This window comes from Polyodon spathula, chromosome 24 (assembly GCF_017654505.1).
Source record: "Polyodon spathula isolate WHYD16114869_AA chromosome 24, ASM1765450v1, whole genome shotgun sequence".
Lineage (NCBI taxonomy): Eukaryota > Metazoa > Chordata > Actinopteri > Acipenseriformes > Polyodontidae > Polyodon > Polyodon spathula.
In genome coordinates this window covers 14998509-15070597 of record NC_054557.1, presented here as the reverse complement: position 1 = coordinate 15070597, position 72089 = coordinate 14998509, and the positions used below count along the sequence as shown (strand labels likewise).

General features: G+C 40.8%; 1 protein-coding gene across 7 annotated transcripts; it reads left to right on the top strand.

The window, feature by feature from the left end:
• The first annotated feature begins 37013 nt into the window (after positions 1-37013).
• LOC121298952 (transducin-like enhancer protein 3-B) lies at positions 37014-63152 on the top strand. Of its 7 annotated transcripts, none has more exons than XM_041226322.1 (20): positions 37014-37998; positions 38541-38641; positions 38916-38979; positions 40199-40243; positions 47968-48030; positions 48551-48625; positions 53167-53368; positions 53834-53850; positions 56561-56683; positions 56928-56978; positions 57121-57276; positions 57492-57624; positions 57827-58005; positions 58159-58232; positions 58436-58685; positions 59417-59664; positions 60055-60202; positions 60496-60646; positions 60932-61008; positions 61288-63152. In XM_041226322.1, the coding sequence occupies exons 1-20, from the start codon at positions 37975-37977 to the stop codon at positions 61393-61395; spliced, it is 2289 nt and encodes a 762-aa protein (XP_041082256.1). In that variant the 5' UTR covers positions 37014-37974; the 3' UTR covers positions 61396-63152. The 7 variants fall into 7 exon arrangements, with proteins under 7 accessions (XP_041082256.1, XP_041082253.1, XP_041082255.1 ...); XM_041226319.1 differs by having other exon boundaries at positions 53789-53850; XM_041226321.1 differs by having other exon boundaries at positions 53164-53368.
• The last annotated feature ends 8937 nt before the right edge of the window (positions 63153-72089 follow it).

Here is a 72089-nt window from a genome sequence, read left to right as displayed (position 1 = left end):
AAAAACAAACAAACAAACAAAAAACGCTTGTTTGATATAAAGATTTTGTTGTGGTGAGCTTTTACAGCCTCAGATGAGGATGTGGTTTAAAAGATGCAGGTTGGAGAACAAGGCCATTGGATGTCATGGTAAACATAGGCTTCAACTGCCATGCCTGCCATGTGTTAAGAATAGCCATTCTCTCATTCTAGACTCCAGTAAAATTCATACCATACGAGCTTCGCTCCTCAGTCATATACTTTATACACTAAAATACAAAGTGCTATATTATATATATAGATTTGTCGATTGCTAGCAGCCATCCTTTTCAAGGCGTATATTACATTTCCCTCAGACTCACCAGCAGCGTGTAGGCTAAGTTCAGTTTTACCTTTAAGAACAGAGCGATGGAGAGAAGGCCCTATACCCACGTCACGCTCTTCATACCTCCAGGTAAGAGTTGCGCAGAGCTCTGATTCAGTGTCCCCGAAGCTGTGCACTGTTTCAGCATCTCCCACAGTTGTAATGCCGGTATTACTCATTCACGCCATTGAGTAATGGGAAGTGCTGAGCTCAGGTGTTTTCAGTTATTCACAGGAAGAGAAAGTTGTTCTATTTGCAACGTCACCTCTTTGAAATTCTTGCACAGTGCCACCAGAGCTGGTGCAGCAGGATTTAAACACTTTTCGTACAATTACCTCACCTGCTGGAATCGTTAACAATCTCAGCATCTCTCAGCAGATCTTGTAAATTGATGGGGGCATCAACAAAGGTCTTATTTTGAATTGGCCTTGAAATAATCTCAGTGTGCTGTTTCCTATACAAACGCACAGGCTGAAGAATCATAATATCTACATTATTAATGCTAGTAAATGTGAGTGTTTGAATCTGAGCTGCAGCAGTGAGTGAATATACAATGTGAACAGTCAAGGTGCAAACAAATTAATCCAAGGCAAAATCTTAAGAGGATGTTAGTGTGTTAATGAGGGAATTTTTTTTTTCTTTTCCAGGATTTTAATACTACCACCAAGTAAAGCAATAAAGCTAAAACAAAAAAAATTGCTGAAAAGCTACAGCCTTCATTCTGCCTGCCTAGGAGCTGGGATACAGAAGGTTCTGGTTTAAGAAACCATGTTTGTTTTACCAGGCAACATTTTTTCTAATTCTTGAATTGATTTCAAGAGCAATCACAGGTCTACTTGATCAGTAGAAGGACAATTGAGAGACATAGAAACTCAGGTTCAGAAAATACATCCCAGTGATATTTAGGGATCTAATAATACACAGCACCTTTCAACAGGGTTATTAGAACACGCATAGAAAACATTGTAACTTTATTCTGAATCTCAAAAAATGGAAATCAAGTGCATGATGGCTGTACTATAAGTGCTGCTCCAGAAAAAAAATCAAAATAATAATAAGGTAACCTTGTCTGTGCTCTGCTGTAAAATTGCTCTTCGCTTAGTAAAAGGTTTTCCTAATCTGCTTCACTAAAACCTATAGAGCATTTGCAAGACATCATTGGCTTTGACATTTTGGTGATGAACCCACTTGAATGCTCGGCACTGTATGCAACCGCATGCATGAGTGGTGGATTTAATACAGAGACATTATGACTGTGAGGCAGGTTGAAAACAAAAGTGCTATTAGAAAAATCTATACAAGAGAGAAAGCATGGCTGACCATTGCTTCTGATATCTTGCATTTTGACCGAACAAGCACTGAGAGAAGCATGCTTTCTTATAAAAAAAACTCTTGACAATGCATGATGAATCAAATGGGTTCCTATAGACAGACAACATTTTATGAGATAATGCGTTTGACTGAGTGAGCCCAAGAAAGCATCGCTCTGTGTTACTCTCGTATTTATTTGCACAAATTGTGCATTTCCTTTAATGCATCCCTCCATTTATCATTGTAGCATGTGTGTAAGAGACAGGAAAGAGGTGTGTTAGTATTCCACCAGTAGCTCCATTACACCACAGAGGAGGGTCGTTTGTTGAAAAGCTTAGAGCAGTAAACCCTATTACTGAGCAACAGCATCATGATTCGTAATGCCCATCCTGCAGCTGCTGCTGTTGTTTACATGGTCATTTGAGGTGTCTGTGACTTTAAATACATTTTGTTCATTCTGTTATTCGGTCACATGAGAAAGGCAATATGTTCTTACCTGGGAATAACGAAAACAAACAAACAAACAAAAAAAAAACATCTTTCAATTCAGCCTTTTCAGTTTGTGCCCTGGGCAAAGACAGATAGATTGTGTGGATGTCATCAGACACACTGTCTAGAATAAATACCCTGGAAAATGGAGCCAGCTATAAATAAACAAGCTGCAATATCCTGTGTTATGAATATAAAATTTCCATCTTTAATAACTGGGTAGGCCCAGGGGATTGTCTACAACTGCTTTGGCTAGCCCTGATATTTGTGCATAAAATGCCTATTGAATTATTAAACCACATGTAGACAGAATTCTCATCTCAAACAGGGGGCTGTCCTATAGGACTGAGGTAAGCACTGGTGTCTGAAGCATTTAACCTGAAGCTTTGGAGTGAATTCCGAAAGTCTCTGTCTGTTTTACTGAAACATTCAACTAATTGGTTATCCGACAGTGGTGGGGTTAATCTGATTTAAACTCTTATTTAAAGCACAGAAAACCAACAGAGTACTGAGGATAAAAAAAGTGAGGCACACTACCCTCTATTCAAACAGAAGGAAGCATGTAGGCTTTTTAATTTCTCATTATATTTTTGCACACATTAAAGTATTTTTTTTGCAAATGGTTCAATCAGTGACGTGAACTGATATTACTGTATGTGGTGCTGCATTATGGGATTGATTTCATTGTATTATTATTTTTGTTCTCTGCTTGTCATTGCCAAGTCTCACTGTAGAAGACACATTAGGCACCCAGCGTTTTAGTTTTCCTAATTTGCAAAATGGCTACAGTTTGCACATAAGCCTCTGGGCTGCATATCAATGACATTGCCAGATTTGTAGAGTAATCTGCAGCAAAAAGGAAAGGAAAAAGGGAAGTGGTTTCTGTATCTGCAAACATTCCCCCCCCCACCCCCCGCCAAACACCTATTTGTTTAGATCTGCTCTTTATCTCCCTTGTGCTGGTGCTCTTGGAACACTTGGGTAGAAAGTTGAAAGAGAGGAGGGAGTAGATCATAGACACAGCTATATGTTGCCTTTTGTCTAAATTACTATTACTGTTTGAATGTTTTAAAATGTTTTGTCTTGTATGGCTGGGGTGCTGAGAGACATGGAGCTGCTGATAAAGCTACACAACAACTGCAGACACACCCCTCTCATGCTACCCTCTCCTGGTGTCCAGCTGTCACATCACAATTATTATTTTTCCAAATAGTTTTTTCCAGACCATGAATTCTCAGGAAGCTCTTTTCTTTTCATTAGAGCCAAGTGTTCTTCACTTTTTAGGAACTGTTATTGAATAATATTTGAATAACACCACCGCACTGTGCTGCTAGGATTGAAAAACAAACCACTCCTGCTTGTTTTCTCAAATACATCTCAAGGATCTGATAAGAACATCACCATTCAAAGCATGGCTCCACTCATGATCCCCATACCTGGGTCATGCTTAGATAGCTTTTAGACACACCGTTTTACAAAATGTGCAAAGTCAATATTCTGTATATTTCAGTCTCTGTAAGATGACGCAGAGGCAGGATATTGAAACCCACCAGTATAGTGATATCATTTGTTCATAAATAAACCATAGGCTATATTGACTGACCAGGATTGAATTACTTCCCTGTAATACCTTTTAATACGAGTTAGGGTTAAGGCAATTAAAGGAAATGGCACAATTACTTTTGATTATTGCCAGGCTTGCTGGAGGGGTGACTGGTCAATTTAGCTGGCCGCTATTGCACTCATGGTAGGAGTTCACTTAACATTCGGTTCCACTTGGTTCCATTAGTTCTGCTTGGAGGCCTTGTTGGTTTGCGCAGGGCCACATTGCGAAGTGGGCCGTTGTGCCTCCAGGGCTCAGGAGTGCACTAAATACTCGTGCTGCTAATGAATGGGCACCTGATGTAAACAGGAGGTCAGCAGGACCAAGGCCTGGCTTTGCTGTGTGCGCGCAGACCACAGAAACGTGGCACTTCTTACACGCTTTTGCTTTCAACATTTTCCAGGAGGAGTGAACACCGTCGCTTGTGCAGCGTACATCACAAGCGAATGCGCAGTAAAGGGGAACAAAAAGAAGAATAAAACCTTTTAAGCGAAAAGAAAAAGCCACTCTACCTACTCTTAGGCTTTTTAAAAAAAATGGTACAACGGTGTGTTTTGCACCAGTAAATCTTTGATTTTCATTTAATTCTGGATAACCTTTCCTGGATCAGCGAGGTATAAAGAAATTTAATGACACAGAGCTGCTTTTATGAAGAGAACATTCATATTCATTAGGAGCAAATATTAACACATCACACCCGTGACAGCTCGGTAATGCATGTTTCATGACTACAGTTAATGGTACACTAACAGCGCTGGTAGCTATAAAAATGCGATACCAACCAGCTGAATAAAAGCTACAAATGCACAGTGCCTATTATTGATTCTCCTGTGTGGCCTATTGATTTAAAATGTTTTCATCCCACAAAGGGCTGCTAATCTTTAAGAGCAGAGCAATTCTTTCTACAGCAATGTCTATATACAGTAGGTGTATGCTGTTACATTCAGATCCCTTTATTTCACTCAAGATACAGTATATACAGCAGGGGACATGCGTTATGACCAGGAACACTCCAAAGCGCTTGTGAATTCTTCAGATCAAATAGTCTTACAAAAGGAATGTAGCAAGTGCTAAAAAATATACATGTATCAAGCCATCTCAAATGAATTCCTTGATAATTCTGCCAACACTTTGTTTTTGTGTTGATATTCGGTTTAGATTCTGGGAGGGAATAACCTATTATATTAATATATATATATATATATATATATATATATATATATATATATATATATATATATATATATATCATATATCACCCAATATTATTAGCAATAAATGTGTTTGGCTCATGATTTAGCATGAATTCCATAAATAATAGTGGCATGGCTGGGAATTGCCTACAGCAGTGTCTTATTACCAGTGAATGTGTTTTTTGTGATAACACATTTCATCAAGAAGAAAAAAAAGTGGTTATTAATTTACAAGAAATGGAATTAGAGGGAAGATCACCTGGGAATTGTAATTTTACAACGCACCCATGTGTCTCTTCCGGTGATTGTAAATGGAGATTTGTCACACTCCACTTGGCTTCTTCCCCGGAAAGCCAGCGCTGATGAGCTGCTGGTCCCACAGGAGACCTCACTCCGATTGATGTGGAAGACAAAAAGAGTCATCATCAGCACTGCCTCGAATGAGAGTGATATTTCACAGCTGACAAAAGGGACTCCGAGCAACAAAGCCCATTTCAGAGAGACTAGGGGGGGGCTGATACTGTAAAAGCAGGGGCTGAAAAGCTGCAGGAGAGAAAAGGAACACAAAAATGGGCATTGCGTAGATCAACTGCCGCTGTTCGAAAAGTGTGGGTCTCTGTAGCTTAGCAGACATTTCCCAATCCCATTAGTATTTATTCTGTTTCTTCTAGCTTTCTCGCTTCTTGCTTTTTTTCGGGAAATGTTTATTATTACTGCACGGACTGTTTTGTTCTCTGCAACCCCTTCTATGACTGCTGTTAATAACAATGCTATGTTTGCTCATATAGCACTCAACCTCCTATCTCAATTGATGATTAATTATTTACAAGAACAAAAGGCACAAAAAGAAATCCTTATTGTGGGACCATATCTGTGGATGTGCTTAACAGCTCCCCCACCATGTGTGAACTGCAGATCATCCCTAAACCGCTGAAGCAACATTATCCTGACCATAACAGCTGGAAGCAGCACTCGACACAGGTCAAGTAAATTGCTCCGCAGTTAAAAATAGCTGCACATGTACCCCGTGGTCGGCTGGTTATTGATCAGGGGAGGCTATTATCAAACAGGAAACTGCTTGACATGCTACCTGCTCGCTGCTCAATTGAAAGCCTGTAATCCTGTTTAAAAGATGAAATCACCCAAAGAGGCAGTAAGTGAGAAAGCAGACGAGAGCCAGGAGCACTGCGGGGCAGGAAGGTGGACAGGGAGGTTGTTGAGAGTGACAGAGGAGGGGTCACGGGTCACATCTTCAGTTCTGCACTTTGCCTTGAATTCTGTTGGTGCCACATTATAGGCGTAGCGACAGGGAAGCAAACAACTAGCTTACTTCTCTGCATTACCTAACAGCACAGACAGCATGCATGAGGTTATATTCACAAGGCATTTATCCACGTGCTAAAAAAGAGAAAAAAATGAAGTCACAAAGCTACTGATAAATAATTCATGAGGTAACTTAAGAACTCTCACATGCACCTTGGTTGTTTCTTTCCAGTTATATAACATTAGCTGTTTTCCCTTTATTTAAAACAACGATGCAAATTAGCACTGCTGTCATGTTTGGCTTCGGACTAGGTTGGCATTGTATCAAACTGTGTGTGATATCCAGCTTGACTCCCAAGCAAGTAAGATGGAACACTTTCTACATCAAGCGGCACCACAGTAAATTGCAAGAATAACGTGCATTTAAAGTCTAACGATAACCAAGGATTATGTAGACTATCCTAAGGCTATGTCTGTAACAACAAGACACACTGTAAGATGGCAGGAAGGAAGTAAGTGACTGCAGTCTAGGCTTAAAAACAAAGCAAAAAACCATAGGACAAGAATGCACCCCTGTATGGTATCCTCTATATGCAAGTATAGATCTATTCCAAGTAAAGTAATCTGCTTTCCTAGGCTAATCATTTGTGTGTGTGCATTAGGATACTTACAGATACAAATTCATTAAAAATAATGCTCAGAATTGCACAGGGGTCTCTAGGAAGCTATAAATAACACTCTTAAATCCTAGAGATCTGTCAAAGGAAATGCAGCCACAGATCTTTCACTTATCTCAGAACGTTATTCTCCTGGAAGAGTCTTGCTCTGGCGACATCTTTCCAATTTGGCAGCATAAACAGCTCCTTTCTTTCAGCAGCTGACTGCTTTGGACCCTACTTACTTAATTGCAAATTGAAATTAGAACGGTTTCAGTAGTTATAGGCTGTAAAAATAAAAAAAAAGTGCCAAAGTGAGAAAGATACCGAATTGGGTGTTTCAGATTCAGCCCTGGTCTCAAACACCAGGAGCTTATTCTGTGGATGGGATGAGTCTTTGGCTCACAGTGCGCAGTAGAAGAGCCTGAATTTGTTGCTGCTTCTGCACTTGACATCATCGCTTTTCCAACCCCCTGAAAAAGAAGTCACTGACCCCCCACTTCCAAGCATGGGGAGATCCAGACGCTAGCAGTTTGTCTGGCTTCAATGGCTGAATGTTTCAAAACCCCTCCTGTCTATCTTCGAAGACACACTCAGAATCAAAAAACTCAAGATTATGAAACTAAAGCATGTGATAGCGTGGTGTATAAAGTAGCAAAATAAAGAAACCAAAGATATGTTTAAATGTTATCACTCAGTTCCAAGGTGGAAGAACTCAATTTATATTTTTAATGTGAGGTTTTTTTAAACTATGCCAAAGTTATCTCACAGTTACAGTTGTGGGTTGAACAGTATGAATATATGCTGACTCGGAAAGAGACAAGTAGTATCTGAATTTCTTTTTTTTTTTAAACCACAAACCAAAAACCACATGTTGCTTCTGCACCAGCTACAGCTTCACATTTAAAACTGCTTAAACTTGTTTTACGCAAACGCCAGGGAGCTGGAATAACATTTTTCTTGGTGTCTTTTCTTGACATTTTTCCACCTTTTGCATGTTGATGCACAACTAGACAGCCAAGATTTCAAAAGTGTAGCTCTTTAGATGCTGCAGAGCTGGCTCATATGGAAACAAAGCTGTACCATTTTTTGTGCTTGTGGCTTTCAGCGCACAGTACTGAAATAACTCACCGCGCTGTTCTCTCAGAGCATACGTCTTCGAAACGTACAACCGCGTGAGACTGCATAACATCAAACGCTTTATCTTTGTTTCTGCAAAAGACACATCTGATGTGTGGCAGCAAAAAACTCTTCCCTTGTACAAAACCTCTACAAGCATTCACCAGCGCTGTGCTAGGGCTTGCATGCCTGCAGACCTTTGTGCATTCTCCTGGACTCGTGTTTGGTTACGCTGCACTTATATCATGAACCCAGAGGCATCATTGGGCAAACAGTTTATAGCACACTTTGTAAAATACAGTAAACAAGCATTTATAGTTTGGAGAGTAACTATAGAAGCCTTCCCATTATTTCTATTAAACTATATCAAGTAAGGACCAGGCCTGTGTCAGAACAGGCACTAAAGGAGGAGCTGTATTGAGAGGAAAAACAAATAAGTGTGTGAATGGAACCATGTTTGGTGTCTTTAGACACCGCGCCATCTTAGGACTGTAGAGTCAGAGTGCAGCTGCACTTATCCGCTCTGACTTTCAGTAGCTGTTATCTGGTAATCGAGTTGGGTGAAGTGTTGAGATACCAGTATTCACAAACAGGATGCATGAAGCGCTGTGCCCTCTGAATGCTCTTAGAGAAGTGTGAAACTGTGTGCATTTTATATTTTATTTATAGAAACCATCACTTAAGAAGAGTTCAAACTGCTTACCTCAGTTACAATAGAAGCCTTGTGTGTGTGTGTGTGTGCGTGTGTGTGTGTGTGTGTGTGTGCATGTCTGCGAGAGAATGTGAGAGAATGTATAAGCATTTGTGTTGACAGCTTAGTGTTGAACATGCACAATGTGGGCTAGGTGTGCGAAAAACATTTCTGCTCTCTACATTCTGGTTAAGATCTTCAAACCGCATGGAAGGTCACATGACCACAATCAATCTGAGATCTCTTAATGGAACTCAGGCTTCCTGCCTGGGAGGCCCAGACATCTAGCTCAGCGAGACCGCAGTGGTGCACCGTGGGTGAGAAGTGTCAACCGAATGCAGCCCTGGCTGCTGTTCACACGCGACAGTTAGGTGCAAGGGCCCTAATCACATCAGAAAGAGTGTGGTTAGAGAAAGCTAGGCCATGGCTCCGAAAGATACGTGAATCGAATGGAAAATATGACTGTGGACTATAGTTCTTTTTTTTGTGCTTTGTTTTTTTTTTATCTCTTAAATCGTTTCAGAAGGCTCACTGTTAGTCTGTTTGCAACAGATCCTCTTGCATCACAAAGCAGCAGAAATTGGTAAAAAAAAAAAAAAAATGACACCATTTTTTTTTTAATCAGGGAACTTTAAAACAAAATAATAGAGCAGTGATGAAATAAAAACAATACCAGAATATAGAATATAATTAGAATATAATATTGATTGCTTTGTCTACAGATAAATAAGTTCCCTTGGATTGCATGTTTATATATAAATTAACTGGGAGCTGAAGCAACTGCCAGTATTTGCTGTGCTGCCTTGCAACATGAACCCCTGCAAATGGCACGTTACATCTTGTTCTGCTCTCATCTTGTATAAGCACATTTCATTACTGAATGCAAATCACAAATCACTGGTTGCAAAGACTTGTCGTTTATTAAGTGTCTGGACAACTGGCTCCTTAATGACAGCTTTCTTAAGGGATGTCTGACTGATTTTGCAGCAGGGTAAATGCTTCCTTATCATATCTGCCTTGCTTGACCTATAATGCAAAGCTTCAACCACTTCCTTTGTTTGTTGCGCTATATACGTCAACTGTGGCAGACGAATGGAAGTTGAGCTTGAGTGCACAGCATAGGTGTAAGCATCTCTGTAGGATCCAACCAAGCAGCTCCTAGTGCAATATAGAGGCGATCCTGCAGTCTGTTAACATCTTAACAGTGGCAGTTCTTAATACCACCACACACCAATTTTAAACTTGGTTTTTCACAGCTCATTTCACTGTGTTTTATTATGTGTAGTAATGTTAATATGCAGGCTGATAAATCAAATGACTGCAAGTACAGGGTGATTAAAAAGTGTGTTTACTACATGAGACATGGTGCGTTGATGTGGCAAACTAACTTTCGAATCACCCTGTATTATACAAATCCTTTCTTATCATTGTCTGCACTGGTCTTGTTTTAGAATTGCATTTTACGGTTTTGCATGACTGTTTTGATCCAAATACAATCCTAGAGTTTCTTTTGGGATGGGAGATACTCCCAAGGCACCTACTGGAAATTAAAAACATTACACCTTCGATCTGGAAAAGTCCTATTTGGTTGAAATAGGTCAACAGGGCTGCAACATATCCAGATAGTGTATATTTTATTTTCTCCAGCGTGTGAGCTTGCATAAGAGTTGTGATCCACTGAAGCTATGAGGGCGGGCAAACCTGCTAACAACAAAACTGAATCAGCTGTCAACCAGACAAAGCTGCAAATGCCAAACTTTCCTAGATACTGTAACATCACTGACGGTGCAGACAGAGGAGAAGGAAAAGTGATCTCACTTGTTCTGTAGCAGCAAACCCGTTTGGTTTTGCAAACTTGGTCAGCTGGTGCAGCTGCTTTTGTATTCATTACCTGATGCTAGTTTGTGCCGCAGTAACAGACTCGAGAGAGTTTAGTGAAGTGTTTTTAATTTCTTATCAAGATTATTTTATTATATAATTAACCCACAGGGGGCTATGAAATGCAAACCTTCTGATATGGTAGATTTAATTTGAAAAAAAAAAAAAAAAAATAGAAACAAACAAAAACAAAAATTTTTTAAGCGTTCTCTTTTGAAAGACTTTAGATTAAACAGTCCACCCACATAGCAATTGTTGCATGAGGCAAATAAAGACGGTTTGTAAGCAACTTGTCTTCAAGTCTATAAAATATAAAATAATGTTTTATATCTGCCAAACATGCATGTTTCCTTTTCAGGCCCACATGTTTACTCTGCTATGATCCGGAAGTGAATACTGTCTAATCGTCTGGAACATGGGTTTATATTGACTTGATTTGCAAAGAAATGGAGTGAAAACCACAAAACAGAACCATGGGACTGATGTGTGTGGAGTGGGGGTTGTTTTTTGTTTTATATTCCATATTAAAAATCTATGTATTTGTGCCTAAGTTTACAGGGGGGGAAGTAACACAACACAGGCAGCTGACACAATGAATTGAAAGAGCATTCTTTCTGAGTTGAAGATATTGCAAAATACTTTAAATTGATTACGTTTCATTTAGCATTTTTGAAGGATCTTTTTATTTATGACGCAATTAGGGTGTCCTGCGTCTTTGTCCGTCAAAACCATGTACTTTATTAAGGCCCTGCACCCATTGTTCAATGTTTCAAGTTCAAAAGATAATAATATTACAAGACAATAACAGAAAGGTTATCTATAATAATATTACAAGACAATAATAGCAAAGTTATCTTTCCACAAGCAACCTGGAGTGAAGGGGTAACTCACTCCCCTGAGCTGCCCAACTAGATAATCTATCTATCTGGGCTGCACTTGTTTGGCATTCAGTCCAACCTGAAATACCAGGTCTTGTGCCGGCTGTGGACTGGAGCAAGGAGAAGGCTGCTGTTAAGCCACTGTCGATATCACCATCCTGAAAATTTCCTGCCCATAACTGCACAATAGTTTGGATTGCTGTGCGTGTCTTTACAAATCACTGGCTTCTGGTAGTAACTGTTCCGACATGTGCAATCACTAAACTGGGATGTTCAGGGGGAGGTGGCAATGTAACATGATCGCCCATATTAATGACAACCTTGAAATACCTGCAGTACCTACTCTGGGAAAGATCACAGTGTTACTTATACATATACAGTACCTCAAAAGCAGCTTGAAACTAACCATAAAAAAACTTGATTATGATTGCCAGCCCCGCAATCTCCTCTATTAGTATTACCTTGCTTTCAAATGCAAATGGCTCTTCGAAGTCCTGGACTGATGCCTGTGTCTTTGTGTGTATTCTGGATCCCACAGCTCTATCTCACTCATACTCCCCAGGGTCTTGGCTTCTCACAAAGCTATTAACGTCTAGCTGATCTCTTTTGTTATTCCTGGTTTAAAGGTGACCCCCCTCTCCTGACACGCCCTGGCGGTGTTTCACACAGATACACGACGAGCTTGCTGATAATTACCTGATTATCTGAGAAGATGCTCACTTGGCTTTTAACTCTACTTTTTCTGTTTACGACTCATTAACAAATTCATTTACAATGTGCGCTATAAAAAAAGAATGCTGTGCTGCTATCGATTTTAAAAGGAGCTTATAGCATGTGTGCTGCTCGGAGCATTTTACTAGGAGCAGTAAAGCAATCATAAAGATGGGTTGGAAGTTTTCCATGTATTCCAATCAGAATTTATAACTTGCTCCATTACCTTCATTTCCAGTGGTTACTCTTGGTACATTAGCAATTATTTTCACATGGGCCTTGCTCATAGAACCAATAATCTTTTGATTTAGTGCCTCATAGCCTTGTGCAGTAAGGCTTTCCTATGTCTGAGGCAGCAATCCATTTATCTTGCAAGCTATTAGTTTTTAGACTTTAGTGGCTAAATTGATTTTTAGTTTGCTGAGTGGACTGAGCTAAAACTGGGTGAGTAGAAAGTTTTTTTTAATTTTATTTTTATGAATCATAGTGCAATTCATAGCTTAGTATAGCTTAGTATATATATATATATATATATATATATATATATATATATATATATATATATATATAGTGCAAAAAGATTTACACATTAAGTGCATTGTAACTATGCATAATAACATTGTAAGTACACATGTAGCTACTGAGTAGCTACAATGTAAATACACAGTCAATAAAGACACTTAATGTAAAGTGTTACCAGCTATGGATTCTTTGAAGTTTGATACCACACACCTGACCTAAGAGGCAGGTTGCACATTCCCCAATATCTTGGATTACCTAATGTCAACTTTAGGTAAGGTAGTCCAAGATCTGTGCAAACCTGTTTTAATGTATTTTTTATGCTAACTAATACATCACCCCAGGAGTACAGCCCAGTATGAGATAACTGTGTCAAACGTGTATAAAACTAATGTGTAAATATAAACCATCTTGAGATGTCCCACTCTTCCATTTCCCATGGAGTGATTCAGAGAGCGACCACCAAGGATTGCGCTACAGAAAGAGGAGGGAAGTAGCATTATTGTGTAGTCAGACCTTGAAGAAAATAAATAAATAAGCTGGTGAGAGATCGATAGTGAATGGACAGCTGGCTGAGAAGAGTCGTGACAGCCTGGCTGGTGTTGTCTGGAGTCTGAGGCTCAGTGTTCCATCATCCCATTAGAGAACAGGGAGGAAGACTGGACCCAGCGAGACTCAGCAAATGACTTAATAAATCACAGACCCAGGGTGAAAAGCAGAGAGTGATATTACCCCTGATACACACAGTGATCTTAGGAGATAGAGATGAGGATTAACACTGGAAAACATGTACTGTGCCAGGGGGGAAAAGGAGGCATCCGTCTTCTTCTGTGCAAGCAAGGATGACATATAAATATAATCTTACTGCACATCAATCCCTGGCAAGCCTTCCAAACACAGTCCGGCAGGTATTTAGCACACTGTAATTGGAACAGGAACAGGAAGGGAGGGGATTAAAGCCACCTCCGCCAGGGCTTGGTGCAGCGTTGCAGTCACAGCTGAAAATCAGCTGAGGCACTGGTGGAAGAAAAACTTGCTCTCACTGCCTTTTTGAAAATTAAGAAAAACAAAAAGAGATTTGAGTCATCAGCTGAGACAGAGTTACTGAGAATGGATTTGGCCTCTTCTTGTAATGATGCTCTGAGCTGCAGGACGTGTTCTTATGGGAACAGCCCATCTTGTCTCAGTGTAGAGTTACACTTTATTTGCTATTGCAACAGTTTAAATCAGGGCTCTGTGCCCTTATAACAGTTTACCATGGTCTCTCAATAACCCTTTACATTAAATGTCTCTAATTACTGTGCATTGGCATAGTAGAAAAGGGGTAGGTTTAGGGGTAATGTTATATTATGGGAAATTTATTTACACATTAAGTACATTGGAACTATACACAATAAGATTGTAATTATGTTTAAGTACACATTCATTTACCTGCACAGTATTTGTGCAGTTTTCCTGTATTTTTCCCATAATTCTGCTTTTACCATAGTTTGCCATGCTTCGGCATGTTTTTAAATATACTCAACCAGACCATATTACAGTAGATTTTCCATTGGGTTAAACAAACGATTACAGTACAGTATGCTAAGGGGAAATGTAAAAATGTGTATTAAAAAATACCAGTGTAATTAAAATATTATGCCAAGGGAAACAAGAAACCATCACACTCATACTTTTGCATATTCCGAATGGCACAAGCTTTTCAGTCTAGCTTTTTTATTAAGAGGTTAGATTGTTGTGGCTTAACAATACAACCAAGATTAAATGTAATTAGAGAACCGTGCTTAACTGTGTATCTCTGTGGGTGAAAAAATACCCACCCAGCAATCATTGTGTTTGTTTAACTGTTACTCATACAAACCAAATGAGGTTTACTTACAATTACTCATACAAAGTCAAACTTCAGATTGAACCCACCTAACAGAGACACCACTCTCCTACTTACCCACACCACACATCACAGGAACTGAACAATAGTGATTAAAAAGGCAACTTTCTTACTTACCCTTTCTTTATGTGTGAGTCACCTTCATTCTACAGGAATAACTCAGTGCGAAGCTATTAACATTTCATGTGGCAGGCAGGCTGTTTCCTAGACAATTTGACAATTAGGATGTTCTCGTCACACTGACTTGCTGATTATCATCACTTGATTTATGGCTTTGAAATATCTATTTCTCCGGCATATCACAAGCTCAAGGCAGAGTTATGCAGGAGATTTGAAGATCCAATAAAGGCCTGTGTCCTTGTATCCGACAAGCACTAGAAAGCAGCAGGGATCCACCATCCATATTACAATGTGACTGTATTACTTTCTGTCTAGTTGTGTTTGTATTAACCACAGTTATATGTACCTTCTAATCTTGTAACCCACAAAACTAATTCAATACTGGGACAGATTGATCAAGGTTTTTACTTCAAAGGGTAATTAAGAACCAGAAAGTTACACTGTTACTGTTACAAAACTAGCAACAAGAATCTCAAGGATATATTGTCAAAGCATACATGCGAACAATCCCTATATGGTCAGGACAGTCCCAATTTCCTTGCAAATGTCTCACATCCAGATGCATAGAGAGAAAGTCCCAATACTTATCCTTGTAAATTCTTCACAGCTCTAGGGCACATACTGTTTTTTTTTTTCTCTCTTTAGCAGCTGCTAATCCTCTTGCACTGCATGGCACGTGTTCACATGACAAGATCTCAGTTTATTGATATATGTCATATCCAGTCATATCGGAGAAGCGTATTGTTTCCTCACTGCTGCTGCAATATGATTTGATGTTTATAATTATGAGTAAAATGTGGGAGCCAATGGAACGTGAAGGACTGGCGTTAGCCACACCCATCATTGTCATACAGCATTGGTAATGATTGAAGGTTCTGAGTTATCATACATATTAAATAAAGTCAGCCTGTTGGGTCCAGCAATTGAAAATCTATCAAAGCAACAAAAGAAAGAAAGAAAGAAAGAAAGAAAGAAAGAAAGAAAGAAAGAAAGAAAGAAAGAAAGAAAGAAAGAAAGAAAGTGCTCGTTTGACAGTAACTGGAGTAAAAAATCTGCTGATCGCTAACTTATACAAAGGCAAGAACGCGTCATCATGTGTATTTGTACTCTCGTGATGGTCATGTGATGTTTAGTTGAGGGGGGTGAGTCTATTACTTATATGATAATGAGTGTTTGCGTGTATGTGTGTTTTTAAGTGTATGACCCAACTCAATAATTAATATTCTTGGTACAAGTTATTCATCTGGTATTTCATTTTAACCTCAATTTAATATTTAAAAGCAAATACATATTTAGCTTGTTGGAAGTTTATGTCATATTAATTATTGAGAAAATTGAACTCAATGGTTGATTCATTTATCAAATTATCCGTTTGTGTCATTAGGATAGTTTCAAAGTGCTACTTGTTAAATATTAATATGCATTTCGATGATCAGGGTAGCCTTCATTAACTATTGATAATTACAGCAAGTTATTAGGGATCTATTAGAGTAGATTTTTTTAGGCTGCATTGCAAAACCCACACAGTAATGGTGCTGTACCCAGTGAAACAAGGGAGATGCAACTTTAATATACTGCACAAAACATGTCATGGATTCCATTTGCATTACAAAGCAGTCATGTGCAGGAGCAAGGAGCTACATGTGGAGGCTGTCCTCTTCCTAAACGTGTTAGCAGTTAGTAATCAGTAAGGCAGGTCTTACCACAGGCTGACACAAGAGCTGGGAGCAGCTCTGCACAATGAAACAGCCAGAGACACTTCCATCGAGTTACAGAGCACACACACGAGGAAATAACCCAGAGAACACTGAAGCTGACAGGGAGTGGCCAGGGCAGCAGAGCATGAGATGACAGTAGTGGATGACGGCTGCACATAAACAGCTCATTGGTGGTGTGAGTGCCTCCGAGCAATGAGGTTATTGACAGCAGCAACAGGAGGTGAACAGCGAAGAACCATTTGCACGCCCCCTGACGAGCCAGTGGTGAAAATAAATGATATTTAAACATCACTTGTTTAGTCAATAAAGTCTGGTCCACTTAGTGGATAGGAACAATTATATGGAGATTAAATTTGCCCTGTCCAAATTTTGGCATGGCTACATGCCCCCAGAATTTTATTTATTTATTTATTTTTTCTTCAAAACAAGTTTTTTGTTCCCTATAATGGAGGCACTAGAATAGAAGTGGAAATTAGGTCTTACATATCAGGGGCTTGTTCCTGTATAAATGCTTTTAACAAAAACACAACAGTGTAAATGTAAGTGTAAAAGCCTTGGTCTCAATGGGTTTATTCCTGGTTTAAATAGTGTGAGTTGGGGGTGGGGGGTGTTGAAGCAGAGCCTGTATTCTTCATTGTGGGGTACCTGTGCACACCTGTGATGCTAAAGGACATCTGGGAAGTCCATTTAGAATGTAAACATAAGACAGGCGACAACAAAGCATGTGAGCTCCTCGCGGGCTTCGCTGGCTGGAGATCATTAGGGGTCCATGATGCCATGCTGTAAGTTCATTAGCACGTCTCTGGTGAACGGCATGATGTTTGTCTTCTCTTTGATCTTGCTGCTTGACATGCCTCCACCTAGGCTGTTTACAGTGTTTGTTGAATATGTGGTTCCTGACCTGTGCCTTGACCCGACTACGGTGTTCTCCCATCCCTTGATTGCACGCACCCTGCAGATAAAAACAAATGGAAACTGCCAAGCCTAACAGCACCCCTTGTGACAGCTTGCAAAAAGTGACACTTTCCATCAGCCTGTACAAAAAAAGACACTTTCCATCAGGCAGTACAAAAAAAGACACTTTCCATCAGCCTGTACAAAAAAAGACACTTTCGATCAGGCTGTAGAACTTCAAGCAGACCATACAAGTTATTGAGATTGTTCTTCCTCTTGTGTATTACAGTATATCTGGGTATTACAGAGCATCATATGTTGAGTGTTTCTAACCATGCTTATACATGGGAACATGTATTAGACAACAGAAATCCCTGATGATAATACTCTTTTAGGAATCCTAAACACACACACCTACTTCCTTTAAAAAATAAAAAAAAATTCGAACCACTTCAATTCTGAATTAGACAAGGTGGTATTCATAAAACTGACATCCTAAAACTGACAATGTTAAGCCTTCATCACCTGAGGTAGGGATTAGGTGAGCCCAATAGATAACAGGGCTTCTCAGCACCATGTTACTAAAACCTTTTCTTTTTGGTAGATGACACTTATTACAATAATCTGTCATGATCACACACATCTGAGCATTCATTTGGAGAATATTGTTTGCTAGCGTGGGTGTGTCACAAAGTCCTGCAGGATAGAACAGATATGAATAGTTAATCCTGTTACTTCTCTCGGGGGTGAGTTTAACAGGATTTACAAAGCAGTTGTTAACGCAAGCCAGACAGACTGGCTACACAACCAGATTTTGCAGTGCTTTTCTTGCTGTAATTAACTCTTTGCAGCATAATCCCTTGTGTCTTCTCTGCATCACAGCAGTAACAAAAAACAATGCTTTCATTTTAGAATAAGGTACATGAAAGATCATGCCATTGGTGATGATGAATACTAGCATGCCATTCACATCTCAAGCTATTTGGAATGCCTTGCATTCTCAGAAAACATTTCCCTGAATAATGGTTTTCAAAACATTTGCCTAAGATGTAATTTTACAGAAAGTACTGTAGAATGTCCACATATGATAATGCTTTTTTTTGCAAGACAGAACTTTCCAGGTTCAATTCCTAACACAAAGAATCGTTCAGTAGAAACCTTCCATACAGACAATGGTTCATCAACTCTTCTGCCGGGTCTGTCTTTTTTTTTTTTTTAAAGCATTCAGCTTTCTTCAGTTACCTGTGCCACATCTACACTGCAATCATTGCCAAAATGTATGTGGCAGATATATAAAAGCAAAAGAGGCCTTCGGACAAGCTGAAACGTGTGAATATATAAGCTTCTCAGAAGTGAAAATAGAACTAGGCTTAAGCATAATTTCCTGGAAGCTTGGTGCTTTTTAAATTATAATTGAAGATTTGTATAATGACATAAGACAGGGAGTTAGATTATCTGCTGTCTCCCCGAGGTATCGCCATTTCCAACCTAATGGACTGCAGTCATTACTTTACCACGCAGTAATCTCTCGTCAGTTTCATCTGTGAGGGGTTCAAGTAATTGGAATGGGTGGGGGCTGATGAAATGTCAGAGGGACTTGTTTTAGGTTTTTTTAAAAACATGGAGGTTACCTTGACATCAGCAATGAGGAACACAGAGGCCGCAGATCAGCTGCGGATGACAGACAATATTGAGGCTTAATAAAGGAAACTGGATGAGATCCGGCAGAGGAGCAATAGTGGGCAAAACCTCAGTCAAAGCAATCAAGTGCTTATAATTACACAGCACACAGGAGCCAAGTGGTGACTGAGCTGATTAACTCTAGTGGTGGGAACTGCATTGCAAAGACCCAGGCTTCAGCTCTGCAGGAACTGATGCAGTATAGACAGCTGTACTGGAAGCTGCTGTGTAGAATACAAACACAGTGAGATGGGGGATTGCGACCCCATTTGGACTAGATAGCTCCATGTGTGAAATCCTTAGGGTTTCCCAGTCATTCCTGTGTTCACATTCCAATCACAGCTTCTCACGGCTGCTTTGGGATTTGAAATTGGATAATGTGCTCTAATGATCTGCTTTTAAATTGGGGCTCTTAACAGAATCTGAGACAGGTAGCGAAGCAGACAGATGCAACTTCATGGTCAGTAATTAGTGCTCTAGAAACAATAGGCACGCATGTGTTAAAATGTTAGATCACTTTGAGCTTTAATTAGGCATCTCACACAACTTCTAAAAAGTCTCATGCATTTATGTGTGTGTTCCTTACTATTTTTTGCATATGCAGCCTATTAAAGTCATCAATTAAATTAGACAATCGCTAATTTGCCAATTCTGGCAAGTTTCCAAAATGTTCAGTTGCAGTGGTTTGATTTCATATGCACAGCAAATAAAAACTGAAGAAGCAATGGGGTGTTCTAATACATGTGCACACTGCTGTATATCAAGAAACAACTTTGGTTCAGCTAAAAGCAGCAGTCATTTCTTACTTGTGGTGTAACATTAAAGGATACATAAGGACCTTTTTATTGCTGGCTGTTTGCTGGCTAGTTGTCAGGCTGATTTCAGTCGTGGTTGGTAGTGATCTATATCTGGATTGCTGTTGGGAAGCTACTTCAAAATGAGTTCCACTGGTCTCAACTCACTAATAATACACTATTGTACCATCAGCATTGGCAGTGCAGACTGGCTGACATGCAAAGATTGGATGAGCATGGAGGCTTCTGTCTAGGCATATTTTGGTGTGGCTATAACTTGGATTGCCTTTGCTAAACCTACTCTGTAGACAAACAGAGGACTGTCCTCAAGATCCAATGCTGTCTACCCAGCATCATTCATAAGCATCTACATTCATCACTTATCACTTCTTTCTCAAACAAACAGCAGCAGTGACACAAATGGCCAGACATGATGTAGTGTGTCAGCGTTTGTTGGAAACAACGGCAGTGTTGCGCTCTTGGCCTGCCCCTGCTGCGAACAACAGCCTAATAATAATTGCTGCGGTCTGTTTTCGCATCAACGCACCTTTCATCCGCTGAAAAATTAGGTAGTGGAAGACAAACCAAAACTGCAAGCTCAGGAACACGTGCAAAATGTCCAAAAGTTGCTGTTGTGATATTTTTGTTGTTATTCTGTTGACCTGTGGCCACCTTTCTGCACGCTGCTCCCAGACCTGTCGTTTTCACACATGCTGCCATTTAATTCTGCTCACCCCAGCTGCCTGTGGCTTTCTGTTGTCAGTTTCACCTGCCTTGGCAGTCTCCCATCCAGCACTGCTTGCTCCTTCCTCCGCAGGGCTGGCTTTCATATTGCTGCTTTCAGAAGCTGCCAGCTCCCCTGTGAAATGCAAATTAATTACATTCTAATTACTCTTTGCACGCTATTTCGGTTCTGCTCTCTCCTGTTAGCTTGGTCAGATGTCTTTGTTGTTGCCAGCCGTGTATTGTTGTGCACACACACACATAACCCATAAAAACAGCAATTCCAATTTTCACTTCTGTCTGGGGTTCTGATACAAATAGCTTGGTAAGCAACTTGACTTTATATATATATATATATATATATATATATATATATATATATATATATATATATATATATATATACTGTGAAATCCAGGTGAGTTTGTTAATGTGTTTGTTTTCTAAGGCACAGAACGGACTACATCCTGCTGCTCTGAATATGTAGGGGATCCCCTTGACAGGAAACTGCTCAAGGAGATTGTGCCCTTGCCGATATCTACAAATATTGAAGGATGTTCTATTGGGAATGTTGCAAAGCATGGAACCAGGAGTGGTACCACCTCCAGGCATTAAAGGACTGGGCCAACCTATATGTTTTGCAGAACTAGCTCTAGCTACAGAAGCCACAATATAATCTTTCAACTTGCGCAGTGCTTGTAATGCTGTTGTGTAACATCAAGCCCTCAAATGTTTGCTCCCACAGAAAGCCTGACCCAACCCATCATCACCGCTGCAGTAAATTGCACTTGTTGAAGCGCTGCAATGACAGCTATCTTGTTATGAAATTTCTAGTCAATGATGCTTTTACTTTTTTGTCCTTTTTTTTTTTTGTTACCCCCTGTTTCTTCAATTTCTGTTGAAAAGAAGAACAGAAGATGTCAATTCAAGATATTTGTAGTTCCTCCGGAAACCCAATGCCACCTGAAATTATGACATAGTCAGTCTGGGGGTAAGAAGCTATGATGAAAAAAAAACAAAATACACTCTAATGCTCCTCTCCTCCCCTGTCCGGCACAGGGATTTATCTTCCTCCTCTAAATTGTGTTTTTGCAGCCACAGGAGACTCCATGACAAACATCACAACACCCCAAAGTCAATTGTTCAGTGGAGTTGAAAATGTGTTTTCAGATCTCAGAGTGACATGCTCTCCTCAAGGTTGGTGTGGTCAGAATGCTAAGTGACCCACTCTGGATTCAGCATCGCTGGGGGAGAGGCAGCCTGCTTCCAAGTGATGAGTTCAAGTGACACCATGCAGCAGGGAGAAAATAATCAAGAACTGTGCACTAGCAGATCCTTGCCCACGCCCATCCCTACCAGGGGGTCCTGAACCTCTGCTGACAAGTATTTAGTGAACTGGTTAATTGGTCCAAAGAGATTCAAATAAAATGAACTATAATTTAATAAGCATGTGTTTTAACACTTGGATGGGAGGCCTGCGAGAAACAGGAGCTGTGCAGTAACAGGAAGTGATGTAGATGACTCAGTATGAGGTTCCCTAACCCTCTGGGCTAAACATCACCCAACACCCCAAAAGGGATAGCTAAGAGGCAGCATACTGCTGGAACTGCAGTATGCCGTATGTCACCTTTGGATTGGGTAGTAACCTCACTGTTCTGCTAAATGCCAAAATGGAAGAAATAAAACTACTATAATACAATAAACATAAAGCGGGCCAAGTACTGTACAATACCATAGTAAAAGCATACTCTGTTATCGTCATTGCAAATGCACCCTATAAGTGCATACATACTGTATATACATATATGCCTGTGTAAACTGATGAGCACTGCCTGCTTTGGAATCTTTTTTTAAATGGATTTGACGTCCATGTACTGTACATGTGTGCTGCTTGAATCCTAGTGTGCACAGCTGCAAAAACTACTCAATAATGCTGCGTACAAATGTCACGGTGTGCTATCAGTACAAGCCAACCCCCTGGTGTCAAAACCCATTTCACACAGGAAACTTCAAACCATAGTCATTGAGTTCTGAAGGACTTTCGCATCAGACAGTAAATGATAACCTCCATCCCATGAACAGTGAAAAAAAATGAAACTGTGTTCATTCCTCATGCTTGAGATAACCCCAACCAACTGGAAATAATGCCAGCTCCAAATCTAACACCTGAACAAGTTCAGAATTGAAAGAACCTACTGATGTCTTTTTTTTCTTTTCTGTTTTTGTTCTCAACGTATGCTGTTCACCATACAAGACTCTGGAAGTCATCACCTGCAGGCTCTATGTTACCAAGGCTACCACTTGATAGCTTATTAAAATCTCCTTCGAAAAAGAAGGGAGCACACGATACAAAAAAGCATTTGATACAACAAGGAAACAGAATAATAATACTGCACTGGGAAGAACAACTGATGTCCATATTGTAAACATTCCCCCCCCCCCCCCAACCGGATCTAACTGGAATTTAGATTTATTCTTCGGAATGTTCTTCACTGAGAAATACAAAGCAACACCTCACAGCTCATTAAACAGCCTGCCAGCGTCTATATCGACGTGGCTCTGCTCTATTGCTTAATAAGATACTGGTCCGCAAATATGAATTCCCTGTACTGAATGCAGCTCCATTTTCCCATTGGGGGGACCCCTGTCAACATTATACCAGTAAATGTGATCCTGCGGTTAAAAATAATAATTTATGAAACTGTGGAGAATCAGCTTAATGACATCATTTCCTCTCTTGACTCTAAAGATAGCTAATGCAATCATTTGTCTTTCCAATTATCCTGAACATCAGCTGTTTATCACTGGCTAGACGGAGCAATCTGAAAGCCTAACTTTTTGATAATCTTCGTATCACTTCTTGTTTTGCACCGGCTGTCAACGAACTGCCTACCACCTTATCTGAGCAAGAGCATTTAGTTTATGACAGCTGATTTTTTTCATCTTGGTTTTTCATCTTCTGAATGTTTCTGGATATTGCCTGGGTTTTGATGAGCATTTGTAGAGAAAGATGTGTGCTTTCATCCTCGTGAATGAAAAGGTGCTTTATACCAAAAAAAACAGACTGAAAAACAACACGGACGTTTTGTTAATGAGGGCAGACAAGGGATACCAGTTAGATCACAGGCATCATTAAAATGGGCGGTGTGGGGGAAATGTATCCTTCACATGGCAGCAGTACCAAAACTTTCAGAATAATTTATTTGTATACTGTAATCACTAGTGAGTACTAGGACCCAGCGGAAATGCCAATCAAATGAGGTGCATTATGGGTGATCCCAAGCCGACAGGAAAAAGCAGAGTCTGATAATAAAGAACCGTTTCTCCAAAAAAAAAAAAAAAAAAAATATATATATATATATATATATATATATATATATATATATATATATATATATATATATATGTGAAATTTCTCAATCGTGATTCCATTTCAAATGTCTAGGGTCTCAATAGTGCTATAAAAATATTTTGTATTCGAACACTGAAATCTTATTGTCGTAGCGTGGCTGTGAAATACCCCTCCTGTTCTGTGAAAAGGGAGTTCGCTCCCGGATAGATCTGAATTCAATTATTATCATCACACACACACACGCACACACACACACGCACACGCACACACACACACTTTTGAAACCAGTTATGCCACTGATTTTGATTCCCTGGAAATCCCTGGAAGTCTATTAGTTCTAAAAACTATTCCATTTAATTATAGTGTCAAGCAAAATAGTCCAAACGGTCAATCACTGCATTACCACTGCATACTCAGCACTGCTATGCTGAAAATGAGCAGAGAGAATTTAAACATCTCTGACAACTGTGACATCATCGATTCAAGAATAAAACCAGTTCTTAACAGGAATAAGATGCAATGGAAATTCATTGAATATGCTTTATAAAGAAACAAGCCATGTTAACACATTAATCTAGTTGCTGATTAAATGCAATGGAATCACATTAGCACAGATTAAATATACAATTTGTTTAAAACTTGCCTTTGGTGCTGTTTATCATAATGTTTTGGTGCTACAGGCCTGTTTAGGAGATGTTTATAAGGTACAAGTTGATAATTACAGGCTTATTAAAAGAAAGTCAATTTGGAGCTTCGTTTGAAAGAAAAACAAGAATCTAAGCTTTACACAGAGAGAGTCTGTTATTTTATTTTATTCATTTATTTGAAATCTTTTTTTTTTTTCTAAATGGAAATTATGCTCAGCAATTCTCAGCAAACACATAATTTTTTATTCAATACCCAAACAATCTGTGATACCCTGTTGCAATCGTTTAAAAAGGTCAAAAGGAATCTCAGTGCTGAAATCAATGACCTGTCAATTAAGAATTCTAGGACACAGCGCATGTGGGAATGATCTTCCAAAGCAGCCTCCCGTGTCAATATTTATTGAGCCAAAAGAGACCTCGAAGCAGACCATCACTGACTTTAAACAGCAAATAATAAAACAGCGGAGCCCAGGCCTGTGCTGTCGCTAGGATACCACTTAGACAGCTCTTGATCCCATGGTTTAGCTTTTCTGCTCTTTGAGATCTGCCTGTCTGGACTTTTATTTCTTTCAGTGTGGGGGGATTTTTCTCTCTAAAGATGAGGGAACATGGCTTCTGGAGACTGGAGCCCCTTTCACACTGGCATGCTCTACCCGGGTCAGGACCCGGTGTCATGCGAGTCGGCTACATGATTTCACACTGCTTTTGATACAGCAGGGTTGACCTGGGTGACAGATGCAAGTACACAATGCAGGTATGAATGCCCCGTCCAAGCTTCTCAGGATTGAACAGTCAACCCAAATGTTGATTAGAGCAAGTGTTTCTACATCCCTGCTGCAATCTGGCTCATGCTGTGTCTCAATCAACAAAAAATATGGCTAAACAGAATAAACAGAACTGTTCCTTGCAGAAGTGAAACCTTCGTGCAGGCATGGCTGTTTGTTATTGCATCAGGTGGGTCGTGGTTTCACACTAGCGGGATTGTGACCCAGGTAGCCAGGACCTGGGTCCGGACCTGGGTAGTAGTGCCAGTGTGAAAGGGGCTTAGGTTTGCCCCTGCATGGCACAGCAGAGGAGACGTGGGGTTTTGATACAGCAAAGGTGTCTCAAGCAAGGTCTCCCAGTCTCCTGGAATAAGGTTTGAAGCCACTGTTCTTGAAAACAGGTCTTCGTGTTCCCTCAGCTTTAGGGCTTCTGTCCGCAGGGCTGATATTTTAGTGGGTTATACTGTGTGCTGCTGCTTCGGCAAGCCAAAACCCTTTCTTGGAAAATACTTTTCGCTATGTTGGCAGCATCGGAAATAGATACTGTATAATAATAATAATAATAATAATAATAATAATAATAAATAATAATAATAATAATAAATAATAATGACCTAATTATTTTATCTAAATACTTGTTTTTATTAAGATATGCCCTCTACACCCTTAAATAGAAAAGACTTAGCAACTGGGAGAGGTTGAAGGGCTGACCACTAAACCAATCAAAAAACTCAAGAAATCAGACCCTTCTGTGTCTTAAAAACAGACAGCACATTAACTGCAGACAGTTTCAATAAGACAGCAATAATCCTGCCACTGCCACTGAAAGCCTTGCTTCTCTAACAGGTCATGTTAGAAAAGGAACAACTTTTGTTGAAACTGTTTGATAAGGAAGCGTTTTTGTTTGTTTCTTTCTTTTTTTGTTGTTTGCTTTGTTTAAACCAGCAAGGCAAAAGCCGTTGAGCGGTCTGCCCTTAAACAAAGAGACACTTCATTTTCTGAAGTGCTTTGCCTTTGAAAAGTTGACTGATGTGACCTCTTGTTTATCATCTTTTGTCAAAAATCATATCAACTCAAGAGCTGCAAACTCCCTGACCCTAGCGTTGCTTGATCGGATACAGCCCTACTTGACGGAGGCGAAGATTGCAAAGTGGTTAGTATGATTCTCTGTAAATACTTGACCCCTGTCAGCAGGAGGCTGGGGGTTTGGAAAATCTCAATTAATGAGAAAAGGCTTACTGTGCATGTGGTGTCTGACTGAGGCAGCTTCATTTAAAGAGTTTTTAACCCCCTTTTAAATCCTGGCAGGGCCTGTTCATTGTACAGTGCAAAGTGATAGACTTGAAGCTGCAGTGTGTTTAAAAAACATGTACTGCGTGTATCAGAATTTGTACCTTACACGTGTTATCAGTTAACCCTAACCAGTTAAGCTAACGCTAACCCTTTTCTGATGCAATTGTGTACTTACATATAATGTGCAAAAGATTTACATGCTAAGTACATTGGAACTATGCATAATAACATTGTAATCAGTAAAACAAAGACAGTGTTTGTAAAATTCCTATTGTCCGTTCTGAGCTATTAGAGGTTTACAATGTATTTTCTAGCACCCTGCAGTATGTGCAGTTGCTGCTAGAAGTAGCGGGAGAATGCCTGCTTGTCTCATTGAGCCACGCACATAGCAGCTTTGAAGGAGCAGGCATGATACCACCTTTGGTGAATAGAAAGAAGCTGGGCTGAACAAGGTCACATTTCAGATAGAACAGAGTGTACAAAACTGGGGTTTCCACTTTGAATGTATTCTGACAGCAGGAAGACATATGCTGAATACTAATATATATATATATATATATATATATATATATATATATATATATATAATATAAGAGAGGAGAACCATCAGAGTATGGTAGGGAAAACAATGCCTTGTATCACTGCATATTGTGATTGTGTTTTATGAAGGCAAATTAGATTCATCTAATCTAAGAACACGTTGGCCATAAATGAAAAGCAACTGGTACTCCCAAATTTTTTTAAAAAATGAGAAATAAAAAATAATAATATATATATATATAATATATATATTATATATTATATGTATATATATATATATATAGATAGATAGATAGATAGATAGATAGATAGATAGAACCTATTGAGGGATGTATGTGTAAGGTAAGTTAAATACTTGAATTTCGCTGCATCATGAACAGTCTTCTTGTTCATTTTTGTGATTGTAAACCAAGCCAATTCAAGATTTTGGCAGGTCTACCCCTAGTAAACCAACAAAAAACATCAACACATGTTAGCATTTCTTCTGGTATTTGTACTCGGATTCAATAAGTTCAGGAGGAAATTAGGAATTCATCTCTGCTTACTATTGTGTTTTCATTACATTTGTACCTTCAAAAGGCAGCCCACACCACAGCAATCCCCCTGGAGAGTGTACAGCACGTGCTTTTCTCTTGTGTAACATTTGGGTTTAATAACTCTTGTTTTTCTCTTGATATTTTTGCATTCCAGACTTTATTATGACTTTGGTTTTAACTACAACATTTCACTGGGGTTTCATGAAAGCAAAATGAAAGGATTCATCCAAACCTTAATAAGTATCAAGTAGACCAACCATTCGGCTAAAGCATTGCGGCTACAAAAATATCAGCTTCACCAAAGTCAATGGGAATTCAAAAGGAGCTACAGCTTGTCTGAATGTTATTATGCCAGTGTGAGGTAATAAAGACACCGAGTATGACAACTTTAACATATCCATTTTATTTACCATATGTGATCCAATATCGATGCAGGGTTAACTGGTTCCATGCCTGCATGGTTATGTAATGTCTGCTTACGACTATAGCAAATAAACGATGAACATCCCCACAGTAAAAGAAGCAGTGCAACACAGCACCTGCAGTATCTCTTGATAATAACAGATATAACTCCTTATTACTGTGACATCAGTGAAGTGGCTTGCTTAGTCTAAAAGCACACCATGCTCAGCATCTAGTGCATTTGACATTTTACTGTTCACAAACTATTTTAAGTGATAGCAGCTGATTCTGTAGGAATAGTGCAAGTGTTTTTTTTGTTTTTTTTAAATATAGTTTAGAAACCCGAAAAACAAATCTTTTTAGACTCATTAACACCCGAGGATGTGTTCTATTAATGAGCTCCTGTTTAGCAGCTGCAGGAACATGAGCAGTGCCCCTGGAGCAGAAGCGAATGGCTTTGTACTGGCACTGAGTGGAACGCGATAGGAATGCCACTGAATTGCAGGAGAATCTGGTTCATGCAAAGAACTGTCTTTCAGTAGAAATGTTCCACTCACAGAACCCTAGGATAACCTTTGAGATTTTTACATTTCAAATGTAAATTGACATGCCAAACTCAATGGGGTTTGTGGGAATCAATGCACTGGAATCTGTTAAACACCCAAACCTGATTGGAAAGTGGTTTACACGCAGCAGGACAGAGAGAGCGTTTGGGAACCAGCGCCTCAAAAAGGTAGCTTGAGTCCTATTGGAATGTACATTTGAACAAGGCTGAGCAGCTATCTGCTCAGTTCCTGTTGGTGACTGCTTATTTCAGGTTTTACTGCATATTATAAAGCTATAAAAACTAGTGCATGTAAAAAGAAGAAGAAAAAAAAAAACATATCAGATGGTGGTTCAATGCGCGTTGCATTCATCCATTAAGCAGCACAGAGGAGCAGATGAAAGCATTGCTCTGCAGAAACACAAACGAAACAAGGACCGCTCCAGTAAACAAACTGCATGTCGTGAAGAGTGAAGCGGGTGTACTGTTACTAAATATCGATTTCCTTTGTTAGATCATCCCGTCACTGTCAACACAAATACCACGGAAGAAACCAGCACTTCTTCTGTTCTGTCTCGTCTTTCTAAAGGATAGCCTTGTATTTGTGTTTGTGTGTAGCTATATCTATGTGTGTAAAGTCGGATAGCTACAGTGTCTACGTATAATATTATCTTACTTAGATTCCATTTTTGCAATATTCTTTTAAATTGTTATTCATCAAACAGATCAAATTGAGAGAAAAAAAAAATAATACATTTGTATCCTTTTAAAACCCGAAATCCCTTCCTGCATCCTATAACGTGAGCGCCACCTTTTAATTAACCCTACCTTTAATTATTTGCGTGACCTGTCATGTACATGATAAGAAACAAATGGTGCTGCCCCCTAGTGTTGAGGTCTGTATAGACAATAGCAGAACCTGCTTCAGTATACTCTCCTGTCAAAGATAATTAACACAGGCTTTACCATGCTATGTACTATAATTATATGAATGCGTACAGATTTTCTACATATCCATATGCTCATTATACAATGCTGTTTTTTTTTTTTTTAAAGCTCAGAACACACAATGTACTACCATCTGACTGATCATTTTGCCACATTCAGAAATGAAAAATGAATCATACATTTGTTTGTAATTTCTTTGATTAGTGACTAGATTTATAAAAAATATTTGCAGAAACATGATGTTGTTTTTTTTTTTCCCCCATAAAAGTCTTTTTTCCTCTTAGTCTGTGAATGGAGGAGGCATTTTTACAAACAGCATCTCAACAGACTATAGTAACAGTGGGCAGGACTGTTGTATAATTTTCCAGGTTAGTTTTAAAAAGAAAAGCCTTGAAATAACTACAGTATAATCCATTACCATTTGTTTAACCTTGTCTCTGCATTACTACAGGTTAAACTGAGCTCTGAAGTACAGATGAATTCAAGTACCGTACATGGAAATCTCAGCAGCTCTTCTTTTACCTCTGATTAGCCACACTGAGGAACTTAGTAAATGCTTAAGTGATTGAAAGACTTAAGAGCAGTAATAGTGTTGAGCACTTGAGCCTTGCTGAAGTTATAGAAGCAGCATCACAGGAGACTGGGAGTGGGCAAGCCTCCAAATGTGTAATAAGTGGACCTCATATCAAGAAGAGAACCACTTGGTGAAGTCAACAACAAAAAAACACACACGTTGTTATTAAGCAGGTCAGGGCACCCCATTTAGAAGTTAAAGCCTTCCAATATTAGCATGCATCAATCAAGCCACACTGCTAGATAAGCATGTAATGCAGCCGTGCATGTACCTTTATGTCTGTTTTCTATATTTAGCATGATTAAGCTTGTGTGTGTGTGTGTGTGTGTGTGTGTGTGTGTGTGTGTGTGTGTGTGGAGATTAGACAAAGGGGCATTCAGAACAGAAAATAGGAGGCACTTTTTTACACAGAGAATTGTGAGGGTCTGGAATCAACTCCCCAGTAATGTTGTTGAAGCTGACACCCTGGGATCCTTCAAGAAGCTGCTTGATGAGATTTTGGGATCAATAAGCTACTAACAACCTAACGAGCAAGATGGGCCGAATGGCCTCCTCTCGTTTGTAAACTTTCTTATGTTCTTATGTTCTTATGTGTGTGTGTGTGTGTGTGTTCATGCGTGTGCATGTGTGTGTGTGTGTGTGTGTATATGCTTGCATCAATCATGGCTGTTTTCAATTTGTGTCCTTATTATCCAGTGCTGGGTATAATAGTGTGATTAATAAAATATTCTGGAAACCCAAGTAAAATTATACAGTGTGGAACGAAACAACACAACACCGAGTCTGACATGAACCGGCTTTTGTTAAAGCTGTCCAACAGGAAAGGCTTTGTCGCGCGCAGTATTAATTTTTTGTTGTTGTTGTTTTGGTTTTTTTAAGGTTGTGAAACCGTGAGCTGACCTCTTTTTGCTGAATCGAAATCCAGTGAATCCCCAAAGACAGAGCTAAGCTCTTTAAACATGTGCTTAACTCAGCAATGCATTGTGTGAATGTGTGGCCCCGGTCGTCAGGCTGAGATACTCCTGCTTTTTATTTCTCAATTGATGTGAGCAGGATGGAGTAGGAGGTAACAGCTCTCACTCATGCCATGAGCACCTGGCTAGTGGCTTGTTTCACACCGTTTTTATAACACTTGAAACTATGCAAAACTATCCAATGGAAAGTAATCCTCCTGCTGACAGTGCCACTAGGTAAAGGTTAACATTGTTTGTCAAACGCTTTTAAAAGGCACCAAGACAAGTAGACTGCTTTTTCTGTGACTCACAGTCCCACCCAACTTGAATGCATTATCATGCTTTAATTACAGCATACTGCATTCTAGTACGCTACTTCCAATGCACATCTTCATAATGTTCATAACATGAAAATATTTTAGTGCACCATTACTCTACATGAGCAGATACTGTGAGTGGAAAGCATTGTCTAGGGTAGCAGTGCCAAACACTGCACTATTTCTGTGTCTACTAATTGATATGCTTCCTGTGTCGCCTGCACAAACCCACGTATACATCTTTAGAGGAAATCGTAATTTAGCAACACAAATAAAAAAGAGACTTGGAATTTTTGTTCCTAACTCTTACTTTTCTGTTAGCCCAAGAACCTTTCTGTCTTTCTCTGTTCTCTACCGTGAGGAAGCTTTCTCCTGCAGTAATACGGAGAAAAAAAAAAGATGAAAATGGCCATGCTGGGCTGGTTTGCACCCAACAATTATAGTTTGACCAAAGCTGAAACTTGAATTCACATTCCAACTGAATTGGAAAGAAAGACATTGCCAGAGAATCCATGCTTTTAAACATGTAATTATCCAGATTTCAACTGTAACCTCGAGTTTCATACTGACAGATGAACAACAGAGTGCTCACCGACATAATGATTGTACAGTATGTGTTCAACGGTTCATGCAAAAATAATTATGCAGACAGGCCCTTTTCACTTGACTTTTTTTTTTTTTAACAAGCTGGCATAGTTATAAACATGGTTCATTGAGGTGCTGGAAGTGCTGTCATGCTTTGAAAAACAAAATATTCTGGTGCTGATCCTCAGATATGACTTAGAATGATTTCTTTGGGACTATTTAAGGAGTGCCTTAGTGACATTTATTTACAACCTAATACTCCTGTTAAACTGCAGGACAAACAAACTGCTTAAAGATACACTAGCATGAAACAATTGAGTTTTAATGAGGATTTTTAAACTCGAAAGATATCGATTATTCAGCAGAATGAACAGCTCATTGGTTCTGGAGATTTTCAGATTCTGGTTCTGTTTTTTGTTTTATCTTTAGTGTCTAAATAATGAATCTAATTGGCAGCTGGTATTTTAAAGAAGCAAAGTTCTCTTGCTGTCCGGATTGCTCCTGTTATTTGGGGATTAGAGCAGGATGTATATAATGCTGAATGGGTGTTGCTTCTTGCAAATAATCCTGGCACCACTAACCCAACAACACTGCACCCCACGCATCGCGGGGCACCAATCAGCACAGCATGCTTCACACAACGAAGTGTGCTCCCATTTAAATATGCGCTAAACCCTGGGCTCCGAATCCTGTGGGATTATGTTACTCCTTGTACTGTTAATATATGGTTAAGTAGCTGTTGATGTCAGAGAATTTGAATTTCAGATTGGTAACTGGCTCCATTCCTCATTGCCCAGAGTATTCAAGCAGCCTGTTTTCATGCCAAAGTCTCCATCCTTTGTTTGGCGACACTGTTCATGTCTGCATTCGTCCCTTTGATAGGGGCTTTCATTCTATTTGCATTGATTGCAGGCCCGCGAGTAACCCTGATACACTTCAGCCAATTCCTCCCCAGTCACACACTGAGCTGATTGTGGATCGGAATGTGTTTCTTTAGAAGCAGCAGCCCATGTATGAAAGCATGTCAATAGCCTTGCAATTACGCTGTTGCACAATACCAGGGCATGATGGAAATAAAACCTTGTGCAAACAGGAAACCCAGTGTGTGCAAAAAGGACAAACAATAAAGATTACATTATTCATGGCAATAGGTTTGTTTTTTCATCACCAAATAGAGTGGTATCTCCACTTTCGGTGCAGTAGGCTTTATTTTAAAAATACAACAAACATAATAAAAAAATACATCAATCTTACAATCACAAGTGATTTTTAATACACTAGAACTAAAGACATTTTCATCTAGTAGTCGCATGGTTCCGCAAGGTAACTTTTTCAGTTGGTTTAAGTGGTTTTAATATGCAGTATTTTATTTTATTTTTTAAATAAATGAGATACATTAATAGCTTCAATTAAAGTTGTTGCTGAAGACCACTTTGTGTAAATGAAGCATAAAACATCAGGACATATCTTGTTTTAAGCAAACCCAAACTTGCATCCAAGGAGTATTAGAGGAGTTTCTGTTTGAGAAGAAACTGTGTAATTGCACAGTGAGGCAGCCACACAGACAAACTTCTACTTTTCAGCTGATTTTCAGACAGGGACAAAGAAAAACAAATAGCCAATTCTTCTTCTTCTTCTTCTTCTTCTTCTTCTTCTTCTTCTTCTTCTTCTTCTTCTTCTTCTTCTTCTCACTGGCACTACTGACATATCTGGTTCTCGTATAAACAAACAGAAAGTAAAGAGCTAAGGAGCTCTCCCCATGACAGGAGGGTCCTGCCCCCAGGGCCAGGCTAAGTCTTTGTCGCTTTTAATCCCGACCCAGTCTATTGATTGGAGCTGAGAATTGCCGTAAATGACAAGCCCCTCAGCGGCCATGTTTGCTTCACTGCTTACAAAGAGTGCGCGTTTGCCAGATTCAGTGGGATGACCTGTTCAGTGATTCCGAGTCAAAGCGAGGACAATGCTGAATTAGCGAACATTGGGAGACAGGGAATTCTCTGCTTAGAGACAGGATTTTTGTTTCAATGGCATTGACTGTACAAGGAAGAAAATGTGCCACTGTTGATTTGAACTTTATTTAAAAAGGCATCATTAAAAAAAAAAAAAAAAAAAAAAAAAAACTTCCCCACAGTATGTAAGGATTCCTCACGACATGGTAGAAAGATGGCACGGTACGAAAATTTACACGAAATTTCCAAAGGTTTTTTTCTGCAGTATTCATAAAAAAATTTCTCGGAAACCATTTTTTTTTTTTTTTTTTTTCCAAATCCAAGCTTCCTTGCAAAGAGACCATGATTTCAATCAATCGCACATGCTGTGGTGAAGTTACTTCCTTAGCTTTAGGGCAGAAGAGCCTGTTCCTTTTGGATAAGGAGGTTCACATGCATGTACAAAGAGGTCAATGGGGGGTAGGGACAGGCAAAGCCAGGCATATGGCCTTTTAAAGATTTGGGACTGATAAATCTACTAAGTGCATAGCAGATGTATGGGGGCCTACGAAACACAACCCCCCCCCCCCCAGAGTGGGGAGCAGATTCCACAGTCAGTTATCATTGAATAGAGTTAGCGCTATAGCAACATCAACTCAAACTACAAGGATAAAGCAAGAGATGCTGCCCCGCATCATGTTCAGTCTTAATTACAAATATATAAATAAATACAGGGAATGGCTACAACACCGTTTAGTCTTGTGTGAGATCTTATCGGTCTTTCGCGTCTGTTTACACCCACCCAATGTAGTGTAACGGGCACGTTTAAGAATGCAAGGACGTTTTGCATTGATTCCGCTATTGGCAGTTTCAAACCGCCGACTTGACATATCTGTTTTGTGATATATAAACAAAGAATGCGGCAAAACGGGACAGGGCAGCCGGCTGCGTGCAACACTGTGCGAGCTAACTGCAGCTCTAACTGAAACTCCAGTCCTGGATTTCGTTCCCGCCCTTCTCGTTGTGGCAGTTGGAGCTCCGGTCCCACGTGGGATGTTTCCAAGGTTCTCAATTAACCGGCCAATGAGAACTGCTCTTTCCAGTAGCCAATGACCCTGACACGTCTTGTAATATAAACAGTTGAAACTCATCCAATTAGAACGAGATAGGCGAGCAAGGCGTTTGAACAGTATTACAAATAATTGTCAAGGGCCCTATATTATATACTGCAGTCACATACAAGGCTATAAACAGATCGACAGTGCAAACACTATACCCCTGTTTATAAAACTGTATTTCAGTATTAATTGCATTTTTTGAAGAATCTATTTTTTTACGCGCTACGTTTTCCAATTTGAGGAAATAAAACTTTTTTTTTTTTTTTTTTTTTACATGTAAACAATGTATAATAAAAAATACCATATTTTAGTGTGTGTTTAATTGAAATACAACTAAATGTTCTTAATTAATATATTGTTGGTAGAAATATTTCCCATTGGGTTTATCTGGAAGACAGCTCTCTGCTAATAAAAATCTATATTACAAGTAAGTAAAACGAAATGAATTCCTGTGAAGGGCGTTTCGTATGTAAGGACTTTTTAATAATGCCTTGCCTCCTACACACATCAATAAATACGGGCCCGAGTTTAACACAGGCAGGACCCCCTGCAGTCCAAGGGCATTGTCTGTTCTCAAGATCGTAGCTTCGGACGATTTTAGGTCTCTCCTGTGGTAATTTCAATAAATAATCCCCAACTAGCCCCCTTTAAATGGAAACAATGAAGACAAACGTTATGGGTTATTTGCAGAATGCACCAGAACCAGGCACACAAAACCCCAACAACTGGCTGCAATGTGTTTTGTCTTTCACTTGTTATATATAATTCCCTTTTTAGTCGCCCCCCCCCCCCCCCCCCAAAAAAAAAAAAAAAAACTGAAAAGTCAAGCTTGGTTAGTTCCAATGAGCCTTGTCTGGAATAAATGCTTTGTTATGCGGCAATAAAAAATGTATTCCCTGAATAGAATAAGAAGAAAAAAAAAATCAGACTGATATTTAGCCCCTGCTTGCTTTTTTCTGCTTTGTTTAAATGTTCCTTTGTTTTATGCATGGCTCTTTTTACCACATGGTAGTGACAGATTGTTTGAGCTGGAAGGGAAAGCCATTCAAAGCTAATTAAGCAGCCATTCCTGGCAGTATTTGCAAGCAGGCGGCTGAGAGGCAGAGGCATTTGTCAGCGCAAGACCCCGCGTGACTTTGATTGACAGTCGCGGCTCATGACTGACAGGCACGACCCGTCCCAGCCAATAGCGAGCGAGGAGCGCCGCTATTGGACAGAAAGGGGAGCAGCTCAAAGAGCCCCACGTGAGTTAGAGTAGCGTGATCTGCCTCAGCACTTCGGGAGCCGACATGTTGTGCCTAAAAAAAAAACAAAAACAAAAAATAAACAACACACGAACATTTTACTTTTGAAATGTAGAAACCTAGTATACCAGAGTCCAAGTCAATCCTATAGAATACATACAGAATTAGGCATGGTGACTGTTTGCTGATCAGAAACAAAGGGTTCTTGTTAAAAAAACACACACACACACTAATAATATATAAAATAAAGGTTTCAGGCACATTCTTATTAAAAAAAGAAAACATATTTATAAAGTTTTATATTTCTATTATCTGCTCGGTGCCCATTAGTCATCGTGTCTCAGCAACCTTTTAAATCGTATTATACTTTTTAATATGGTATATTGCACTGATATTGTAAAATATATAATGCATTTTAACTATACCTATAGCTGCATTTACTTGACCCTTTTAACAAGAACACTACCAGTCGCTAGGTATGAATCTGAGCTGCATTCGAGCTGTTTACAAATAAATTATTTTGCAATTACAAAGAGCTGACCTTTCTGTTTCAGTATTTTGCAACACGCACACAAGTGCTCTTAAGAGTGATGACCAGCGCCTTGCCTTGGTGCCTGAAGTGTTCCATTTAGATCCGAAATGGCGAGGGTGACGTCATTCCGACCCACCAATCAAATGACCCGCACGGAGAGCCCCCACGTGGGGACTGAGCTCTGTGATTGGCTGCCCGAGTAAAACCCCTTTTTGTTAATGGGAGCTGGGACTGGGAGTTGCTCTCGCGGCAGTTCAGACCTCGTGTCACTATGCTGCGTGTGTGCGGTGCAGCAGACCTGTGCGCTTCAGAGACGGGGAAGGGCGATCGCAAGCGGTTACTGAACGACATCAAACTTTAAAAGGGCTTTATCCTGTTCAGATCTGGAAGATCGCTCTCATCGACGCTGCAGGGCGATTCTCACAGATCAGCCCGGTTTGAGGTGTTCCGAGTGTGCACGGGTTCAGTCCAAAGCGATGGTTGAATCCTGCGTCCAGACAGATGCAGCTAAAGCCACAATAGCTAGCAACGCCAGAACGGAGATGTTGTGTTTTGTGTTTAATCTCTGGTGAACTCTTGATCTTAATCGTTTAAAAAAAAAATTTGGAAGATTTGCAAGTCTTGAGGAACCTCGTTCTGTCGCTTTGAATTCTTGGACAACCGATTCGACACAACGAGGACGGTGTGCGTTTCGGGCGTCTTTGCATTTTTTGTTGTTGTCCGTTTATACTATCGCTGCAAAGAGATCTATCAATTCAGCACATACATCCGACGGGAGCGAGTAAGGTGGTGTGCTGTGAACGCATATCTCATCATCTCTGTGAGTGAATTTATTATTTTATCTCAAAACCAGGATTTCTGGAACAAGGTGAAAATTAATTCAGAATTCCAAAACTGAGCAGAAGAAATAAATCCGATTTTTGATTGCGAGATCAGATGCTGAGCGCCGTTTCAGATGTAAAGCGTTGTTTGTACACTCCATTTGAATCTGATCGACGTTCTGTGGTATCTTTTTTTGGTTTTTTGGTGAAAGGGGGTAAAGATAACTTTTGGTTTCCGTAACTGAGACTCCTGAAAGCCGAAATCCTCCTGGTTCAAATATTTACTTAACCTCAGCCAGGGACCGCTTTGTTCCAGTCGGTGCCTTTGGGAGGGGTTCAGGAACAATTCAACTCACATCTTGGATTATTACGGCATTTCCTCGGAAAAAGGGGTACATTTCTGAAGATGTATCCTCAGGGTCGACACCCGGTAAGTGTGATGCACGTACCTTTTAAAATCGAAAATAACATTAAAGTGATGCGCTTTTTTTGAAATTGACAAATGTAACGGATCACCAGCGTTGTTTGAAGTGATAACAACAGTGATGTGGTTTCGTTTCCAGTTAAACTCGAGTTTAATATCCTCACTATAGGTTGAAATTGCAGATTGCACACGCATTCCCCAGATGCCCAGTGCGCATTGTTTTGAAGTGCAGTCTGGATTGCTGGCAGTCGAGCACAGCGCCGATGTGATCTGTAGGTGTTGCTGTTATGCTAGTTTGTGATTGCCGCTGTGCGCTCCACCGCACATTATAAAAAAGAAAAAAAAGAGTGTCTAACCTTGCAATAGTGTCTAACCGCCCGAAATGCGGCTTTTTACAAAAGAGATAGCTAACCTACTGCGTGAACGCGTCTTAATGTGGGGCTGTGAACCGCCAGCTCAGCAGTGTTATACAAATTCTACATTGTTAAATGATTGTGTTTTTTTTTTTTTTTTTTTAGTTCATTGATTGATTGATTTTTATTTTTTAGGCACCCCATCAGCCTGGTCAGCCAGGTTTTAAATTCACTGTTGCGGAATCGTGCGACAGGATTAAAGACGAGTTTCAGTTTCTGCAAGCCCAGTATCACAGGTAAAAATAAACAAACAAACACATGAATAAATAAACAAAAGAAAACAAATAGCAACCCATTGATTGTATTGACACATTACCTGTAATGCATACAGAAGAATGCCGTTTAAACGGGGGCGGGGGGGGTAGGGTTAATTTGGGTTATTGAGTACCATGATCCATTAGTTATTGGTTGCACCTGTATGGGACACTGGCACACACTGGGTTAAGTCCTGGAAGTGCGCACAGTGTGTAGTGAAGGATGAAAAGGGACACCCTGTTTCTTTTTGTCTAGTCTGAAGGTGGAGTATGATAAGCTGGCTAATGAGAAGACAGAAATGCAGCGTCACTATGTTATGGTAAGAGTCTTTTCTGCTGTTCATTCTCTTGCATCAATCCCTGCTTGTTATGCGTGCACTTCAACAGTGTAGATCAGAGGATTTACTGGGTTGCCTTTTCATTTTTATAGTGTAATCACAGCCTGTCTGTCTAGTGTGCGTTTGTTCTGCAATTACCCATTACAAGCTACATGCTAATGAACAGCCAATAGATATGCAATAGGGGTGCATGTGTGTATTTACCATTGCAATATGTTCCATAGGTATACTTAGACTTCTTGGTAGCTTCCTCTTCCAACAAAGGTATCTGTGTAAGTGTTTAAGTTGGGGAACAGTACTGTGGGTTACATTTACTATTGCATATCTATTGATTTCTTATTAACACTTCAATAATGGCTAATTGCATAGCAATTAAATACAGTGCTTATTCATTCCATGCAAAAAAGTCACCAGGACATGCTATGCTTAATCTATAACCTGCAATACTGCTCTTCTGCCAAATGCATACTAAGTCCTGTTGTATTTTGCTGTAGCTACCACTTGCATGTGGAACCTTGTTATGAGTAAACTGAAGAAGGAGGTTAAATAAACAGCCCCCTGGCTTGGAGCAGACAGAAAACAACACGCTGTAAAAGTGTCCGATTACAGGCTATTGCAGTAGTACATCCATCCTGCTGATTTACAGAGGCTTTGTGTGTTAAGAGATGTCTGCTATTTCTTACCTGAAGAACTGTCACTCCTAGTATTAGGGGTGACAGTGCGTGGGGCGGGACTAGAATCAGAACTCTGAGAGGGGGTTAACTGCTTTTAAGATTGTGACCTTTTTAAAGCTCAATCGCTTGAACACATTTTGTGAACTCTTTTGAGTTGGGGGTGGGGTAAAAAGACAACACACAAACATGTGTTTTGCTTAAGAGACACCTTGTTTAATGTTTTTTTATCCCCCTGTTTTGCCCTGGTGACATGAAATGGGTTCAGAATTGTATTTAGCAAGAGAAGTCCTTTTGAATAAACAGTTTGTTACAAATGTGGTCTAAATCCTTGTTATTTAAAACTTCCCTGTCTTGGACTGTGTATATGCCTCTAAAACATTAGCTTAGTGTTGCAGAAGGGTTGCTGAAGGTAGTGCATGTTCATGTGACTTTGTAACTTCTCATTTTTTTGTTTAGCTCTGGCTTGGCACAATCAACAAATGCTGAGTTATTTTTAATCTGTGCATTTATCACCTCTTCTGTTTCAGTACTATGAAATGTCTTACGGACTGAATATTGAAATGCACAAACAGGTACGTACTGCAACAGTAACCCACATGTGTTTAACTGAAAGTGGCTTTGAAATAAGATGGTTGTATTTTCCATTATTTTTGTCTGCTTTAAGCCAAGAAAACAAAAAAATGTCATTCTGTCTAAAATCTAATGTTGGATTCTTTTAGGGTTGTGAATACCTTTGCAAAGTTTAGTAAGTAACCGGTAAAGTTTAGCATCATGATTTTGTTTTTTAGTGCCACGAGATGATTTACAATAACAAAGATAATTTGTGTGACACAAGGTGACATTAATATATTGCCTATAAAACAGATAAACAGATGTAGATCACCAACAAACCAAAAAAAAAGATTTAAAAAGAATGAAGGCTTGCCATGGAATGTGGTGTCCTATCTTTAAGATTAAAGGTCGCAAACCTGCAGGGAAGGCATGCAACGCTTCAAACTCCACGAAATGAACTTGCAGTTATCGTGAATAGCAGATTTGTTCTTGCTGCCTCAGTTTATGGGTCCAGCCCTGTAGCAAAACACAGCAATGATGATAATTGGTGTGATACTGGGAAGGCAGTCTGACTTGTAGTGTGTGTTTTTTTGTTTTGGTTTAAGAAGGAAATGATTGCCTAGCTAGATTAAAGAAAGGGATCTGCATGCTTGGAATGAAACCTGCCTGTACATGCCATGTTATAATAACCAGTGTCTGATTGCTAAGACAACACCTGAGTGAGAGAAATCGAAGGTCAGGATATTTCATGTGGAGTTTGCAGTTTGTGTCCTCTGCCTCATTTATTTAAAAAAAAAAGGTGTTTTTGTCAGCGGTGTTTGAACTGCTTTATCTCTGCAGTTATCACACTGCACATAGTTACCAGAAACAAGAGAAACATTTGAATAAAAAGAAATGCTCCTTGGTTTTCTCCTTAAGAGCTTCACGTCTTTCAAAAATGGCCTCAGCGCACTGAAATGAATACCTGAGAGCTGAGCCTGAATGTTATACTGAAGGTGTTCCAATGCAGCCGCCCACATGCACTTATCCAAGGAGGGCAATTTATACAACAAGCTCATTATGGGTTTTTAATGTGATCAAGCCAAACCTATTCTAGGTATGGCTGGATTAATATTCTGCTAAATTGTGAGTGCCTGATTCATCTGCGGTGGTGTGTGACATTCTGCCAGACGTCTCTCTCCTAGGCCACTAGACGTGATGCGCTCGGATCAGTGTGCTGCTTATACTGCACAACCCCGAACCACTAATAGAGACGCAACATATGTGTTTATGTGCATGCTGTGGAAGGAGGAGTGCTCCAGAATAATCAAGCTTATCAGCTGACCCTTTTTAGCGGTTGACTGTTTTATCATTAACACAATTGGGTGCACTGAAACACTTGAATTATTCGTGCACGAGTCCAGCCGTCCAGACCTGAGCGTTTATGATTACATCTGCTTGGGATAAACAGTGACTCATGGCTCATCACCCAGACCTGATGAAAGGGGTTCATGCAGGCTTGGGGCAGATTATCCAGCACAGACAAGTGCGATCTTTTCCAGTTAGATCTATGGAGGGAGGGGATAAAAAAAAATTGAGAGAGAGCATTTTGAGCAATTCCATTTTTTTTCCCCCTCCTCTGATCCTTTATTGTTGTGTCCTGTATAATCGCATGATGTGATTTTTAAAGTCTGGACTGGCTCAGCTGCTAGGCAGTGGGTCCCTACATTTGCAATGCGAGTGGGAAGCGGAGCCCTGACTGTGAATTGGGTGGTGGGGTTTTACAGCTTTTTTGAATATTTGTTTTGACAGGAATAGAACTGCGGTTGTGTTTTGTCAGTCGACACTTTCAATTGCCGCCGCTCATTGCACCGCAGCTTGGACTCCCTCTGCACAGCACTGTTTCAATGACGTGGTGTGTGCTGCTGATAAATAGTCTATTAATTCAGATATTACAGGAGATCATGTGGCTTCATGTACATGGAATAGTGTTTGTTTATTAACCTCTTCAAAGCGTTCACTCATACCTGCAGTTATATAGCATACACAAGTAGCAGGGTCTTTAGCTGTAGTAAAGCTTGTTCACATGCATTATTTATATAGCATTCCAGGAGTGAGTGCCACGGTTATAATGCTTGCACTTGTCTGGGAGCCAGAATTTACAGACGGCTTTTTGTAGAACAGGTGAAACATGCTCCTTTGTGGAGAACGAGGGAGCAGTGATCACGCCCTCCTAGGTGGTATTGTTCTTATCCCAGCAATCTTTTGATTTCCGGTACTGTCAGTTCTAGACGTCCCTTTTTAAAATCAGATATGTAGTGTTTGATTTATCACATGTTGTTGTGTTTGCCTGCTTCCGGACAGACATTTGTGCCAAAATAGAGAGTGAATTACAGACCCTAGAAGGCAAACTGAAGAGGATAAATTTGGGTGTTGTGTTGTGCATGAATGCTGCTACTTGCTGCCCACTGACTGCTAACTGGCAGCCAGAAGCCCCCCTCTCCCCCACTCTCCCAGCTGACCCTAGCACCAGTAACTGCAGGGTGATTAGCGTTGTTTGTGCCCCTGGAGCCAAGCGCCTCACAGCTACAATTACCGGTTGTTTTCCTGCAAATTTAATACTCATCAGTGTCTCTCTCCACTTTGCTAATGCTGATAGCAACAGGCAAATAGCTTTCAACATACCATTGACAGGCTGGTTTAAGAGCGCTCTTGAAGCGGTGCTAGACAGCTCAAAGTACCTGTCACTGTGTACCAGAGCGCAAACCACGCGGCTCAAGGGCCTTGTTTTCATTTGCTTAAAGTGACAATATCCTATTTCTGTGTGCTGCTGACGTACCTGGATGAGTTCGCTCTCCGTCAGAATGCAGGGCTTCAGGAGCGTCTCTGTGCATTTTTTGATCTCTAGGTTGCCACAGGAACTCCAGAAGAATAAACGCATGTGAAAGGCCAGAAAGCCTGCTGCTAAATGTTTAAAGACTTATGTTTTTTCTCCTCCTTTGACTACAAACAAAACTAAAATTGAAGACTGTACAATACCACAGCTCTTTCATTTGGGGAAAACAAAGCCTTCTCAATTGATTCCTCTTTAAAGCAGTAGTACTGGTACTTGGTGGTCAGTGGAGTGTATTCACCGCATTCTAGGTCTTTTCCCCACTAAGCTAGACTAAACAGGATGTGCTTTGAGGGCGGTTTATTTCGGCTTGACCGTAGGATGGCTAGGATGCCAACTGCTTCTGGTAATCGGACCTCATGCTCTGCTGAATGCCAGCCAGCAGTCTTAATTGCCTTGTTACCATACCAGTGTCTGTGTAGAGTTGATTTCAATTGACGGTAGGTATTGAATTGCACACATTCTGTATAGACAGTGTTTCCTTTTTGTTTTATTTTTTCTATTTGGTGTTGAGTATCAGACAGGCCTTTGTCTTTCCTGGCTGTAGCTTCTATTGCATGACATTGAAGTGCTACAAGTAAGATTGCACAGTGAACCCATTCTGTTGGAGGTTTCTTTTTTGTTGTATGAATGGCTCCTCACCAAGGCTGGCAGCTTGGTTGGTGTGTTTATTAGTATGTTGGCTCCTGGTTTATGGTGTTTGTTTCCTTTCCCTGCTGCAGCTGCTTAACCCTTCACCGGCCCTGGCTAACTTGAGAGGGTTTGAGTTTGAACTCTCCTCCCTGTGAAGCTGCCTGCCAGCTAGCCTGCTTCTTCACTGGCTCGCGGGGGTTTTGTTAGCGTACTGTTCATTGTTGGACCGCTTGGTCCCAGAGGGTTCAAGTCTGTAAGGCTTGCCTTCTCTCCACAGTAATCCCTCGATCCAACTGCCCCCAGCAAGAGGCTTTTACACACCTGGGCTGAGAAGATTACATTGAATGGGGGGCTGGGTTATAACAAATCCCCTTTTCCAATTCTGAACCGTACAGTTAAGTGTATGCGTATCCTTTAAGCTGTTAGTCTGGTCTCTCTCCCTCCTATTGCAGGAATATTTTTCATAAATATATATGCCATTTTTACAAATCGTAACGTTTACTTATCTGGCTAATATTTTGTTTTATTTATTTAAATATTTCAGCACCACTGTATCTAGTCTCTGTGATGAGGATCTTCTGAGGGATTCTTTTTGTCTGTGTACAGTACTTGTGGGGGTGGGCGGTTGTGAGAACGGGAAGATTTGTAGCCTTATTAGTCCAGCAGTCGCCCCCCCTCCCTTATCCACCATTAATTCGTGGAGCTGATCTGATCGACAGCCCAAAAATTAAATTTAATGACCTGCCTCTGTGCACGTAATGTGATTTTATAGCCTGTTACGGTCAACTAAAGGCACAATCTACATAATGATTACAACAAGATAGGGCTGTTGGTGTTGGTGTTGCTATGGCAACCTGAAAGGGGAGGGTGGGGGGGTGTTGGCTGGGATTGCCAAGCGGTGGTTTGGGGAGGGTGATGATGGCTCTCGTAGCCCTTGATGAATGGGCAGTGTTACAGAGAGGGTGTGATTCATCATTCAAGTCGCCCCTGTTTCTTCTTTAGACAGTGATGCTTTCACAGGCTGATGCAGCCTGGCATAGACTAACACAACTTGTCTTCCATCAGAATTGTTTGTTTTGTAGTTCTGTCCTGTTTTGAAGGAAGATCCACTAAGTGTACTTGAATTAAGTGATATTTACTGCATAGATAACAAGGGGCAGGGGAACACCGTACACATTTTAATATTGCAGGCCTGTGCAATATTATTAAATTTAAAACTGCAGACAGCTGTAATATAGAAAGAAACATGACAATAGACCAAAAAACTAATCCTGTATTAATTATATATGTATATATATATATATATATATATATATATATATATATATATATATATATATATATATATTATATATATATATATATATATATATATAATATATAATATTATATATATATTACAAAAGCAGTGTGCTAAGGCTTATCATTGTGTGTGTTTACTTAACGAGTTACCTATTGAATAACTATATGAATTGCAGAAAGCATGCTTTTTTGTTCAAGTGTACAAGCATGAGGGCTTTAGCTGTGCTATTGTTTGAAACCCCACCTCAATCCTATTGTTCATTGTAACAAGCTGCTTTAGCATTCCGTGTTCTGGAACCGTCAGGAGCATGCTCAGTGGGCACTGTTTGAGCGATTGCCCTGGTGTCAGAGGTCATTCCACCTCAAAGGATAGTTTGAGAAATCTGACTTCTTCCCTCAGAGGGTCAACCAAAACCCTAAAGCAAGAGGCCGATCCAGCTCCCTACAGGTTCATACATCTCTTTTAGAGGTTGAGATGTTGAATAGAGCTCTAGTTCTGTGTTCTTGAATCAATACGCCTGTGCAGAAGCTCAATCTTAGGGCTGCTTCACTGTGCTTGAAACTACGGTTCACGAAAGGCAGGTTTTAACTGGAAACCAAAGTCCTTTTTTTTTTTTTTTTTTTTTTTTTATAAAGGTTTAGTGTTCAAGGTGTGCATTTTGTCTTTCCTCGCTTCCTTTCAAGGTTTGCTGGTGTATTCTTTTAACAAGCCAAACGTACAGGACTTGTCAGAGTTCCTGAGTATTGAGTGTTTTAATAAAACATGTGCGGTTATTGCTACAAAGCTCCAAGGCATTTATTTGTTACGATAATAAATGATGCAAACGCTTCCTAAAATTACTTTTTTTCTGCAGAGTTGAGCGTATCTAATAATGAAGCCAGTAGACCTGAGATTACTCTGTGTGTGTGTGTTTGTGTGTGTGTGATATAACTTAGTGTGGGTTTCTGTTGTTATAAACTGGCTTCCAGTCTCTGATCGAGGTTCCCGTTCTGCTAGGGATTTCTGTTCAAATACACGGGGGGCAACATTTTAAGAACATAAGAACATAAGAAAGTTTACAAACGAGAGGAGGCCATTCGGCCCATCTTGCTCGTTTGGTTGTTAGTAGCTTATTGATCCCAAAATCTCATCAAGCAGCTTCTTGAAGGATCCCAGGGTGTCAGCTTCAACAACATTACTGGGGAGTTGATTCCAGACCCTCACAATTCTCTGTGTAAAAAAGTGTCTCCTATTTTCTGTTCTGAATGCCCCTTTTTCTAAACTCCATTTGTGACCCCTGGTCCTTGTTTCTTTTTTCAGGCTGAAAAAGTCCCTTGGGTCGACACTGTCAATACCTTTTAGAATTTTGAATGCTTGAATTAGGTCGCCACGTAGTCTTCTTTGTTCAAGACTGAACAGATTAAATTCTTTTAGCCTGTCTGCATATGACATCGCTCTTCTTTGCACTCTTTCTAGAGCAGCAATATCTTTTTTATAGCAAGGTGACCAGAACTGCACACAATATTCAAGATGAGATCTTACTATCGCACTGTACAGTTTTAACATTACTTCCCTTGATTTAAATTCAACACTTTTCACAATGTATCCGAGCATCTTGTTAGCCTTTTTTATAGCTTCCCCACATTGTCTAGATGAAGACATTTCTGAGTCAACAAAAACTCCTAGGTCTTTTTCATAGATTCCTTCTCCAATTTCAGTATCTCCCATATGATATTTATAATGTACATTTTTATTTCCTGCGTGCAGTACCTTACACTTTTCTCTATTAAATGTCATTTGCCATGTGTCTGCCCAGTTCTGAATCTTGTCTAGATTTTGGTGTGTTCGAATACCCGAAATAAAGAATAAAAGGCAAATATGTACTACAGCAGACAGCATAAAAAGTGTAAGCCACGAAAGTTTAAGTTCACTCTTTGGGGGAGCTGGCCGGGTTCACGAAGTGTACAAACAATGTCCAAGATGAGAGTTCTTTGTTCAATAGCCTGTTAAGTGTTTAAAAACAATGAATACACCTGGTTGTACTTTTAGTGGTCAGTGCAAATGTTGACGTTACTCCATTCATTCACTGAAAGTCAACTGTAGATGTTTCCACAGTTTAAAAAGAAAAAAAAAAACCAAAAAACTTCTGCTTAGCATTTTTTTTGTTTACAAATTTAAAGTTAGCTGGTGCCGTGCTCCTAGAAGCTGTTTCACGACTGCCTGGCAACAGCGGCGGTGTGCAGTCATTACAGGGGAACTCAAGCAGGAGATCTGTTCACATTAGCTGAAAACATGGCAACACAATTGGCAAGGATTTCAAACAGAATACGTTTACTGTAGAATTTAGCTGTTGCAAGCATTGCATGATTGATTAGGGTCCTTGCGTTTTTAATATGCTAGTCTCATTCACATGAAGTGGCAGGGTTTAATACCGATTCTGAACACTTGTCAAGCGTCAGTGTTTGAAAAGAAAAGTTTGCTAATACTAGTAGCTGCATATTTTTCATGTACTCAAATATGTAATTTGCTATTCAAATAGTTTTTCATTTTCGTGTATTTGACTACACTGACCCATCCCTATTAAATACATTACATTTTTAGCCTTATTCCATTAGAATGTCGTTGCTGATGCTCTTGGGTGATACAGCTGAAGATTACATTTTGGTAGATGTTTGAAATTAGAGAAGTCTTATTGGACATCATTTTGAACCTAAAATTAATTTAATTTAAATAGGCAGAGTTGGACAGAGCAAGATTTGATGTAGTTTTTGTTGTTTTTTTTTTTTGATTGTTTTATAATTGCTTGCTGTCGAATCGTTCATGTTTTACCGACACAATGCAGGCATCCAGAATTGCAATAACACTGGTCATTTTTCATCTTTGTAAAACATGATCCTTAGCACTGACTTGTTAACTTGGCAGTCGTTTTTACAATGTCTTTTTTCCCCCTCTCTTAGACTGAGATTGCAAAAAGACTCAATGCAATTTTGGCTCAAATCATGCCTTTTCTGTCACAAGAGGTAAGAATTGATTCATTTCTTTAATCCGTTTTTAAAAATTGAATTGCAATGTGTCAAATTAATTGTGGCATAGCGGTGTGTAAAATGAAATGGATTTACTGTGAAAGCATTGTATTATCTATTCATAGTGTATTGATATTATACACCAATATACTGTATTACTGTGTGAGAATTGTTGTAAAGTACAAATTCAAAAGGGCATTGAAACAGTAAACGACTGATTAACTACTGCAGCAGAAAACGCTTGTGGGAACGATATCCATGTCGCGCAGCGCTTATTATTATTACGATTATTATTATTATTATTATTATTAGTTTATTTAGCAGACTCCTTTATCCAAGACGACTTGAAGGCTATGCTTCCCCACAATCATCCTGGCGGGTCTTTCTTTTTAATCCGCAGTGTTGCTGGAATACTTAGTGAGCAGGATATTAAAAGCATTCCATCCAGGCTATGTGACTGTGCTTGTCCTTGTAGAGTGTGCATTAACCCTCCTCTTTCTCTCTCTCTCTCTCTCAGCACCAACAGCAGGTTGCACAGGCTGTTGAGCGTGCCAAGCAGGTGACCATGACCGAGCTGAATGCCATCATCGGGGTACGTGGACTTCCCAATCTGCCTCTCACCGTGTGTATACCCCTCTTATTCCTATCATTTTACCACAGCCAGGGGCAAATCTGCTCACTGCAAGGCTCAAGGGACAAGTGCTACCAATCCTGTTATTAGTTTAAGCAGTGTGGGGACTCAAAACAAAGTATTCCTACTGCTGCTGTTTTTATTTGAGTGCATTGCCTGTCTGCATTCAGCCCTACAGGGTAGTGGACTACAGTCCGAGGGGGACGTGCTAAAGAACAGCCTCTTTGTCCTCCTGAAGGTGGAAGACAGATAGCCTTGTAGCCATTGCAGATCAAAAACCATTGCAGATCAAACCCATTGCTTCTGTTTGTTTCTGTCCATTTGGTACAATGTAGTGTGTCCTCCCTTTGACGTCTTGTGTGTGCAGATTTGACTCCTGTGAAATGTTTATTCATTTAACTTTTGCAATGATGTGTTTTATTTTTATCGTCATGCATTAATTGTGTGGGATATTTTTTTTTTTTTGCTGTATTTAGTTATTCATTACATGTCGTCTTCACATGGCACTGATGATTTCAAGCCTCCTATAATTGTATAATCTACCGTGGCTGCCGCTCGTTTCATGTCAGCAGGCGGAACCTTGAGGTGTTTGTGTAAGGCTCCTCAGATCAGGAGCTTGTACTGATAACACATACAGGATTTGTGTCGCTTTAATTGGGTAAGAGCACTGAGTCTCCTAGTTCATCCGTTATTGCTGACGTATTTAGCTGTGAGAATAAAGACGGGACGAAACCGCTCGCAGTGCCTCTTGGACCACCAAAAGTACATTTCCCAAAATGAAAAGGATTACTTTCATTGCCTCACATTTCAAATGTGTTCCAACCAAGTAGTCTCCCCCACCCCCCGAGCAAAGTTTAAAAAGAAAAACACACAACTCTCGATCATGTCATTTTTTGCCTGATAAAATCCATTCTGTTCTGAGAGAAAGAAAACTCTTCAAAGCTGTGAGAGAATAAAGAGGTCCTGCTTTGATTAGCTTCTTTTAAGCAGTCGTTGGGGAAGCTTTAGTCGGGTCAGTGCAGCTGCAGGCAGATATTGGAATTCAATTAAGGCAAATGAGCGAGGACTGTGACCCTAACCCCCCTCCCCATTTTCAGGGTAATTGCTTCCTCAAATCTGGCTGAATGCAACTGTCGCCGGGGCCCATCATTAAACAGACAGCCATTCACCGGTCTCGCCTGACCAGGCCTCCTCACAAGGAAGGAATTATGGTCAATCAAGGGGCATCTCAACTGAGGGCTCCGTGCCTGGCTGCACATTCGCAAAGGAGGCCTGGGCAGTCAGCCGTTTCGTTTTGTGTGGCTTTGCTTTGTGTTGGAGAGAGATGGCAGGAGATCACACCCACCTCACCCCCAGGGGCAGAGAAGGGGGAACTGATAATAGAGTTAGCCTGCCCCGTCTGCTCCGGTCAGAGGTGCTTCGCTGAAAAAAAAAAAAAAAAGCCAGCATCTGTTAAATGAACCGCAGTGTAGGGGTGGGGGCGTGGTGTTGGAGGAGCCTCCTTTTTCATTTTGTTTTATTGTAGACCCCCTTTTAATCCAAGGGGGACTGGGGTAATTGTTAGGGTGTACGCAGTTTGATTTCTTTAGAAAAGATTTTTTTTTTTTTTTGACTGATGGATGGATGTTGTATTGCTTTATTCCTGTAATTAAATTGGAGACTACCAGTGGGAGGAATTCACTTGTTGGCCTCTGTGAATGGGTTTGTCCTTAAGCTGCAGCATTCTTTTTTATTCTTTCCCTCCAGAAGAGGAAGTGTAACACATACTTGAAACTGGCTAAGGAGTCGTAACTAACCCAGAACTTCATGTTTCCTGACCTTGCGGTAGAAGGTTTATTGAGGACATGGTGTATAATACATTTTATACTGCGTCTCACTCTCCCTAAAACCAATCCCAAGTATTGTTTTTATTACCACTTCAACCACAGTGTGCAGCAGTCGTCTTGCTCTGGGACTAGGCTATGGGTTTTAAGCAGTAACGATGCCAGTGGGTAACTTGCTTTTCATTGTTTAGTTTGAGCCATTCTGGTTTCCTTTTAGCCTTTTAAATTGGGAGTTGTCTAAACATTGCATCGTTTTTGTACAGTAAAGTCCATACTAAAATGACTCAGTGCTGTGTGATGGGAGATTATACCCTGGGTACATTGCAGCTTACTTGCCCACTGGAGCAGGTAATATGAGACATTAATCAAGAAATGACTTGCCCTGTCTTCCAAATTTACACCCAAGTGTTCCAGACAGCTGAAACATTTCTGCTGCCGTGTACTTTGGTCTTGTTATCAAGTACAGCAGATAAATGAGGTTGCATTTTAATAAACTGTGAACTTGTTTCTGGAACTTCAATTCATTTTCTGTTTTGATAAACAAGCAGGAGTTGAATGCCAAAGGAAACACCCGATTCAAACTGGATAGGAAAGTAAAGTAAAGTAAAAGTAACTGGCTCTGTGCTACGCTTTTGCTAATGTGGTCTGGATTGTTATTGCAATGCAACAACGGCCAGCCCAGTAGCTCACTCTAGCTATGCTAGCAAGCCCAAAGGCTGGTTATCCTAGAAGTAATTTGTCTCCCTTACTGAACTACTGTAAGTGGCGTGTTCAGTAATGTGATGAATGGTTAAATCAACTAACAGCCTTACAATGCGTTGGGCACTATTTAGTGGTATTTATTTCTATTTAGTGGTATTTTTTTGAGTCATTTTTTATTCGGTTGTTAATCGACCACTCAGCCTGTCACGTATCTTTGTGTCGGATCGTTGACTCTAAATATTAAACTGTTTCTGAAAGCCAAGGCCAAATAATTTGTTTAATGAAAAGCTTCTTGGTTGGTAGAATCTATACTGAGTATTGTGAGTTTGCTGTGATTAATTATTTATCTTCCCAGTAGTGGAGCGCAGACTGCGTGGGTTTTTTTGTTTTGTTTTTTTTTTTGTCAATGAAAGTATTTGATTCCCTTTTACACTAAACGGAGACTCCTTGGCATTAAATATTAAAGTGAACATGGATTTGGGAGTTTGTTCTCTGAACATGTATTTAAATGTTTCTGTGGTAGGAAAGGAAGTTTGAGTATTTCACTTCCACAAGTTAACGGCTCTCCTTTGCATACACTAATGCGCAACCGAGCATAGGGCACCTGCACATTTCAACGCGACATCTATTTCTGATTCCTCTACTCTATGTATGTAGTTAATGTTCTGTACAAACTTGAAATTTAGACATGGAGGCAAATCTGCCAAAGTGTGTGTTTTTTTTTTATATTTTTTTTTTAGATGCTGTGTTGATGTTAGAGAAAAGTTTGTGTTTTGTGCACTTTATCCTTCTTAAAGCTGCTCTGTCCTTCCAGATCTGTGCTTCGCGTGGGCATGTAGTCTTGTGGAGGGTTTGTTTTTCATTTCTAGCTACCGCAGCAAGCTCTCTACACACCCCTTACGCTTGGAGTCCAATGGACCGTGCACCCTGTTCAAAAGCAAGCGCAAAGCAAGATTCACAGGAACACAACTATTTTTGACCTTTCACATGTTTCTAAATAGCGACCCCTGAGTTTTGGTGGGATTTTATTTTTTTAAATTAAAATGCACAAGGACACAAGCATCATTAGGAACGAGGAGAAGAGAATAGCTGTGATGTATGTTTTTAATTGGAATTAGGTAGAGTTTGATTCCGGCTTCATAATTAAGCATCTTGGTATTTTAATGTCTGTTTTGCATATTCCGTCCCTCATTAAACATCGTTCTTCATACTGAATCAAGGGCTGCCACTCGTGAAATGAGATCAGCGTGATGACCCCTTCCTAAGTGACTGTTTATTAAATGAGCAAAGCTTGTCTGGATTACAAGAACATGGCATTGTTTATATGTTCATATATATATATATTTTTAATTCAAATAAATAATACAAGTTGTTCAGTGTCCCTAAAGAAACAAAACCAAGCCTGGACAGAAGTAAAAGCTCATCCCACAATGCCGTGTAAACAATTGAACATCCTTGTAGATGGTAATAAATAACGAATGTCCTTTTTGGTAGGGCCATCAAGTAATATTTAACCTTACTGTAAACTGTACTCATTTCCACACACAGTGCCTTTTAAGTCCCATCTGTTTTTTTGAAGTCAGACAGGAGTTAAGTGTAAAATATTGATGTCAGTATAGACAGGTTTATCATCTGCCAGTTTGTTAAAGCTGCTGGTTGAGTGGCCACTTGATTGGCTCGTAACAGCTGCTGCTTGTTTTTATTATTTGCTTAAAAAAAAGAAAACATTTACAATTTCTTTCATTTATTATTTTTAGGCATTTTTACTGTCCAGTAGAAAATGTAAATGTCATATTGTGTTCAATTAATTCCACACAATTACAGCTTCAGTAGGCTTAAATTCCCATAGGATTGGATCACTTTGGTGTTTTTTTATTTTTATATATAAAGCATTTTGTGTTTCTTTTATTAACCGCTCTGCTTTTTGTCCTGTTGTTCGGCCCCCAACCCACTTGTCGTCTGTTTTGTTCACAGCAGCAGCAGCTCCAGGCACAGCACCTCTCGCACGCGGCTCATGGGCCCCCCATCCAGATGCCCCCCCACCCCTCGGGTCTCCAGCCTCCTGGCATCCCCTCGGTCCCGGGTTCGGGCGCCGGCCTGCTCGCCCTGGGAGCTCTCGGCAGCCAGGCCCACCTGCCGGTCAAGGACGAGAAGAACCACCACGAGTTGGACCACAGAGGTGAGGAGCTGACGATGCATTGCATTAGGGGAGGAGGGAGGAGCGCGGCGGGCACGGGGCGCACTCTACCCTTTGCTCAGTAGCTTGGCCGAAGCGGTTTAGACTTTTGCTTGCTCATGCTTGTGAAACTGCCCACCTGTGCATGGTTTATTAATTAAAATGTAAGGTATGTTAATGGTTGTCTAGAGGATGTGTAACTCTATTAAATGTATATATTGTTTTCCTGGCAGTAAGTATTGTGTAAGATTAGATTAGTTTTCAAGTAGTAGTCAGCATTCTGTATTGCACACACCTTCAAGTTTTTATAAAGCCGTGACCGACGGGGATATGGAAAAGCAGGTGAGCTATGTTAACTGTGTAAATCGTTCCGCATGCGATACGTGGATATTCACTTTCCTGTTTCTCTTTTTTTCTTTCCTGGTCAATCATCCTTTCACCTGCCACTCGCGATCCCATTGGTAAAAGAGAGAGAATCCAGTACGGTAAGTGTAACCAGAAGTCTTTTCTTTTTTAACTGGGAGTGCATGCAGATTTATTCACTCGTGTGTTTGAGTGTGTTTTGTATAAAAAGCTTCCTAGTTAAGTTCAGCAGCAAGTACACAGTCGGATTGTCATACCCTGAACACAGCTAGCTTGCATGAAAACCCTTTTGTGCTAAAAATCCATTTAAAATATGGGTGAATCTGGAGGATTGAAGTATAAGCTTGTGCATTCTAATCCAGGTAGAAAATTGCATTTGAGATCACTGGCTGGAGATTAGCACTTCTCTTATTTCATCATAATTAAAATGGACTTTGACTCCTGTTTCTCTTCCGCTCTGCTCCCCCCACACCTGACACCCCCCTCACCTCTGTTCCTGGTAAATATTTATGAATACAAATTGGGAATTGTTTTGCTCGGTTCATTTTCTGGCCTTGTGAGCAGTTTATTAGACTGGTTTAAATCTTCATGATGGATTGCACTGGGTCTTTTAAGATTGTGTTTCAATTGAGCGAGCCTCATGAATGAGTGCAGTCAAGGCTGAAGGAATAAAAATCCTTCAGTGATTAGCAGCAGAGCTATTTTGTTCCCGATCGCACTGCCCTGTTAACCTGGGTCACTGGCGGTGACTTTGTTTTATGAGTCGAGTAAAGCAGGACTTTCCCAAGGTCAGATAGTTAACCAGTCTCACAATCAGCTGGGCACTAACCATCCGGCTTGATTCACACGTAGGCAGCTTGTCCTGTTTTGATACTTCTGAACAATAGCAGCATTGAGACTGCATTTGGGATCGGAGCTAAGATGCCAGGCAGACTAGTTTAGTCTGTTCCCTTTCTCGGAATAAATAAGACTGCCTGGAAACTACTTCAAAAGTGCTTGAACTTTTCTTGCCTGGGTCCTTCCATTGTTTTTGAACGAAAGGGAGCTCTGTTGCGTACAAAAGGGCCCCCGACAGTGGGGCGGGGGGAGGGGTGAAAAGCCTACACAAACGTGTCTTATGAGCCGAATGCAGATTAGGAGCCAGTGCTGTCCCAGCTGAAGCTTCCCATTGCTATCCGTATGCTGAGACGAACCGTGCAAATATTTCCACTGCAGGCTGATTTTGGGGTTGCTAAGAGACGTGATCGCAGTGGTCATTTTATTTATTGATGTGCTTGTTAATTTCTTTTCTCCTTCATGGCTACCAAACCCAATGAATAAGTATGAAGTGTGCTGGCTGGACTCTGAAATGGATCCATGCCTCTAAGGGCCCGCACAATCCTGTGTTAGCAGCGGCAGCCTTTTTAAGCTTGCCTGACCTGAGAAGAAAGGCTGTGGTGTTGTCCTGCTCTTCTCAGTGGGTGCTCAGGAGCACAGGCTTGCTTTCTTTGAGGGAGTGGGTTTGGATATTTACATACTGACTGCCGATAATACAGAGATTTCACACTTTGTTTTATTTTGTAACTCCTTAACACTTAAAAACAGATTTTGGTCAGTAGTCAGTGATATAGAAACAGTAGGCACTTGTGTGTGAAAATGTTAGACCACTTTGCTTTAATTAAGCATCTTAAAGAACTTCTAAAAAGTCTGCTGCATTTTACCATTAGTGGCTGTGTTTCTTTTCCGTTGCTATTTTAAATGAATTGTATCTGTGGCCTATTAAAGTCATCAATTAAAGCAGATAATCACTAATTTGCTTATTTTTACAATTTTTCATGACGTTCAGTTCCAGTGGTTTGATTTCATATGCAAACAGAAGCGATGGGGTGCTCTAGTACATCTGTTATACTACTGTGTATCTATATCTACAGGAGCTCTAGGGGTTGGTCAGTCTGTAGTATCAGTCAAATTACACTTCATGTCACTTAGTTTTATATTTAATTTAAAATCTGGTGTGAAGGAGCATTCTGTGTGCATGTGGGTATGTGTATCAACCACCATGTGTTTTACACTGGCGGCACAGAGCTAGGTAACCATCCCAGAGCAACTCTGCAGCATTCCAGTCAAGCCCTGCTGCCTTCAGAAGGCCACCCTGGGTTCTGTATCAGGCCGGCAATCAGTCTGCCCCTTTCTCATCTGCGATGGCTCCAAACGCAGACTGCCCAGTGCCTGAACTCGGCTGGCTCCAAACGCAGACTGCCCAGTGCCTGAACTCGGCTGGCTCCAAACGCAGACTGCTCAGTGCCTGTACTCTGCTGTCTGTTACCAGATCAGTCCCTCCAAGGGATTTTTTGCTAACAGGTTTGCATTAGCAACATTTGTGGTTGTTTTGTTTTGCATCCTGACCCTAATTTGAACTTGCTAAACGAATACTGTGTACACTTTTTTTTTTTTTTTTTTTTTTCGTAATATTTTGTTGATTTAAAAAGTCTGTCAACCCATCAGGTGTGGGTGTGTGTGTGTGTGTGTGTGTGTGTGTGTGTTTTTTTGTTTGTTTTAAATAACGTTATTTGCATGGGGTGTAACGTGTTTTACATCCCTTCGTCTTGTATACATCAGCATGCTTTGATTATTATTATTATTATTTTTTTTTTTTTTTAATTAGTTGTTTTATTATTTAGTGTGTGTCTGTTACACATTAGCGGGTCAGCACTGTTGCTGTGTGCAAGGTGAATTTCTAGCATGAGATGTGATCCGGGCTCTGGGCTCCAGAGTTCCAGCGATGGCTGTTCTCATAAATTGGCGTCACCGTGGATTTTTCTTCTTTTATTAATCCTGATTTTATTTTTTCAGAATAATTCGGTGTCCCCGTCGGACAGCCTGCGCGCTGCGAGTGAGAAACACCGCGGCTCCTCGGACTACAGCATCGACTCCAAGAAGAGGAAAGTGGAGGAGAAGGACAGCATGAGCAGATATGTGAGTCACAGGAATACGCCTTTTAGGAACGGAAAAAACACAACAGAACCTTGTAAGGGGTGTCCTTTAATGCAGTGGTGTCTAAATTCTATTAATGTTGCATTTTTAATGTTTTCTTCCTTTGCAACACGTATTCTGACTGTTTTAGGATTAATCCACCTCATTGGGTGATTTTGCTAGCTCATTCGTCCAGTCGTATGCACACAGTCTGTACTGACTTCACTTTCCACTGCTTTCATTGCAGGACAGTGATGGCGACAAGAGTGATGACTTGGTGGTTGATGTCTCCAATGAGGTGAGCGCAGAAAGATTTCCTGGCTTTCAACCTTTTCCTGGTATTAAAGTTGGTGGGAGAGTGTTGGCATTTGGCAGGACTGAAATGCAACGTGCAACGCTTTCTATATGCAAACCTCTCTTCTGTGATGTATCTTGTCCAGGATCCAGCCACCCCCCGCGTCAGCCCTGCCCACTCGCCGCCGGAGAACGGTCTGGACAAATCGCGGACGATGAGCAAGAAGGAAGGTCCCAACAGCCCCGCCTCCGTCGCTTCCTCCAGCAGCACGCCTTCCTCCAAAACCAAAGACCTGGTCCATGTAGGTCTTCGTTTTGACTGCCTGTATTTTTGCTTGGAAATCGGTTGCCAAAAGCGCCTGTGTGTTGTATTGAGTGGATCACTCATGTGATAATAACTGTATCTCAGAACTCCACTCTATGTAGTTCTATGCCAGCTGCGCAGTCAAATACATACTGTCATGTTGAATCTCTGCAGTCGTCGGTAATATTTCATGTTTCTTCTTTACCCTACTAGAATGACAAGTCTTCAACCCCTGGTTTGAAGTCCAACACACCAACTCCGCGAAACGACGCCCCCACCCCGGGCACTAGCTCCACCCCGGGACTGCGGCCGCTGCCAGGGAAGATGCCTGGCATGGAGTCACTAGGTACGCCCTCTCAAAAACAAACAAAAAAAAAAAAGTGGAAATTCTTATATGTCACCGTTTCCAAACCCTACATCAATAGATGACATTCAAGCAAATAGAAGTATTATGTAGACTCTGTTCCTGGTCGACCTTCATTCTAAAGGCGTTTCTAGAGGCTGGTATGCAGTTTGCTCACTAGTTTTCTCCTGTCTTGTTCTTGCAGCTCCAGCATTACGGACTCCCCTCTCCATCGCCGGTCCCTATGCCAGCCCCTTCGCCATGATGGGACACCATGAGATGAACGGCTCCCTGACGAGCCCGGGGGTGTACGCTGGGCTCCATAACATCTCCCCACAGATGAGCGCCGCCGCTGCAGCTGCAGCTGCCTACGGCCGCCCCATGGTGAGTTTAATGATCTTAACAGTAACCTCGGCTTCAGCTTACCTCAATCAGTATGTACAATTCTGATTATTTATTTTTGACGTTGTTACAGGTACCTCATTCTCAATTGGATACTGCTGGTAAATATGCTCTAACAACCCATTTCTTTTGCAGGGTGGCTTTGACCCACACAGTCACATGAGACCGGGACTCCCTGCCAGCCTCTCTTCCATCTCTGGAGGAAAACCGTGAGTTGGTTTTATGAATTACTCAGTTTTACAGTGAACTGCCCATGCATTGAGGGTTATATTACTGGAGTTCAAGGTTGTCCCTGCTTGTTCATTCTTGATTTAAGCTAACATAGCCCTGTGTCTTTCGTGGCTGGTAAAAGTGGTTCAGTGTTGTTTGTAGCGAGTGCTGAAGAACCTGTTTGTTTATTTCTTTTCTCCAGAGCGTACTCGTTCCACGTGAGTGCGGACGGGCAGATGCAGCCGGTGCCCTTTCCCCCGGACGCTCTCATTGGCCCCGGCATCCCGCGCCACGCCCGGCAGATCAACACGCTGAGCCACGGCGAGGTGGTGTGCGCCGTCACCATCAGCAACCCAACGCGCCATGTCTACACCGGCGGCAAGGGCTGCGTCAAGATCTGGGACATCAGCCAGCCGGGTAGCAAGAGCCCCATCTCCCAGCTCGACTGCCTGGTGAGTGAGCCAGCCAGCGAGCGACACACCCCTGGGATCAGGAGACATCTGAAGGCTGACATCTGTTGTACCTTGAGAGTGGAAATCTCTCCCTTTTTAAGGTCCAACTGGCATGTAGATTTGAGAATAAATCAAATGTGTGCTGTTGTGTGGCCCTTTTGAAAATCCTTTTTGCCAAGAAGCCCTTGTTTTATAGCACCAGTGTATCAGGGATGCTCCTTGGTGAATTGCACCTAATGCAGCAAAACACTAGTTCTTTACACTGCGTGATGCTTACATCGCACTTGCTGTCACTGTTTGTAGTCCGTATAACGTTTGTGTGGTTGCTATTTCTTCTGATCTTATTCACGTCGCTTGTATTTGGTTTTAAATCTGCACACTGTATCTAAATGAGGACCATTGTAAGGGTAGTTTCTCAATAACAAAACAATTTCTTAATTCCTCTATTGGCACATGATAAATGCATAAGACTGCGATGCTAATGTTTTCTGATCAAAAGTCCTACAAGTCGTTTTTGGAAGTTTATTTGTAACCCTCCTGCAGTCTATAAGGAAGAGCAGTTGAATTTTAATTGCATTAAAAACGCCTCTTAAGTCCTGATATCGACGGTCGTGGTCATTTAAATTGTCTTTTAAAAGCCCTGTACTATTGATCTTCTTTTAAAGAGGAGAAATTCTCTGCTATTAAGAGGCTGACTCTCGCGGTCTCGTCATCTCCCCTCTTTCTTGCAGAACCGTGATAACTACATCCGCTCGTGTAAGCTGCTGCCGGACGGGCGGACGTTGATCGTCGGTGGGGAGGCGAGCACGCTGACTATCTGGGACCTGGCATCTCCGACCCCACGCATCAAGGCTGAGCTGACCTCCTCCGCCCCTGCCTGCTATGCTCTGGCTATCAGCCCCGACGCCAAGGTGTGCTTCTCCTGCTGCAGCGATGGCAACATCGCAGTGTGGGACCTGCACAACCAGACCCTGGTCAGGTGAGGCTTCACTGTGACTCACCTGTTGGTTTTTAAAGCATGCCTTGTTCAGTGTGTTCTTGGAGGTGATGCGAGGGCCAGGGTTGAAGTGGAGCATGTTTTTACAGTCCATGCCCGTTCTTTGCTGTGCCAGCTGAATGTGTTCAGCATTTTCTTCAAACTGAACCATGCGCTGGTTTTCTTCATAGTTATTGGTTCTGTTGGTTATATTTACTATGTTTCCAGATAAATTGAAAACAGTCTCTTGATTGTGGATTGTAATGAACACCTCCACCCCCCCCCCCCCCCGAATGCATACAGCAGTGCACAGAAGCTGGAATTTGTCGCTCCGCCTTACGGTTTTATGTTTGTGTTTTACTGTAACTCGAACACCGCTTTTTCTCTCTGCAGGCAGTTCCAGGGACACACAGATGGCGCGAGCTGTATTGATATTTCTCACGACGGCACAAAGCTCTGGACAGGTGGCCTGGACAATACAGTTCGCTCCTGGGACCTGCGAGAGGGTCGACAGCTGCAGCAGCATGACTTCACCTCGCAGGTAAACATGGCTCAGCCCCTTCTCACCGGGCCTTGTGAGGCCATGTCAAAGAGCGCTTGTTTTGAAGCTTAGAATCAAATATAAAACAGCAAGCACTTCTGCATCTTATCATTTTTCCAATTAATTAAATGTATTAAAACATGTTCAGAGTTTAACTCTCCTTTCCTGTGTAAGACTGTTCTGTTAATAAGTAACACTGTGGCTTTATTGGAATATGGGTTTATTATTATAAACATGCTTCATTAGAGAGCCATAGCTGTATCTGATCTGCTTGCCTATGTCCCCCTGATCAGATCTTCTCTCTGGGTTACTGCCCGACTGGAGAGTGGCTGGCTGTGGGAATGGAGAGCAGCAACGTGGAGGTCCTGCACCACACCAAACCAGACAAATATCAGCTCCACCTGCATGAGAGCTGCGTGCTGTCCCTCAAATTCGCCTACTGTGGTAAGCCTCTCTCCATACGGCACTCTGGCTTTCATACTGCGCAAGCAATTGGACTCAAACTGTGGGTCACTTCTCTGTTTGTCTGTGATGGTGTACAAAACATACCTTATTTTAATTTGAAATGGTACAGCATTAAACGAATACAAAAGCAATTCAGACTGTGTAGTAAACCTGCACGATCTCAAATTTTCATTTTGAAGTGCTTTTAAATATACAACTATTTAATTGAGCTTTTTTTTATTTTTCCTGGGAGTACTAATTTCTAGTATTTTTGTGCTTTTAAAGGTAAATGGTTTGTCAGCACTGGCAAAGACAACCTTCTCAACGCATGGAGGACCCCTTACGGGGCCAGCATATTCCAGGTAAGAAGGTCATTGTGTTTAGAAAATGACATCAACCTTGGTTGTAGGACTGGAAAGTTGATATTAAAGAGAGACATTTAGACCTTACTGAATTACTGACCTACTGTTTTTTTTTTTTTTTTTTTTTTTTTATGAAATTTTTCCTTGAAACCTAAAATTAACACAATTTCAAAAATGTAATGTGTGCAGTTGGTAAGGCTCCTCAAAACCGTGTAATGCAATAAGTTGGGAACATTTTTAATCTTGGAGACTTATTTATGTATTTCACTCTTTTCTCAGTCTAAGGAATCATCGTCCGTCTTAAGTTGCGACATTTCAGCTGACGACAAGTACATCGTAACAGGCTCTGGTGACAAGAAGGCAACAGTTTATGAAGTGATCTACTAAACTGAAGGTGAAGGACCTTGCAGAGACTTGTCCACCTGTGGCTTGAGGGGGGGTGGCCCCTCCCCTTTAACACCAAATGGAATGTTTAGTGGGGCGGACTGTGACACGCAGAGACGTGGCCCCAGGACTTGCTTTTTTGTGGCTATCTCTGGATCGTTCTGGTGTCTTTCCTGGCTATGGACTACACAGGGTTGTTCATGCTCTCTAAGAGTTTTTTTTGGAGGGTCTGGATGGAGCCCCCTGCACAGCAGCTCATTTGCCAGTTACTGACCCGAGTTCCTACTCCACAGTACGAGTAAATATCGTCTGTCTTGGGATTGTTGAATATTTTTTACGGGAGGAAATTTCCTTAATGTGACCGTGGAGCAGAGCTTCATGTTTGACACTTGGCCGTGCTCCTAGAAGACCTGTGAAAAGTGTAAATAATGGAGTAATAAAACAGAAACGTGTTTATATATTTACCTGTCATGGTACACTAGTGGTGTGTGTGGTTTTTTTTTTTTTTTGTGTCTGCTGTACTTTGGTATTCACTGGTGACGGATGGTGGAGGCTGTTTCGTTTGTTCTGCTAAGGCTGAAGTTCTGAAACCTTGTTCTTTTATCTGTTTTGTACTGGAGCTGAAGGAAGCGGTAAAGATGTGCTTGTTTCAGACACAACATGGATCCCCTTTGACACTGAATAGTCTCAGCTGAGCACCTCCCTGCTTTTGTGAAGCAGCATTGAAGGAAAGGATACTGAATTTGGCTCAGGAAGCTAATATGTGAAAATAAAAAAACGAATTACACTTTTTTTATTTTTTATTTTTTGATATTGTCATGAACTGTGGTTTAACAACCTAGGCTTGTTATACGCTTACTAACAAAGTGTTTTTCTTTCATTGAAGATATTCTAAACAACAAAACTAACACACAAACTCCAGTCACACTTTGTTTTGCTGGGTTCAGTTTGAAGCTTCTGTCTACCTTTTTATTTTTCTTTTGAATTGTTTTTTGTTTTCTGCCAGAATTGCCTCAATTTCAAGTTTTACACTGTGCTTTTAATTAATAAAAAATCCTGTTTCAATGATCACATTGTCCTAGTATGGACACGCCCAAGGTGAGATGTCCTGGAGTTATCTGCAGAGTCTGGAGGGGTTGTGCAGACGGGTTAAAGCATGCGGTCACTTGCACTGAACTCTGGGCAGTTTGCTGTGACAAACCTATTGTAGGGCTCAGGAGATGGATCTGATTCCGATATCCGTGCTGGAGTTTATCTGCGGAGGTGTTGATTAGAAGTTCCGTTGATGAACAGCAATGCCCTCCTCGCCATGGCTTGAATGGGACAGCTAGACTAGCTGTGCAGTCCAAAGGAAGTGCATTGGCTTCTGTGCACTCAAATGTATAGAAATCAAGTCCCTCTACAAAAACCCAACAAATCCTTCATTTCCTCAACAGGAAACACATTTTTTTTGTGCTTAAGTGTTTTGTGTTGGTTTGAATGACAGTTAGTGATTTTTTTTTTTTTTAAATATATATAAATAAGACAAAAAGTTGGCAATTTCGAAGTTTTAAAATTACATTTTTAAATCTAACTTTTTTTTTTTTTAATTGCCTGTTTTGTTTAAATAAATTCAAAGGCGGGGGGGGGGGGGGGGGGGTGTGTTATACTGATAGTCTTACTGTCTCAAACTTACACCAAAGTATGTAGCAAACTTTGTGATCATTGAAGGTTATGTACAGTTGTTAATAATTCAATAAACTGTTTTTGTAAAAATGCAACAAAAAAAGCTTGGTTTTGAATTAATAATTGAACATCATGGCCGATCCTCTTTGCATTAAAGCTGGGTTGTGTTATTTTCTGCGTATCCCTGACAGTGTGTGTGTGTGTGTGTGTGTGTGTGTGTGTGTGTGTGTGTGTGTGTGTGTGCTGTGTGTGTGTGTGTGTGTGTGTGTGTGTGTGTGTGTGTGTGTGTGTGTGTGTATTGCTGGTATCTCTGACAGTGCTGTGTGTGTGTGTGTGCTGGTATCTCTGACAGTGCTGTGTGTGTGTGTGTGTGTGTGTGTTGCTGGTATCTCTGACAGTGATGTGTGTGTGTGTGTGTGTTGCTGGTATCTCTGACAGTGCTGTGTGTGTGTGTGTGTGTGTTGGTATCTCTGACAGTGATGTGTGTGTGTGTGTGTGTGTGTGTGCTGGTATCCCTGACAGTGCTGTGTGTGTGTGTGTGTGTTTGCTGGTATCTCTGACAGTGCTGTGTGTGTGTTGTTGGTATCCAAAAATAGCTTGGTTTTGAATTAATAATTGAACATCATGGCTGATCCTCTTTGCATTAAAGCTGGGTTGTGTTATTTTCTGCGTATCCCTGACAGTGCTGTGTGTGTGTTTTGCTGGTATCTCTGACAGTGCTGTGTGTGTGTGTTGCTGGTATCCCTGACAGTGTGTGTGTGTGTGTGTGTGTGTGTGTGTGTGTGTGTGTGTGTGTGTGTGTGTGTGTGTGTGTGTGTGTGTGTGTGTGGTGTCCCTGTGTGTGCTGTGTGTTGTGTGTGTGTGTGTTGCTGGTATCCCTGACAGTGCTGTGTTTGTGTTGCTGGTATCCCAAAAATAGCTTGGTTTTGAATTAATAATTGAACATCATGGCCGATCCTCTTTGCATTAAAGCTGGGTTGTGTTATTTTCTGCGTGTGTGTGTGTGTGTGTGTGTGTGTGTGTGTGTGTGTGTGTGTGCTGGTATCTCTGACAGTGCTGTGTGTGTGTGTGTTGCTGGTATCCCTGACAGTGCTGTGTGTGTGTGTGTGTGTGTGTGTGTTGCTGGTATCTCTGACAGTGCTGTGTGTGTGTGTGTTGCTGGTATCTCTGACAGTGCTGTGTGTGTGTGTGTGTGTTGCTGGTATCTCTGACAGTGATGTGTGTGTGTGTGTGTGTGTGTGGTATCTCTGACAGTGCTGTGTGTGTGTGTGTGTGTGCTGGTATCTGTGTTGCTGTGTGTGTGTGTGTGTGTGTGTGTGTGTGTGTGTTGCTGGTATCCCTGACAGTGCTGTGTGTGTGTGTGTGTGTTGCTGGTATCTCTGACAGTGCTGTGTGTGTGTTGTTGGTATCCAAAAATAGCTTGGTTTTGAATTAATAATTGAACATCATGGCTGATCCTCTTTGCATTAAAGCTGGGTTGTGTTATTTTCTGCGTATCCCTGACAGTGCTGTGTGTGTGTTTTGCTGGTATCTCTGACAGTGCTGTGTGTGTGTGTTGCTGGTATCCCTGACGGGTGTGTGTGTGTGTGTGTGTGTGTGTGTGTGTGTGCTGCTGTATCTCTGACAGTGCTGTGTGTGTGTGTGTGTGTGTGTGTGTGTTGCTGGTATCCCTGACAGTGCTGTGTGTTTGTGTGTGTGTGTTGCTGGTATCCCTGACAGTGCTGTGTTTGTGTTGCTGGTATCCCAAAAATAGCTTGGTTTTGAATTAATAATTGAACATCATGGCCGATCCTCTTTGCATTAAAGCTGGGTTGTGTTATTTTCTGCGTATCCCTGACAGTGCTGTGTGTGTGTGTGTGTGTGTGTGTGTGTGTGTGTGTGTGTGTGTTGCTGGTGTCTGTGTGTGTGTGTGTGTGTGTGTTGCTGGTATCTCTGACAGTGTGTGTGTGTGTGTGTGTGTGTGTGTGTGTGTGTGTGTGTGTGTGTGTGTGTGTGACAGTGTGTGTGTGTGTGTGTGTGCTGTGTCTGTGTGTTGCTGGTATCCCTGACAGTGCTGTGTGTTTGTGTGTGTGTGTTGCTGGTATCTCTGACAGTGCTGTGTGTGTGTGTGTTTTGCTGGTATCCCTGACAGTGCTGTGTGTGTGTTGCTGGTATCCCTGACAGTGCTGTGTGTGTGTTGCTGGTATCCCTGACAGTGCTGTGTGTGTGTGTGTTTTGCTGGTATCCCTGACAGTGCTGTGTTTGTGTTGTTGGTATCCCTGACAGTGCTGTGTGTGTGTTGCTAGTATCCCTGACAGTGCTGCGTATATGTGTGGTGTGCTTGCATCCCCTTTCTCTTCAGTTTTTATTTCTATTAAGCTATAATATAAAGACCATTTTGAGTGTTTAATGGGAATATATTTGTAGTGATTTGTAACAGCTGAATTTTCATTCATGAAATATCTTTGGAAGTCTTTCTGTTTTGGTGAGGATTGAGGAGTGGTGAGTACTATCTTCTGTATAATTAAGTCAGTAACATCCCTGTGATGCTCTAGTTAAGACTACAGCAGTGGGACTAGTTCAGTTTGTCTATTTGTTTTAGGACCATACTGCTTATGCAGGCTTGAGATAGTGGTTTTCCTGTTTGGGACTGCTAGTAGGTAAACACTCGCCATACTAAAATAAACTGCCAAAACAATCCAAATACTGATCCGGTTACCATTTCAAGGACCTCTATAAACTGAACTGGAGATGCTATTGAATGCAGGGGGGGGGACACACACCTTGCTTTCCTTCTAACGGGAAGTTGGGAAGAAATCAAAATGGCAAAGGTTTCGACAGTAGTTTCCATTACTGCAGTCTTTAATGAGAAAACCATACGCAACAATATAATTTGGAGGCCACCAGCAAGAAATAACCCAATTAAACAAACCCAGTGAGGCTGTTGTATTGAGGTAGGTATATCATGTGGACAGCACAGAGCAGGACATTTCATGTGCTCTACTGGTAAGACCTGGAGCAGTTCGTTTAGAACAGACCCGGCAGCACATCACTGAGCTAGAAATCGAAAGCTATTATGTATCAGATAAAAAAAAAAAAAAAAAAAAAAAAGAAATTACCAAGGAGAGGATTTGCAGATTTAAGCGCTGCAACATCAATAATAAATGGTAACGACCTCAGAAAACCACAGGAGATATCAGAGTCACTGCCACAGCAGTGTTATTGATGCTGTTATGAAAGTGAGGCAAGGAGGAAGAAATCTCTATTGGTGACAGCGTCCCGTCTCTGCAACCCCCCTGTGTCTTGGTTTAAAGTGCTCTTGAGGCGTGCCTCATAGTAAAGGCTAAGTGGGCGATGTAGAGAAGGATTTGCATGCACACTGATCCCAGGAAACGTGATGCAATTAGAGGTGAGTCTGGTTTCATTGCTCCGGGCAGTCGGGAGCCCTCATTTTAATGTCGACATCAGGGCAAAAATGATTGCTTTGTTACCAATGAAATGAATGTGAGATATAAGTATGTAATTTCTGAGGTGTGCAATAAAAGGCCTCCAGCATACCCTGCTTCAAATGTATTGATCTGTTCCTGGAGGGATTTTGCTTTTTAGATTTTTTGAATTTTCACATGCTGTGTTTGTGCACCTTCAATCAGTGTATTCTGAGATACACATCCATTCCCACAGGGGTGAAAAGTTACAAAAACCAATGTGTTCTACTCCCTTCAAACTCAGTGAGAGAGTAAGAAAAGATGTGCATTCACCATGCTGTAGCGTACATGTGTCTATACCAGTCGCATGTCAATTACAGTGGAGTTACTTTGTAATAACATTGTAGTAGATTTCTCATCATTTAAGTCCATTATTTATGCAGTGGTTTCATGCTTGCTTATAATTGATATTGCAAATGCATGTTCATCCCGCAGTCATCTGTCAAATGGACCACTGAGGGTTCTAAGGGGTAAAGCTGTTACCATGAATGTTACCAGCGCTTTTAGAATTTTGTGCAGCTTGGTAACCTCCAAAAATCAGGACTGTCTATTATTCAAACATAGATTATTCAGCCCTGTGTGAGTGACACAGTGCTTTAAGGTAGCACAGTAAGAGATCAGCCCAGGGCTGTTGCCACCCCTTTCAGACACTAGAGTAGTAACATTCAGCAACACTCAAAAGTGTGTGGGCTGGCTCATGAAATAAACGTGAAAGTTTATAGAGTTGCCATAGCTATCCTTTATAGAAGACCTGGTGTGTGAGCATCGCTACTGTATTATTATTTCATTAACCCTAATGCAAGATATTACACACCACCGCACCACTGAGTGTTGAGACGGTTCTTATAACAAGATCTGTTTCTCACTGTCGCTCACGCACACATGCACTCACTCTCTGAATGTCACAGTGCCATCAATCCCTGTGCATAGAGACAGTGATGTAAGTGATGCAAGGACTGCTGGCTAGCAAGCAGACTTGCCGGTTATGAATACGAAGCAAGAAAACCACACAGCATGTTATCACATTACCCTTTTCACAGGTCTAAAAAAAAAAAAAAACACTGCCAGACACTGGTAAAAAGAAAACAAAGCAACCAGCAAGTAAATTAGAATGAGCATTTGACAGCACTGATTGGAAGTTTATCACATACATTGGAAAATAATTAAAAGTTCAGTTCGTGATAGTGTCTGAGGATTTGTTGATAAATGGTTTAAACTGAATGCAAATAGATGTGTGGATTTTGACAGAAATTTGTGGTTTGTATATATAAGTTTGGAAGGAGGCATAACTGCAGTGTACACAAATTGTAAAAATATATATTTCAGCTGATTAAGGGCTTTTGTCCGAAATGTTCTGGGAAAAGGGAACTTCAAGATTGTGAAAGAATTGCTAAGAAGCATCTAAACATTTCTCAATCATCTAACACCCACTTTGCTGAAACAGGAAGTTCAGTTTTGAACCAACAGATAATCGGATTAATGCAAAACCAGCTGTAAGTAATATGGACTGCAGGGGGCTGGGCAGAATATAGTACAGTTTTAAACTTATCCAGTCATCAGGTCACAGTGCTCTGATTATTATTATCTAGTTATCTTGCATACGTACCGATCATTCTGTTTCTCTAATCAAAACCAACTGTTTTTTTTTCCTTCTCTTGTGCAGTACAAGCGTTCAGGGACCAAGCAGAAAGAGGTGCTACTGGCCATCTAAAAAGCGGTTCAGAAGCTACTAGGAATCTCTGCCTCGCCACCTGCATCCCCATCCTTCCACTTTCTTTCCACAGGCCTTGGTAACGACTCGTATCCTGGGTGACATTATACCTCCGGGCTGAGCTTCAGAAAAGGCTTAGTCAGTTTGTCTAGTTTTGTTTGAGACCACTGCCATGACAGAGCTTCCCCCTAAACAGAGCAGAATGCTTTCCTTGTCTGCACAGCATGCTGGGGAGCCGTGGCACCTCATGCTATTCCCTGCAGCCCAGGCGCTCCGAGCAGATGGCATGGGGAGGGAAGGGAAGCCACTCAGCTGCTTTTATCTCTAGCTAGAGTGCAATGTGGTTGGCACTGTTCTTTTCATCTGTTCTGCTGCCTCTTCATCCCACTGTTTGAATTACTGTAATTGAGTTATAATGAAGGATAGTGAATTTGGGTACCCGTTCCCTAGTCTCCAGTCTCTTTTTGAGATTCTTGCAATGCAGTTCACAGACAGCCTCCCCAGCATGCACATGCTGTGGCAAGGCTCTGTCTATCTATATCTCTATCTGTTTATCTACAATATCTTGCATGTACATGGATTTAGGTCCTGTTGTCATCAGTTATTATCAGTTATTAATCATTTTCATATGCCATCCCCATTGTTCCACATTTCAGTTACTGGTACACAAAACACTGCCATCAGTCTCCTGTGGTTTTCCTGTAGGCTGTTGAACCGGTTATTAAAAACATCAGCACTTTTTTTTTCTTGTGGGGTCACTTCTTGACGGTTTAGGGATTTTTCTTATCAAATGACTTTATATAAGCAGGCTCCAGCACTGTGGTCAGGTTCTGGTGTACAGTATCCAAGAAGACTTACTCACAGGTTGCAGTAACACGTGCCTTCATCAGATTAGTGGAACTGTGTCACTTAGAAACAACAAGAGTTATTTTTGAGATTGCATTAGGAGTTCTGGGAGCCTGAACCCCAGCCTGGGTGGTAGTCTAATGTCTGGTTTAGCTTGATAAATGCTATGCAGTCCATTGCGTTCTGCCTGACGGTTTACGTCAAACTTGTTTTCTGTTTTGTGCAAACATGAAAAACCCCACAGGCAAATGATGGTTTTGCAACAGTCAGAGTATTATCCTCTGGAGGATGAGAAAGACTATTTATAAAAGAAAAGTGAACTCGGCAGAAGAGAAAGGGGAACATGGACACACAACAGGGTCTTTGTTTCACAGAGGCTCATTTGTTTTTAGGTCTTTGTGGTAAAATAAAGGTACTGTCTAAATATTCAAGGCAAATCAAGGCAGCCAAACATTTTGCTTATCTCAACAGCATACACAAATGAGAGGAGAGGAAGAAGACATTAGCATGAACCAAAATAACCCGCAGGCCCTCGGACAAACAGAAAGAAATAAAAAAAAATATAATGCAACATCAGACAGTTTCGGGCATCCTTAAACTGTTTATCATTTAAATTTGACACCGTCACAAGCACAGCGGTCTTTGTGAGCGTTCATCTACTCGTTAATGCTGTTTGTAAGTTCAGTCGCGCCTGATAATCAGATATTGTGCAGGCTAGTAAACAAGGCCCAAGTGCTTAGTGGCAGCTGGTGTACTGACCAAGTGAGGTGCAGAAGGATCTAGTCACAGGGGCCTGGGCAGGCCCACTCCTGTTTGTGCACGCATGCCCTGGGCAGTTTTTCAAGTCTGAGTTACCATTATTTCTTCGTGACTATATGTGTTTTTTTACGCCCTGCGGATAGTAAGGTTTTGGTTCGCCACAATACTGTACCCTCCTCATGGATTTTTAGGGCAGATGACAGAAACAACCTGCATCTCAAATGTGGTATACCAGCTCTACTGTAAAGTGGGTCATTTCTGCTTTCCTTTTATTTCTGGCATAGAGACATCATTACCAATACAGATCACCACTTTGCACTTTTATTACAGCTCAATGTGAATCGGAAAAACCAGTTACACCATATGTACATCCTGCCACCCTGCCAACGAGAGTTTTAACCCTAATTATACTGGGCTGCAAAGTTTCTAATTAATCCATAATATGTCATGGTATAATAGGCCAGCCTACCCATCCAAACTGTTCGGCAGGGCTGAGCCGTTCAGCAGTGTCTGAAATGACCAGGCAAAGTGGCTGCCACTGTGACTGACACTGAGGCTCTGGCTTCCTGTGGGCTAAGATTTGAATTTAAAAAAATTATCCCAAAGTGGCACAAATTTCTTTGAACTCCCATTGAAATTACAAAGCTTGAAATACATACATGCATGTAGTACATGCACACATAATACAGCCATGCATACATACCTGCTTAAGTAGAAAATATTTTAGCCACTTTCGAATGTCTTAACAGTCCATGTGCAAGCAGAGTTCCTATAATCTGCACTGAGCCCCTCCCAGTTGCCCCGAGTCCCTCGCCGCAGTGTATCACCTGGGAGACTGGAAGGAGAGGGGTTGGCAGGCGCAGGGAGGCGCTTCCTGCTGGTCCAGGTGTTATGGAAATTAAGTTAAGCAGAGGTGGGTGTACAAGGTAAACAAGCACAGCAGGTGCTGAGAGCAGCGATGGGAAAGCAAATTAACAATATAGCCAGTTTGTAAGCAGGAACAAATAGCGCTGGATAAATCCTAATGCTTTAATGACTGAATAAACAACATGCAAACTGATCAGTGAAAAGGGATAAGCCAGAAAGTTAATGGGCTGGCAGTGGGAATCGTAAATTAAAGACGAGTGGAGATAGAGTGTAACTACCCTGGCACATCGTAAAGCTCTTTCTCTGTTCTGTACAGTATAATACTATCACTTCTGGGTTCTGATGCCCCGTTCCTCTTGATATAGCCACCAGGTCCTCTCTTTGAAAAGATCAGGATTTCAAGATATTTCAAATTGCCATTGCTCTAAATATATATATATATATATATATATATATATATATATATATATATATATATATATATTTTTTTTTTTTTTTTTAATGGTGATGTCATCCTAAAAAAACAGGAACACCTAGCCAAAATATTACCTGATCATTCAAAGACAAAAACCATCACTCTACCAAACCTGCACTGCCATCGATGCCAGTCATAATCACTATAAACACCATTGTTTTGTCTTGCTAATAAATGGCCAGTTCAAATGCATTTTGCTTATTGCATGAATATGGATAATGCGACTCAACCGAATGCAAACGGTTAACCTTTTCTCTTGCATGTATTTACACTTTTTTTGACATGCATAACATATTCAAATGGTCTATGCAAAGCACCCCAGTAATGAGACTCTGCAGTGAAAACAGACTGTTGCACACTGAAATATTGAAATCCTTTTCCAGCTCTTGGCAGAGAGCGCGGTTTCTTTGTGTACGAGTGTGGCACATGCCAGCTGAATCTAAACGGATTGCATGGAGTTAAAAACATTCCTACTTCCAGTCAAACCAAGTGTTTCGCAATCCCTCATTTCCTAAATAGTTATGGTAATACCAATAAAATGCATTGTTTATAGCGGGCATCAAGGATACATTGTGCCAGGTTGACCAAAGGCAGGAAGGCACTTCCATGTGCATTGTTTCCTTGGTTATCTGTTAGGGAACCATTTCAAATATCCCTGGGCAGAGATTGTTCCACAGAAGCAGCGTTAAAGCCATTCTGTCATCCTGAGACGTGTCAAGCACTGAATGAAATGCATACAGTCATCTATCTATTAATATAAATGAATGGGCTGTGTGTCATTATGAAGAGGTGTAGGGTTCAAAGACACCACAATAACATTTCTGAACCCCAGACCACACAGCCAAATGTGGCCCGAAGTAAACAATATTTATTTGGGGGCATTTATAATAAATATTAGGGGGTAATAAGA

Coding starts and splice junctions, on each gene's coding strand:
- LOC121298952 (XM_041226316.1), top strand. CDS start 37,975: ATGTATCCTCAGGGTCGACACCCG. Junction 48,656..53,163: donor TTCCCAATCTGCCTCTCACC/GTGTGTATACCC, acceptor TTTTGTTCACAG/CAGCAGCAGCTCCAGGCACA. Junction 61,009..61,287: donor ACGGGGCCAGCATATTCCAG/GTAAGAAGGTCA, acceptor CTCTTTTCTCAG/TCTAAGGAATCATCGTCCGT.